The 72,089-nt window shown below is 31.0% G+C and overlaps 4 protein-coding genes across 17 annotated transcripts; 1 reads left to right on the forward strand and 3 right to left on the reverse strand.

The window, feature by feature from the left end:
- Window positions 1-25,030: 25,030 nt before the first annotated feature.
- LOC110636521 (uncharacterized) lies at window positions 25,031-30,573 on the reverse strand. 5 transcript variants are annotated; one of them, XM_058143474.1, is made up of 8 exons: window positions 30,317-30,573; window positions 30,129-30,207; window positions 29,278-29,331; window positions 28,540-28,680; window positions 26,354-27,941; window positions 25,865-26,259; window positions 25,693-25,762; window positions 25,031-25,518 (listed from the first exon to the last, which is right to left on the reverse strand). In XM_058143474.1, exons 5-7 carry the CDS (start codon window positions 27,924-27,926, stop codon window positions 25,730-25,732), a joined length of 2,001 nt encoding a protein of 666 aa, XP_057999457.1. In that variant the 5' UTR covers window positions 27,927-27,941; window positions 28,540-28,680; window positions 29,278-29,331; window positions 30,129-30,207; window positions 30,317-30,573; the 3' UTR covers window positions 25,031-25,518; window positions 25,693-25,729. The 5 variants fall into 5 exon arrangements, with proteins under 5 accessions (XP_057999457.1, XP_057999467.1, XP_057999454.1 ...); XM_058143484.1 differs by having other exon boundaries at window positions 25,898-26,259; window positions 30,129-30,573; XM_058143471.1 differs by having other exon boundaries at window positions 29,273-29,331; window positions 30,129-30,573.
- A 10,372-nt stretch (window positions 30,574-40,945) lies between these two features.
- LOC110636556 (ubiquitin-conjugating enzyme E2 7) lies at window positions 40,946-47,588 on the reverse strand. The gene is made up of 6 exons (XM_021786325.2): window positions 47,403-47,588; window positions 47,165-47,267; window positions 46,259-46,356; window positions 46,067-46,167; window positions 41,925-42,002; window positions 40,946-41,351 (listed from the first exon to the last, which is right to left on the reverse strand). Exons 1-6 carry the CDS (start codon window positions 47,443-47,445, stop codon window positions 41,274-41,276), a joined length of 501 nt encoding a protein of 166 aa, XP_021642017.2. The 5' UTR covers window positions 47,446-47,588; the 3' UTR covers window positions 40,946-41,273.
- Window positions 47,589-53,399: 5,811 nt separating this feature from the next.
- Window positions 53,400-62,976, reverse strand: LOC110636568 (inner membrane protein PPF-1, chloroplastic). 10 transcript variants are annotated; one of them, XR_002491365.2, is made up of 14 exons: window positions 62,533-62,976; window positions 62,266-62,376; window positions 62,056-62,130; window positions 61,872-61,932; window positions 61,320-61,393; window positions 61,088-61,192; window positions 59,160-59,267; window positions 58,956-59,059; window positions 58,251-58,400; window positions 58,044-58,170; window positions 55,488-55,631; window positions 55,007-55,057; window positions 53,844-53,911; window positions 53,400-53,552 (listed from the first exon to the last, which is right to left on the reverse strand). XR_002491365.2 is itself a non-coding variant. In XM_021786374.2 (12 exons), exons 1-11 carry the CDS (start codon window positions 62,866-62,868, stop codon window positions 55,524-55,526), a joined length of 1,359 nt encoding a protein of 452 aa, XP_021642066.2. In that variant the 5' UTR covers window positions 62,869-62,976; the 3' UTR covers window positions 53,400-53,911; window positions 55,488-55,523. The 10 variants fall into 10 exon arrangements, 3 of the variants coding, with proteins under 3 accessions (XP_021642066.2, XP_057999480.1, XP_021642028.2); XR_002491359.2 differs by having other exon boundaries at window positions 53,400-53,728; XR_009147461.1 differs by lacking the exon at window positions 55,007-55,057.
- Window positions 53,979-54,690, forward strand: LOC110636606 (CLAVATA3/ESR (CLE)-related protein 46). The gene is made up of 3 exons (XM_021786396.2): window positions 53,979-54,156; window positions 54,379-54,446; window positions 54,551-54,690. The coding sequence occupies exons 1-3, from the start codon at window positions 53,979-53,981 to the stop codon at window positions 54,626-54,628; spliced, it is 324 nt and encodes a 107-aa protein (XP_021642088.2). The 3' UTR covers window positions 54,629-54,690.
- Window positions 62,977-72,089: the final 9,113 nt, after the last annotated feature.

Below are 72,089 nucleotides of genomic sequence, written 5' to 3' on the forward strand. Positions count from 1 at the left end.
CTATCCCTATAACCAAAACTACCTGATCCAATTCTAATTCTAAACCAAAACCAAACCACAATTAGCCTTAGGAGCAAGAAAAAAAAAAAAAAAAAAAAAATATATATATATATATATATATATATATATATATATATATATATATATATATATATGTAAATTTTTTTTTTATTGGGGTGTGCAAAGGCAAGCCGCATTTTTATAATTTTGTAAATTATTAAAGTAAAATTTTTTTTAATATATCATATATATGTTAACTTTTGCGTGCTATTTTGTTAATATTTTAAAAAAGAAAAAAGATATTAACTGATAAACTTTATAATGTGAAAATACATAAATTTTAATATGCTAAATTTTTATTTTTTCAATATCCTTGAATATCAAATTCAGATGAAAAAATTTTATGAGTTTTATTTATTGTGTGGATTTCAATTCCTCTCCACAATTGGCATTAAAAAAATGGCTAGGGAGAAAATGGGGAATGAGCAAGGATGTGGATAAGAGGAAACACTCTCTCCCACTTTGTCATTGCTTCCCCATACCATAACCATCATCGGTCGACTTGCTAGCCACCCTAGCACAACCAGTCAAATGCAACAAGCATAACAGTGGTAGATCTAGCGGAGTGGAGAGTGGTAACACTCAAGCATATAGCAACTTCAAACAGCCATTATAGCCTGATTTGACATTCGAATAACATGAAACTGATGGAGTTGGATTCGTCTCTCCCTGGATATTCTTTTTTCATTAGCCTTATGGCCTAATTCTACTAGAGGAGAGAGAATTGATGTAAAGAAGCCAATGCCTTCCTATTGCAATTCCGACTAAACGGCGAAGAATATCACTGATTGGCCATCACCTCATCTTCTTCCTCACCTCAAGAGCTTTCATTTGGCACTGGCATTACATGTTTCTAATATAAAAAAATAAAAACACCCAATGAATGGTCAAGAATAAACCAACCAATTTCCAATGAACGATGAGGACTCTCAGAACATTCACATCCATGACCAATGGCTGTTGGGCATTTGGGAGATACCCTTTGGATCGGAAAATTTCTACCAGCGATTAGACAGTGAAAAATAATAAGACATGTGGGTCCCACTAATGCCTGAAAAATCGAAATGATCGTCGCAAGAACAATGTCCTTTCCTACATTTTGGAACACATTGATTCCATCTGCAAAACTAGAATTCATGTCGGTAGACTCTAAACCCATTTATTATTATTATTATTATTATTATTATTATTATTATTATTATTATTATTATTATTATTATTAGGATAATAGGACTAGCATGTGATAGATATCTTAAATGTTGTCTTTGTGTTATATGAGTGCATGTATATTAGTTATAATTTTTATGTGGATGATTTTGAAATGTTGAGAATATTTATAGGCTGAAATTTAGTGGTGATTAAAAATAATTGGACATTAGAGCTAAATTAGGGTTTTATTAGATAATTGTGTAGATGATATAATTAATTAAATTGAGATATATAAATTTTGAGCAATATACAGACGCCAGCAAATGTTTTATGTGTAGTTATAGTCTTGTTTGGAAATTGAAAAGAGATAGAATTAATTTAATATTGAATTGTTGAGTGTATATATATATATATATATATATATATATATATATATATATATATATATATATATATATGCCCAACAACTCAGTATCAATATATTGTGGGTTTTGGATGAGCGTTGTAATGAAGAGTTATACATATATTGTTATTGTTTTATTTTTCTTTTTTATAAAGGAAAATGTCCTAATTATATGCGAAATTACACTAAATTTTTTATAGAATTTTATGAGTCTCGTTGTATTTCTTATTAGCATTTTTTTACAGATTTCTTTCTAAGATTCTAATAAATGTTATGTATAATTATAGGAAATCATATTCCTTTCTTTTCTAGTTCAACTCTTGGCAACTAGAGTTTGTATTGATTGTCAAGTTTTTTAGTTGATATTGAATATTGCATCACGATATTAATATTATTTATGTAAATTAGCATGCCCATCCATCATCAAATATATTTATATTATTTACATACTAATTAAAATATAAAGATGCAAATCTAATGTATAATAGAGCTAAATGGCAAAAAAGAATTCACATAACCATTCCAATTAGTTCGGGATTAAAACTTAATTATTGTTATTGTTGAATTTATTAGGACCTAAAATAATTCTTGCTACATAATTTAATGCTTAGTTATTGTATTGTGATGCAATGGGTGATGATATAGAATTGAGAATATATATCTGTGTGTGTGTGTATGTGAGAGAGGGGGGGGGGGGGGGGTGGTTGGCGAGGTGGGGGTTTTGTGGATATTAATGGGATAGGACCAGACTGCGCTAACGGTGCTTGGCACCTAGTGTGACGTGGATATAAATATGAGCAAGATAAGTTCGACTTAAGCTGATGTTTGTTGGCACCTGTAATTAGAATTAAGAGAAAAATCTAACTTAAGCTACTATTTGCTAGTGGATATTGGATTATAGTAGTTGATTTAGTGAACTGTGCCATGTATGTGAGTGGTTCTATATCAACTCCATGTGCAATGTTTGTTTATGTGATGTTTGTACATTTTTATTAAAAGGAATGCATTAGATTCAAGTTAGTTACGAATATTGCATGCGATATTTAATATCATACTCTATAAGTAAACACTTATTCTTGTTCAATTATTTTTTTAACTATTTTTTTTAAGTGATAGGTAAAAATTTATTATAGCAAATTTGTTGATTCCTACATTTCTCAATTGCAGTTAGGGGTGTGCAATAAATCGGTTCGGTTATGAACCAAACCAAATTGGAAAGCCCAAAAAATCGAACAACTTTTTTTATCAAACTAAGCCAAATAGATTAAGTAACTAATCGAATCGAATCGAAATAAATTGGTTTAGTTCATTGGTTTTCTTCTCTTTTCAGCAAACAAAAACAAATTTCTTGCCATCTTAACAAATTTCTATCGATTGCATTTCAACCTTGGAACACATCATATATAATAAATTTGTTGGCCTAAGTCTTGGCCTGGACATGACCCATAAATTTGTGCCAAGACACACACACACACATCTATATATGTCATAGATATATATGGGTTTGAGTGGCATGGCACAAGGAATGGCAAGGTTCATCCCATTGATAAGAGTTTGGTGAAAACTACCATCTCTATTTCAAATGAAGACCTTAGAGTCTTGAACATTATTGTTTTTTTATTTTTTGTAATTATAATTAGAATACTCTTGAACTCACTCATACCTAATGTGATTAAGTATTCTCTTAAGACTTGTTTGGATGGGGGAGAAAAGGATAAGTAATTGAATGATAAGAAAGGGCAAAAAGGAAAAGGATAAAAGAGGATACAATAAAAAAAAATTCATTTTTGAGAAGGGCTAAATTAATAGAAAGGTAAAGAAAAGTAATATATATTCTTTATATTGATAAGAGTTAAAGGACAGGTAAATTTAAAGGATATAGAAATAAAAATAATCATAACTTTCACCTTCCCCCTCTTTACACCTCAATTTGGCATATAAGAAAAATTTAGATTTGAAGGGCAAGGGAGGATAAAACTTATCTTTACTTACTCTTATCTTCCATTAATTCACCCATTTTCAAAGAATATAACTTATTTATTTACCATTTCTTCACCCTCATCCAAATAAACCCTTAAAGGTAATATTAAGAGTGCATTTTTATCCTTAAAGGTAATATATTAAAAATTAACATCCTTATCGACAATATTAACTCTATTAGATTTAAGCATTATTTTAATACCACAACATTATTTTAAACATTAGCAAAGTAAAGATAATTTTTTTTTATAAAAAATGATTTGTTTATAAATATTTCTTTTTTAGATTAATTTATTATTTAAAAAAAAGTAGCTCAATTTAACAGATGAAGAAATGTTGAATATAAAGAATCAAAAACCATTGGGATAATAATTTCTTCTAATGCAAAAAATCTCCGTTGTCATTGAAGGAAATAAGTAGAGAAATCTATCCAAGCCTGATGGCTTGATTCAAATTCAGGTAAAATTGATCTAACCTTGCCATCTAAATGAAAATTGTCTGTTTCGTCCTTCAAATGGATGTGATCATCCCACCAACTTTGTTAAGGATCAATGTAATCAGGGAGTTCATTGCAATTTTCTAGATCAATTGGCGTCAAGCATTGCTCTTCCCAAGGTCGAAATTTTTCCATGATCTTAGCATTCATTATTGTGTATACAAAATTGTCATGTGATGCAGTCTTTATTGCCCCATTCATCATCTTTCTTCGTGCAACTTCAAATGCACTAGGCTTTAGGTCACATGAACACTTACAAGGCTGGCTCAAAATTCGTAAGGCATACTTCTTTAGCACCGGAAGGCAGACCCCAGTAACATACCACCATCCACCTACAAACAGTATCCTTTTATTGTTAGTAGGTATTTATGCGGATTATTTATTATTTTATTTTAATAACATAATTCAATTTATATTTTTTTATATTTTTATAATTACATTATAAAATTTTAATAATAATAAAATTTTTTTAATTAGTTATAATTTTCTTTTAAGTGTTAATAAGTAAATAAATTGATTAATAAATTATTTTTTATTATCTTTTTAAAATTATTCAACATATACTAATAAAATAATGAATAAAATATATTAAAAAAATATACCATGTAGCATTTTTGAAATATCAGTATTAAAATTCTTATATTTTGAATATAAAACTTGTTTTTTCAAAAATAAATGTTGAAATTTTATAAATAATTTTTTAGTAAATTATTATTTAAATATATTAATATAACTTTTTAAAAATAATTTATTTTTTAAAATTTAATGGAAAATTAATTAAAAAATAAATTTTGAAGATATATAATATGATAAGTAAGCATGAGATTGTAAATTTAAAAATTTTAAAATTTTTAAAAAATATAATAAAAAGAATTTTAAATAATTATTATTTGTTTGTAGAAGATAAGATTTTAACAGTTGAATTTTAAAAATGTTTAGATTAAATTTAAATTACTTTAAAAATTAACATTAAAAAGTATTTTTTTTAATTACTTTAAAAATATAATCGACTATCTTAAAAATTAAAATAAATTATTATTTTGAATAAGATACTACAAATTTAAATAGATAAATTCTTTGCTTATTTCCTGTTTTTTTTTTTTTAAATTGCATTATTTTAAAAAAAAAGTTAAATAAATAAATAGCCTAATTAAATGTTTTAAATTTAGGGGGCTAATTAAATATATAGAGGCACATTAATTTTAATTTTATTTTCATAAAACTAGGACCAATTTAATTTTAAAAATATATAATTATATTAATTTTTTTTTAACTATTGGATTAGAAATCCGAGACCACCAACGCGCTCCATTCGATGAGAGTTTCGTGGCAATATAAATTTCAAAATTTTTCGACATCGTTTTTCGGTGGATCCCATAAAACTTCACTGTATTTTTTTGAGCATTAAATGAGCTTAATAAATTTTATAAAAATTAGGTACTAGCCCCAGTGTTATGGGCTTCGTGTAGGTACTTTTATTTTGTAAAAATTTAACTGTTAAGCGGATCTGTATTTTTGAGCCGGACAGATAGGTTGCTAAAGCCACTTCAGAATAGGGTCAAAATTATAGGCTATCCCATTGTTTTCAGACGTCACGGATACGTTTTTAGTATCAGAATTGGCGTAGGTAAGCCCGAACCCTAAGTTTCCTTAATTATTTAGTTTTGGGTTCAGATTAAAAATCCATAAAATATTTGTGGGTAGTTATAAAATTATAATTCCTTTTGTGTTAGCTTAGTAATATTGCCAAGGACTGCGGGGTAAAATTTTAGAATTTTTAGAGCTCATTTGGATAGTTTTTGCAAAAAAGATTAGTTGTAGGGACTAAATTATAATTTTCTAAAATTGTGATTGTTGACTATTTGGATTGGCCCAGGAGGGGCCACATGATGTGATTGAGATATGATTATGTGACTTGTGGATATAGAAGTGTATTTTGAACCCTTTTGTAGGATTGGTAGGTCCTAGGTATAGGGAGAACTCTGTCGGATTTTCGATACAACTTAGGGTGTCTTTGATTCTTTTTAAGCTTGTATTGAGTCAATTATATTAAATAGTTATAATGAAATTGTCAGGTGAGTCGGGACAGCCTTCCTCCTCCTCCCAGCCACCACAGTGATCTTGGTTTAAGTCTGTAAGTAAAATATTGATTTTAATTATAATTACAATATTATTATATATTCAAGGCATGCCCATTCATTATCTATAAATATATCTATGTAGTTAAATACTAGGCACGTTTTATATTACATCTTTGGTTGATGAAATGTTTATGGATGTTGTTTTATAGTAATTTGGAGCTGTGTGCGTGTGTTAGTGTACGTGTGGTGATATTGGATATAGGCAAGACGGGTAGACGTGGCTGGAGCTTGACTCGTTGGGACTCGATCCTATTATGGATAAGTCAGGATAGGCATGGCTTGAGTTGATCTCGCTGGCCCCCGCATTTGGTCTACTAAGAGAAAGTCTTGAGATGTACTCGCTGGTAGAGGTTGGATTAAGATAGTTGTATAGGGGATCAGCTCCCATATATGTACTATTTGAATATTATATGGGAGTGTGAGTGCTCCAAATTACCTTTTTGTTGTTGTTTATGATGTGATTTGCGTGAAAACCATGAAGGTGTTGCATTCTACTCTTTATGATGCATTAGTTTTAGATAGCTATAGAAATTGTACTTAAAATCAGTATTTTACTCTCTGAGTAGAATGTTCACTCCTATTCACCCTATTTTTTCAGGCTATAGAAGGAGATCTTTTTCCAAAATAACTTACTTCCTTCCTTACAGGTTATCAATAATTACTTAATTGTATTATTTTATAAATTTATAATTTAGAACTCCGCATGTACTAGCAGTAGCATTGCTCTTGTCAGGGACTGAGTTAATTTAAGTGGTGGTATTAATAAATGAAAATTTTGCATGACATTTAAAAAGTTTATAAATGATGTACCAGGGTTGAGCTAGGCTCCCCTAATTTTAGTTCTGATGGTTATCAGGTTGAGTTGGTCCGAATGAGAATATAATTTTTAATTTAATTTATTTGCATGTTGAGCCTTAAATTTTGACCCTGGTTATGGATTTGGGGAATAGTAGGCTTACTACAGGCCTCGGGAGCTTTAAGTCGGCCCAGGTCTTAGTGCCGGTCTGGCCCATAGGTTAGGTCGTGACAGCTCTCTTTTGCCAGAAAACCCTCAACTTACAAAATTCTTCAAATATTCTTTAGTCAATGGCTTAATTCCTACCTGAACTAATCCTATATAGACATAGTTGTAACCTTTGGCTTTGTGTTTGTTCAAAGAGGCAGAAGTTAAAAGCTTGATGATCTCAAAAGGCTTTGTGATTGGAATATCTCTGTCTTCAGTTTTGATGCTATAGTCAGTTTTGATGAGGAAGTTAAACTTGCTTTGTTTATAGATCTGATCTTTCTGGACTTTAGGAAGTTTCCAATTATCTATTACTTTTTCAAAGTCTTCAATAATTAATTCTTCACTATTGACTATCTTCTCTCCAGTTCCAGAGGTAGAAGAGCAGGAAATAGACTGATTTTTTGCAAAATATATCCATGATTTAAACAGTTTAATTAACACATTCCCTAAAGCAGGACGTGTGAATTTATAGCCAAACCACTAGGACTTACAACTAGCAAAGTCAAATCCTCAAAAGAGCTCAGGAATGCACCAACCAAACAGATAAAACTCAAAGAGATATAAGACAGTAATCACTAAGCTTTGTTAAGAGACTTGTAGTTAATAACAAGTCGAGGGACTCCTCTTTCAATTTCGGAGGATTTGTTAACGTAAAAAGCAGCACAACTTCAGGGGGACCTAGAAGCACTAATTAATTTTTTAGAAAGTAAATCTTTAATCTCGCTACGATAGTGGTTTTCAAGTTCTTTATTCATTTGCATTGGTTGGTCTTTAGCAAGAATTTGGGACTCTTGAAAATCATTTTCATAAGGGAGATCAACAACATGTTGTTTTCTTCCCCAAAAAGCGTTTGAAAGATCATAACAAACAGTATTTTCAATCTGTTGCTGAAGAAGAGAAATCTTTTTCTTTAAAACAGGATGTTGAAGTTGATTTTGAATCCTTTGGATTGAAATAGTTTGCTTTAAGTTTTGAAGTTCCTTTTCTTTTGACAAAATCAAGCAATTGAGTTTATTTTCATAAACAGAACATGCTTTGATAATATGCAAGTTACGAGTTTGGGGCTTTTCAATGAAAGGGAAAACAACCCTTTTTCCTTTGAGTTTAGCAGAAATATGATCATAATTGACAGCATAAGGAGTAATGAGATTTATGAATGGAGTGCCAAGTATGAAAGTATGATGAATGTTATGCATAAGTAAAAATGAAGTTTTGATTTGCAAACTATTGTTCAAAACGTATGCATCAATTTTTGAATCAATTTTGAGATAAGAGTTGTTGGCGGCCTTGAGCCTTTCAGTGGTGGCTTCTTGAAATCTTTGTGGAATTATTTATTCCTTGATACAATTAAGGTCAGCACCTGTATCAAAGAGAGCAATAGTATCCAATCAGAAATCATCAAAAATTTTTAAAGTTATTTTTATCAAATATTTTTGGGAAGTGACTTACTTTAAAATTGAAAGAAAATTATCTAGAATATCTTGAAGATTGCCTAGTTGTGGTGTTTCGGTTTCAGGTTCGGGTTCATCTTTTTCTTCTTCGAATAATTTCTTAAGAAGAAGTTGGATGACAGCAGAGTCTTCTCTCTGTTTGGTTTGGAGTTGCTTGAGTTCAGACTTGATGGTTTTAATTTCAGTCTGGAGTTCTTGAATGGTAGAGGCAGGGGTTTTTATTTTAGAAAATTTGGCTTTCTTCTAAGATGGCTGTGAGGTCATATGAGGTATTGGCTTTGGATGTCACAGAAGTAGAGGGGGTTTCAGAAGATGATGCTTCAAGAGAGTGTTGAAGCTTAGTGAGATATTCTTTCTGAAGTTGAGGGTCTTGGATGTGTTGAATAACATCAAGCATAAATCTTTGATCTTTGGTAAGCATATTCAGTTGCTTTTCATATTTATCAGTAGTAGAAGATTCGGAGAGGATTTCATCAAGCTGGAGGGCTTAGTTGTCTTTTGAAGAAATTGAAGTAGTGTCTTCAGAATCAGAGGACTCAAGCAAAAGGGCTTTAAGTTTATACATAGTTTCTTCTTCAAGTTGGAGCTCATGGATTCTCCTATTGAGTGTGCAATATTTTGCAATGTGACATTTCTTGCCACATCTATAGCAAGTAACATCTCTTCTGGAAGTGGGATTCGGATAATGGGGCTTTTGAGAAGCTTTTTGGTGCCTTATAGTGTAAGGTTTTCTTTTGGAGGATCTGCCTTGGTAGTAAGGGGACTTAGGTTTAGAGAAGTATTTTTTGTGCTTTCGATGTCTTTTGGTTTGGCAATCTATGCAGGGTTTGGAGGTTGAAGGGTAGAGGTCAAATTGTTGGCAAAAGGTTCCAAGTTCTTTCTTGGTTTTATGGAGCTCTCATTTAAGTTGCTTTTAGAGCTTAAGATCTTGACAAATCTTTAAGCCTTCTTTCTGGGTGAAGCTGATAAGTTCTCCATAAGTTAGCTGATCATAAGGAATATTTTCGTTGTTCTGTTCCTTGATCTTATTTCTAACCTTTTCACCAAGGAGAGGAGGGAGGCCAGTAAAGAATTTTTCTTTCCAGAATGGTAGGTTGGAGTCTTCTCGAAGCATAACTTTAGTAAGGAAAGTATCCTTATACCATTTGAAGTCACTAAGTTTTTTGCATCGAAGATTAGAAAGAAGTTCAGCATTCTTGTCTTTGAGATGTGATGGATCTCTGACAAAGTGAAGAGTCAAGGCTAAGATGAGAGTGGCAACAACATTTTGAATTGGTCTACCATTTTCATCAAGATTGGATCTTGATCTTCATCAAGTTTAACAAAATTCAGAATCTCAAGTTTCTACAGGGGAGTGAGATAATAATCCTACCATCCTTTAAGTTTTCCTGAGAATCCTGCTATGAGAAGTTCTGCAATAGCTTGGTCAGTAGTACTTGTCTGGGTTCGATAGGCATTTGCAGCCATAGTCATTTGCTGAAAGATGTTGAGAATGTTGTATTTAGGCATTCCATCTATGTTCCATTCATAGACAGAAGAAGCATTATAGCGGCTTTGGAAGAGGGCACTCGGTTTGTCTTCCAGATTGATATCTGGAGCAGTGGCTCTTGGATAGTAAAGTTGTTGAGGATTCTGTCAATGAACTTTGTTTACTTCTGGAAAGCATTCTCTTCATCTGAAGATTGTTCCATTACATTAACAGAGGCTTCAGGAGTGTCTGGAATGACAACATTAGACTTGTAGAAGTTGATGGAAGTTGATTCAGGCGATCCTGAATAGCTCGAAGAAATTCTTCCCTGTTCTTTTGTTGGAGACTAGACAGAGAATTCTTTCAAACTTCAAAGGGTTTGAAGGCTGGAGCTTTCATCTTTGTTTCCACAGAGGAAGTGATGGTAGTTGGGTGCTGAATCTACTTTTGAAGATCATTTAACTGATTTCCAATAGTATGAAGATAACTATTGGTCTTGTTGTTCTACTAGATGATATTCTCAATATCCCTTTTGGTATTTTTCTCACTTTGAGTTTGAAAGGGGAGGCTGTAAGAGTGATTTTGTGGTGTTTAATTTGGAGTTCTCAGAGAGGTGGGTAGACAGATTGAATCCATTCACCTTTTGAAGTTTGCCAGGAAGTTGTTTCAGAGAGTGGTTTTAGGTTTTTAGAAGCAAAAGGATATTCCAGATTATTTTAAAAAGCATAAATTTCAAACCAATCAAAAAAAAAAATATGCGTTTGATGCTCATGAATTAATGTATAAAATTTTTCTTGGATTTCCTGTCTTTGATCCATGAAGTGTTTGAAAAATCAAAGTTTTTTCTCATGATTATGAGGAGCATAAAAATATTTTTAAAGATAAGCTTTGTGAACCTAAAAATCCTTTTAAAGAATATCTAATTCAACATCTATATTCTCAGTCACAGAGGAGAAAGTTGGAGATGTGGGTCTGGGTTGAATCTCACAACTACCTACTGTTTTCGACCTACCACTGACCAGAACACCCTCTGTAGTTAATTATCCAACAACCACAAAACACTTTACTCAGATCCTAGACTTGCCTAGACATTCAACTTTTGAAGTACCAAGAACAATTTCGATGCAAACTGCTGACTTTTTTACTACAACACCGAGACCTGTCTATTCCACTCCTGAAGAACAACCTTTGAAATGGATTCGTTACTCGATTCCAAACAAAAAAGATCTTCTTCAAAAACTTTTGGCTGCAAAAATCTTTTCAAAGTTTGATATGAAATCAGGATTTTGGCAAATTCAAATAGCTCCCAAAGACTGTTACAAAACTGCTATCACTGTTCCATTTGGCCAGTATGAATGGAATGTTATGCCATTCAGTTTGAAAAACGCCCCATCTGAATTTCAACGCATCTTGAACGACATTTTTAACCCATACTCTACATTCTGCATCATTTATATTGATGATGTTATAATCTTTTCATCTTCTATTGAGCAACATTTCAAGCATTTAAGAACTTTTATCTTTGTTGCCAAAAGAAATGGTTTAGTAGTTTCTAAGTCCAAAGTTAGTCTTTTCCATACTAGGATTAGGTTTTTAGGACACTATATTTCCAATGGCACAATCTCACTAATAGAAAGATCACTTACCTTTGCTGATAAATTTTCTAACAAAATTCTTTAAAAGACCGAGCTTCAAAGATAAAACTCATAGAGATATAAGACAGTAATCACTCTATCCCCTAGGCTCTGATACCAAAGGGATGCAGGATCGAAGGGGATATCCAACAAATATAGATTAATCAAAGAAAACAGAGAAAGAACAACACATAATCATAGAATTATAAGTATGTAAGGAAAAAAATAAAAACAAAAATATGAAGAGCATAAAGATTAATTTAAAGAAAACAGATTAAACTAGGGCAGTAGAACCAGCCACAAATATAGATATAAGATTAAAAGATATAGAAAGCAAAACAGATAATTAAACTAGGGCGGTAGATCCAGCCACAAATATAGATATAAGATTAAAGATACAGAAAGCAAAATAGATAAATGTTGAGTTGTAAGAAAATAGCTTTTATTGGAGCTCTAATATCGATTACTTACAAGGAGATAAGAATTATAGAGAGAAGAGAAGAGGTAACCGAATCAATAACTTAGAAAATGAAGTAGAGCACCTCTTCGTTTTATAGATGAAGGAAAGAGGTTTACAATCATTCCAAGTTACTATTGAAGCTATTATTACACATGTGAGAGCTGAAAGTAGTGGAAAATGCCAAAAGCTGTTGCAAGTGGAGTTCCTGTAGTCTTGTGATGACCAAAAGTTATCTTGATAAAGGTCAAAGAAGTTGCCTTTGAACTGTAGACATGTGAAGAGTTATTGGTGCTGTAAGGCAGAAAATATTCTAAAGCAGTCATCCTGGTTTTCATTACCAAGACTGACAACATCAAAATATGAGCTAGCTTGGCTTGGAGTTTTTGAAGTGGAAGACCTGTTAGTCAGCAGTTATTGCATGATTGTGAAGTATTCCTCTTCAGACTTGGCTTGGGCCAGGAGGACTTGAGCATGTGATTTTTGAGCTAGGAAAGTTGCAGGGCTTTAAGTAGAAGTTGAAGGAAGTTGTTTTTGTTCCTTAGGCTATTTGAGTAGCCATTCTTCTATAGCTTCTAAGGAGGCTTTTTGATGCTTTTGAAACTTGGACCACCATCTAATTTTGAATTTTCGGATTAGAACCGGTCCTTGGAGAAGTTGATAAGTTTTGTAACCATATAATCCTAACCCTCGTTCATGTGCAGCTAAATTTTTTAGTTCTTGGCACTATAAGCCGTGGGATAGATCTAAAGATCCAGTATACTACCAAAGCATCTTGATTGAAACTGAGTCAATCAAGATCAAACACTTCCTAGAAAACTCCCTTTTTCCAAACTATTCCACTTATACCATTATCAAAGTCATCAATCCCTCTAACTGGGGTCAAGGCCTATCTCTTCCAAAGAAATTCCAAGCCAAATTTGGCCAAAGCCTCCCCGCTACCACAACTTTCACATACTGGGACTATCTCCAAGCCTAGATAAATGCTTTTCTAATCCAAAACTCCAGCAACTGCCACACTTGGCTATTTTTCTTCAACACTGTCTCCAAATTTCACTTTCCCAGATGGTTCGCCCAATGGTGGAATTGGATGAGAGCCATCCCCGATATTTTGCCCTCTGAAATTTATCAAGGGTATGCAACTTTTAAAACCCACTATAAGCCTACAACTAAAGAAGATATATTTCATCAGCTAATACTTTTCGCTTCAAAATTCTTTGTATCATGAGTCCTTTTCATGGGATTATGGTTATATATATATATATATATATATATATCAATTCTTTATAAATTTAAATATTAACCTCTTTTTTATAAACAATAAAATAAATAATTTATAACTATATGACTTGCTTAAATATAATAGATCTTTCTTTTATCCTATTAAATTTTTAAATGTTAAACTCTTAATAGTTAAAAATTAATGTGAATTTTTTTTTCAATAGGCATATTTCTTTTAATACACTAACCTCAGATTTTCTTTTAGATCCGCTATTATTATATGAGAAAAAAATATAAATATAAATAATTAAAATCTAGATATTATTTTTGATATTAGGCATCTTTTCATGAAACAATAGAATATCATTTTCTAGTAAAATTTTTACCTTCTAATTTCTATATCTCTTCTTATCTAAGTTTTCAAAACTCAGTTCTGTTATTTTCCAAAATTTTTGTTAGTCTTTAGAAAAATTAGAGATAATAATCTAATAAAGAGTAAATTTGATAGCAAATGAATAATAAGTGGGGACAATAATAGCTAGTGTATTTGAAGCACGTGCATCAAATTGTTTTATTTATATATAATTATTAAAAATATAATTTAATTATTTAAGTAAAAATATTAAAATTTAATTAATGTAATATAATATATAAATATTTAAAATTTTTCATATTTATTATTTTTCTATTCTTATCAATTTCTCTCATAAGATAAAATTTTTTAAAATATGATAATTTCATCATCTTCGACAATTATATTTTGCGTGAGGAGTAACTCCAAATTTTTATGCATATTAATATATGTAGACACCATATTTTGGCCGACCTCCGAAGTCAAGGAACTTTTAAAATCAAGATTTTATTATTCGCTCTCAACCGATGTCCTTTGATCACAAATGGCTTTTCCGAACTCACCGATTGCTCGACCCTAGAACAAACCGATCTCACACTTTAATTGTTTTTCGATCTCTTATCAGACGGGTTCGAATCAATATTGGGTCTCTGGACCATCCAATCTTGCTTACTGATATTCTCCAATCTCTCTGTACAAATATCGCAGAACTTCATTTGACTAATGATGTGATCGGGCTTCTCGCTTGAAGGCCCCAGATATTCCTTAAAGTGGAGTTGAGATTTCTATCCGGTCTAATAATGGTTCCGATCTTAAATGTTCAAGTCAATGTCAAATCTCTACAATTTTAATATTCTAAGGTTTCATTCGGTGTTTGGTCATAACTTAGTCTGATCTCATGTTCGCGTGTAATGTTTTTTTTTTTCCGATCTCTCATACTCTGATTAATAGCCGCTTTCAAGTTTAATGTTCAAATACGTTCAATCAATTAAGTACTCAGACAATTTGGATGCTTTCTGATCTCATCAAGAAATTGAACAAAAAGAGGATTCCTATTCATTTCAAAATAAAAAATATATACAAGTCATTCAGCAGGCGGATCTCCCCCAGCCTGCTACCCAGGTACATTATCAGCTCTCTGATCCTCTCCCTCTCTCTCCGGCTCCTCGTTGCTCTCCTCTTCGGCCTCTGGAATGAGCTGATTCATCCAGGAGAAGTCCTCCTCAGGATAACGCTTCCTCAGCTCGGCCAAGAGATCATTATGGGCGTTCACATATGCCCCAGCCTCTTTTATTGTGCTTTCCTTTTCTTTGGCCTGGAGCTCCTCCTCCTCCTTTGCCCGAAGTTTCTTAGCAAAATGAGCGAGGTCGGCAGATCGACCAGCTCGGGTGACTTCAAGTTCCCACTCCACTTCGACTATCTTCTTTTCGCAATGCTTCATCCGATCTTCCAGTCTGTTGATGTAATCATTGGCAGAGGAGAGTTAAGCTTGTGCAGCTGAGGCATCCTGGACCGCCTTAAGAATCTCCCTCCTTAAGGCGTGGGCTTTCTCTCGGATCACATGTTGATTGGCAATGGCCTCCAAACCCAAGCTCATTGTCTGAGTTAAAATATCGTCGATGCTCTCCTCTGCCAACCTACTTCAATCTTCTTAGAAGCAGATGGAGGCGCCCATGACCTTGGCTAGGCCGGGATTCCCTCGGGTGGAGTGGTTCCTTTCTAGCGATTGGATCAGGAGTTAAGCGCCCCGGGAAAGAGTCTTGATCGTAGGACCAGAAGACTCCCCTTCCACATTGGAAGAGATCAGAGGAGGCAGGGGAGGTGGAAGTTTGATCTGCTGAGGAGGAGGAATGACAATCTCTACTTCTGGGATCGGCTGCTCCTGAGGTCGAGGAGGGGAGCTCGGTACCTCTACCAATTCTCGCTGAGAAGTCTGAGCAGCAGTAACAATGGCCTCCTTCATCGCCCGCACCTTTCGAAAGACCTCCCTCTTTCGCTTGCGGCTTTCCTTAGAAGTGTCGCCACCGGCCATACCTGCACAGAGAAGAAGTCAGTGAGTTCGCTAAGATTCAAAGGCTAGAGATATGGATTGTACCAGGACCGAGGTAAGAGAGCTGAAGCTCCTAGTCTTCATCGGTGATCAGCCGCATCATCCACCACTTCAGTTCGGCCATAACCGCATCTAAGCACGAGAATTTGTGGGTGGACGCCTGAGACTTTAACTCTTTCACCATGGCGTCTTCGTCCTTATTTAAGGTGATCTTCTTCAGAATCGAAGCGACCAGATGTTGCTAACTCTGTGGGATACCCTCAAAGTCGTTCAGAATCTTTCTCCTCAATGTAAAAAATCGGTTATTCCAGTTCTTCAGCGAAGAAAAGAGATCAGTGAAGAGCCTACAGTTCGGCTTTGCCTGAAAGAACCAAAATTCATCATCCTTCCTTTGGGCAAGCCTATGCAGCTCGGCAAAGACTTTAGTCGTGGGCTCCACTCTTTTAGCTCAGCAGAGGCCCCGGAAGGCTACTAAAGTCTGCTAGGAGTTCGGATGCACTTGAGCTACCAAGACATGGTGAAACTTTAGGACGGCCTTGTAAAATTCATCCAAAGGAAAACGGGGTTCGGCCATCAGCTGCTCTTCGTATACCTTGATGAGATCACCTTCATCAAAGAAGTGATCGGCCCGAAGATCGCCATGGCATTTGATTAGCTCAAAAGAGTCGATCCGCAGATTGTACTCTTGGCTTATAGATTGGAGATCGGTTTCTCTCAGAACCGAAGGTAACTCATCAACTGGCAAGTTTTCTCTTCTCAAAGACGCTCTTCGCCTTGGTCTAGTAGCTGAACCAGTAACTGGAATGATGGCTATATTGGGACGTCCGCTTGGCCCAGTCGCATCGCCTTCTTTTGAGGTCTACGAAATATGGATGAAAGGCGGGCTTGCAGCTCTCTGACCCTCGGTGCTGCTCATTTTCAGAAAAACAAAAGGAAATTAACTAAGAAAAGAATTAAAACCCTTACCAGAGTGTGATCGGTGCCTGAAAAATTGAGAAAATGAGAGAAAATGCTGAGATTGCTAGAGAAGTTCTGAAAATGACATAAAAAAATGACTGACTCACCTTGCCCCTATTTATACCTGTCTGAGCATTAAATGCTCGCAAAGTCCCAAGTGACGCATCAGTTAGTGGAACCGGCAGCTTCCTTGACATGTCGCAAGAAGGTTCCAAAAACATAATAAAATTGAATAAATGAGATCAGTTAGCCAGGGTCATCGGATTGAGCAAACTTCCAAAACCACGGATCTACGAATGGCGATTCATTTAGAGATAAGATCGGATACACATATCAGAGATCAGAAAATAACTAATGCAATAATAAGACAAACATTTAAATAAAAATTTCATTTCATTTCCAAAAGATCGGATTACATAATTTGGGTGATCTCAAAAGATCGAATTATATCATTGGTATGATCTCTAAAGATTGGATTACATCATTTGGGCGATCTCTAAAGATCAGCACTACATCCTACCTAGCTTAAGACTACTCCGAGACCCAAAAAGCAGGCCTATGTCAAAGCCTAGTCTTGTGGGTGAATCAAAAGATGTGTTTGATCAGAAAGTCAGCCATAAATGTTGGATAGATGTGCAGCTCAGATGGGATGACTATGACTCTCATGATATTGAGCAAAGTCATCGCCGATGTCATCGACCAGAACCGAGCTGCAGTCGGAACGCCCGATGCGGATGGGAGCCAAATGAACTTCAAGAGGCGGTCACCGACATTAAGATTGAAATTAGCAGTCCTCTTGTCCGAGATCAGTCTACCGATTATATCGATAGACCGATTCGAGATCGGCAAGGCCGTCGCTTCCAGTATTGATCGATAAATTAGTCCGGTTCCCTCACTGTCACTAGGTGACATTCTCATAGCTCTCTGATCACCGGGATCATAAATTTTCAGGCAAGGGACAAAGGAAACAGTCGAAAAGAGATCAAAAAGGGCCATCTTAATCGGAATTATCATCGTAAAAGCTAGAATCGGAGAAGTGGTGCATCAAAGATAAACTGAAAAAGGAAAAGTGAAGTGTGAAAGTGATTTCCTATGACTGCCTATATATAGGGCCTTAGCATTTATTGCATACAGAACCCGAAGTGGATACATCGGTAACTGAAGGATTTTTTGCTTTAACCAACGCATGTTAAACGAAAAGGAAATATCAGGAATGAGAGATCAGGAAATAAGAGGGGACCCGATGCAAGAGATAGAGATCGAAAAAGGGGATGGTCATGATAATACATAAGGCAACCTAAAGAGATAGAAAAGTGCAAAAGGGTTAAGTAACTTCCGGTCTGAACTTTCCACTAACTCTCTCCATCGTCACATTCGAGTTAGTTAAGACATCGCAGGCGTGATCAGATCCCCACCACACATCTCATCTGTAAGGATGCCCACCTAGCCGCTAGACACCAGAACAGTTAAAGCAGTCCTATACATTTTGATCTCCACCATTGATCACAACCGTAAGGATGGATCCGGAGCCCTCGGATTAAAAAGCAGATGATAGGTTCGGCGCTTTTTATGCCCAGCCTTTGGATCTAATTTGTAAGGCAAGATCCCGAGCCGTTGGATTAAAAAGAGAAAGGACGGATATTCTGAGCGGGATCCCAGCCCTCTATTTTGATTCTCTTTAATTCTCAAAAAAAGATTATGTCCTTTTGCATCTAAACCCTCCGTCTCCCCTTGGCAAGATCCTGATCCTTCATTATGGGCACCCATTCCCTATAAATACTTGCATGCAATACTGTAAAAGGGACGAAAAAAAAAGGTGATGGTGATTATAGTGAAAAGACTCTGAAATTTGATTCAGTCTTACTACTTGCCATTCCGAGCTTTCGTAGCATTAAGAAACTTTAGAAACCAGTTTTCTTAAGTATCTTCATCAAACGAGCTCTGAACCCTAAAATTTTCATTTTCAGTGCCTGTTCATTACTCTGTAAAACCATTTTCGTTCAGTTTCATTCTCACTGTCCTAGCTTCAGTATACTACTCTCCAAGCTCAACTTCGTTCCGACCTATTCCCATTACGTCGGGCAAGTTCGAGCCCTTCTGCCGTCAACTTTCACCTCTGCAAGACTTGTGGATACCGGAGTTAACTCATTTGTCTCCTCAACTTCCTACAGGTAAGCATCTAAACCGTTATTTTGTCAAATATCCTCGTTTTGTCTTCTCCAACTTTTTTTTAAAATTTCTTTTATATCCAGTCGCACTATATCTCAAGGTAGATTACTTAGACCAATAGTTATTTCCAGAGTCTTCTCTTATTTCATTCATAAATTCCACTTATCGTCATTTAGTTTTCATTTTCGTCAAGAGTATATGTTCGAGTCCTCAGCGGCTTGTGAATACGCTGAAGAGTATAGGTAAAAATATCTTAACAAGAGTTTTGGGACTGAATAAATAAAAATGATAAAGGAAAATAGGCATAGCAAAAGGGCTGAATAGGATGGGCGACAGAATTATGTTAAACAAATAAGTCAAGAGGTCGGGCCACGGAATGAGCCCAAGTGATGATATAATAGATCTGGAATCAAAATAAGCTCGGATCCCTAGCGAGCAACCAAAAGAGATCGGACCAAAGAGTTCGGATAAAGCGACCATGTGGAAGATCGGCAAGGAGTTCGGTTTTTCGTCCACTATTAAGTTATAAGGTCTTATAGGCTAGGAAAAATTATACACAGGTCTTTTGTGTCCCCGGTACCTTATTCCCACAAAAGGGGTCAAGAAGGACCCTTTACCAAAATCCTTAGTTTCAAGTTGTTACAAAGCTCCATTCTAATAAACATATTAAGAGACCGGGGGAGAGTTCTTACCCGAGTTCTCAATTAGGATTCTTAATGCTAAGAAACCGGGGGAGAGTTCTTACCCGAGTTCTCAATTAAGATTCTCAACACTAAGAGATCGGGGGAGAGTTCTTACCCAAATCCTGATTCTAAAATTTTAATAAAATATGTGGAGATTGAAGGAGAGTTCTTATCTGAAATCTCTCGCTTAACTTCTGAACTAAATACACTAAGAGATTGGGGGAGAGTTCTTACCCGAATTCTCGATCAAAAATCTTAATAAAATATGCGGAGATCGGAGGAGAGTTCTTATCTGAAATCTCCTGCTTAAATTTTAAACAGAATACACTACGAGATCGGGGGAGAGTTCTTAACCGAATTCTCGGTTAAAATCTTAATAAAATGCGTGGAGATCAGAGAAGAGTTCTTATCCGACATCTCCCGCTTAAATTAATACATCGAGAGATCGGGGGAGAGTTCTTACCTGAATTCTCGACTAAAATCTTAATAAAATGCGTGGAGATCGGAGGAGAGTTCTTATCCGATATCTCCCGCTTAAATTAATACATCGAGAGATCGGGAGAGAGTTCTTACCCAACTTCTCTTAGCATTAATCCAAACTAAAAAATCACAACCTCAATATCCGAATTAACCCCAACAAAGACCCATTACACAACACCTATTCACTGAAGGGCCCTCTCATGAACTCGTATTCTTGGGCAACCCAAAATAAGTGAAATATCAAATATTCCTTTTATTCGCACAAAGGATTAACACCATCACTATTCCAACCCTCTAATTATCTATTTTTATTTATGAAGAGCATAACATTAAATCTGCTTACCCTCGTTGAGGGACGAGGTGGGGTGCCTAACACCTTCCCCACCCGTATCCGGACCCCGAACCTAGAATCTCTGTTTTCAAAGTGATTTTCTTATTTTTACAAATGGTTTTCTTTAATTTCCCTCAAAGTTAAAGTGGCGACTCCTCACTTTTCCCACTTCGGTGAGAACTCGTCCAAACGACCGCAAAAACCCTTGCGACAATATATTTAGTATCAAATGATTTAATTATATATGTACCATTACTAATGATATAGGTCTTTAAAAAAAATTACTATATCAGTAAACATTATAGCTAATATTTTTTTCCTTAAAATATAAAAAAGATGATAATAAAATATAATTCAAAGTGAATCTCAAATTAAGGTAATCAATTTTAGTTTGATTTTGAATTTTAATAATATCATTGACGCACCTAGTTGAACTTTTTAGGTGACCAAAGTATATAAATTTAAATAATATATGTTCAATATTTTTTAAAAATTTTATATTTTAACATGTATTTTTGTCATATTAATTATAATTATATCACAATTTAAGAATATTTACGAGATTGAAATGAAAATTTTATTAAGATTATAATTATTTAAAAAAACATTAAATTAAATTTTTTTTATTGAGAATTCGTTTTCAAATTTTAATAAAACCAATTCACAACTTAATTGTTTTTGTGAATTACTTACATTATAAGATTTTACATAAGAGCTAGTTTGGATTTTGTATAGACTTCTACTTTTAGTAGTCAAGGCTAAGTTTTATTATAAATCTAGTTGATAAATAATTAAATAGCAATAATTTTATAATTATATTAGAGATATTTTTGCTTTCATTCTTATATTTATATATAATATAGATATTATTTATATTAAAAACGATAAAAATAATCTTTTCATATGCATATAAAAAATAAATTCAATGTTGTACTATACATTTATTGATGAGTTATTTTTAAAAAATTTTTTATTTAAAAGTGTTACATAATTGCTTTATTTTCAATATCATCAATTATTTTTTTATTTATATTATTAAATAATTATTGAACCATGAGTACTTTTCATTTAGAAAATTAATTTTAAATATTTTAATAGTAAGTTAATATAGAGTGCAAAAAAGAATTTCTTTCTTTACTCCCATTTCATGATTAAGTAATTACTAATTATAATAAAAGTAAATACAATAAATGCAAAAATAGAGTAGAAATGTAGATGCATTTCATAGAGATTAAAAATAAATAATTAATTTATTGTTGTATATAATTAGGTACAAGGTATATAAACACATTAATTTTCCTAAAAATGAATAAGTAGGGTACCTATGAAAATTACACTATTCAAATTCAAATCTAATTAATATTCTCAAAACTTGAATCCGTTCAAAACCTGACTAAAATTTATTCTCAACTATTCTAATTCGTCTAAAATTTGATTATTATTATCTGAAAAATACTCAAATTGGTTTAATTTTATATGTTTTAATTAAAATTTTACATAAAAATTTTTTTATTAATAATTTATATTTTAAAAATTTAATGATTCCATAAAATATTTCAATTTTATTTTACATAAAATAAAAATTTATAAATTTAAAAATATTATTACAAAAATATATAAACAGATTTAAGTAACGAATATTCAACATGTAAAATTCAAATTGAATCCGTCACAAATATTAAATTTTAAATTAAATCTATTTTAAATCTAATTATATACTATTTAAACTCATCTACTTAAAATTTAATTGAATCAAATATCATAAAAACTCAATTCGTTCCCAACCCTATTCCTAAAAATTCCTAAACGAGAAAAGGTGGGATCTCATATGGTATACTTGTTAAACACACATTAAAAAGAAACAATTTTAGTGGGTAATGCACCAATGTCAGTATATGGGTTACATGATGGATAACAACCATTGTAAATTAATTTATCTAAAATAAATATAGAAATTTCCACGTGTTAGTATTTATTGTTGAAAAAATATAATAATTTTCCCCCCTTTCGGTTGCTAACGATATACATGCTTTAGTAGCATCTCAGACGCTAAATATAGTACAGAAAGTATTAAAATCACTCGATAACTTCAATAATTGTCTTTCAGCCGAATCTAATGATTAAAGTTTGAATTTTTATTTTAAAAACTGACTTTTAAGTTTTCGTTTAAAATATATTTTTTATTTATAAATTAATTCAACAATTAAAATAATTAACTATTTAATAAAATTATTTAACAATAATTTTTAAATAATTTAAAGGTTTAATTAAAATATATTTAAAAATAATTTAATTTATTAAAATATAAAAAATATATATAATTAAATATTATAATTATTAAAATAAAGATAATATTAATATTTTTAAAAATTATTAAATTAAATTATATAAATCATCTCTTAATCTATGTGATTATTTTATTTTAAATATTTAATTTTAATTTATTAAAATAAATATTTTTAATTTTAATTTTATTTTAGAAAAAATTCCCTTCACCTATGATATCAAGTTTTCAAAGAATAAAATTAGCCTATGTTGTCCTCTTTTCCTCTTTTTTTTTCTCTTTATTACATTTATGATTAAATTAATTAATAATTATTATTAATAAAATTATTTTGTTTTAAATAAATATATTAATAAAATTATTAATTAAAATTTAATTTGTAGTAACATGAAAAAAAAATAATATAATAATAATAAATTTAAAACTTAAAATTTTAAGTTTTAAAATAATATTTTATTAATATATGATTTTATTAATAAAAAATTAATAAATAATAATAATTTATAGATTTATTTTAATTAAATATTAGTTTAGTATTAGTTAAAAAAAATGAAAATGAACTTGAAAACGGCTGTGGCAGGTTAAAGAGACATTTTTTTTCAATAAAATCAAAGTTTAATGATTTTATTTTAATAAATGATTAAAATAAAATAATTATCTAAATTAAAAGATAATCGGTGTAATTTATCTAAATTATTAAAATAACTAGTTATGAAAAAATAAACTACAACTTAAAAGAAAAATAAATACTATAATTTGATAGGCTGTATAATGCTAATTTTATAATATTATTTTTAGCAAATCATAGTTCTAAGATAATTAAAATTATATAGATATATATATATACAAAAATACCATGATATTTTTAACTTGTAATTTTTATCTTAAATACAATTATTTTTATTTAATTTTATGACATATTGATGAAAAGAAATATTAAAAAAATAATAGAAATTTAAGTAATTAATTATAAACACACTTAGAAAGGAAAATGTTATACTAAAAATCTATGTGTTAATATATCATATTTAAAATAAAAATATATTGAGACTTTAAAAATTAAAATTAATTATATAAGAAACTAATATGAAAAAATAATGTATAATGTTTAACAAACTCAATTAATCAAATTAAAAAGCTAAATAGAAAAATTAAAATAAACATTTATGAATGTTATCTATTACGCATATCCAATTGAATTTAATTTTTTTTATTTATTATGTCATAAATAAATGAGAAAATAGTGGCACTAAACGGTAGGATTTTTACTTCCTCGTAAGTTAATTATAACTAAAATTAAATTTAAATGTTTATATTTTTAAAGTTTTTGTAAATATATAAATTTAATAATATATGTTTAATAGTCAAATTGTATATTTACTTAGTATTTATAATATTTATTATAGTTATTACAATATTTATTATAGTTATATTTTTTTTGAATTTTAATATTTTGTATAAGACCTAGTTTGATTTTGTATAAACTTCTACTTTTAGTAGTCTACCTTAAGTTTTATTATAATTTTAATTGATAAATAATTAAATAGTAGTAATTTTATAATTATATTAGGGATATTTTTATCCATTGAAAGTTCACCTCCTCGTTCATACATTTATATATATTATAGATTATAGATAGATGAATATAGTCATTTACTTAGTTAAAAAGTAATTTTAAAATAATTAACATTTACTTATAACTTCTGACTTATTTTAATTTTTTTTAAAGTTATAAATCAAAAAAATATTAATTTAGTTATGACTTTCTATTTAGAAATAAGTCTATTTACAAGTAAATTTAATCCACTTATAAGTCAAATCAAACTCTCTCTAGAATTATGAGGACGTTTGGTTTGACTAATTACTTTTAACTTTTGACTTAAAATTTTTTTTTTTAACTTATAAGTTAGTTTTAAAATAAATAGTTAATTATTTGGTGAAATTATTTAAAAGTTAATTTTAAGTAATTTAAGTATTTGGTTAAAATGTATTTAAAAGTAATTTAATTTATCAAAATGACTAAAAAAGATAAGTAATTGAGTATTATAGTTATTAAAATAAAAATAGTATTGATATTTTTAAAAGTTATTAGGATAATATAATCTTTTATTTAGTTTTAAAATAAATAGATAAATCATAAGTAAAGGATACTTTATTTGTAATTTCTATTTTAAGTAGTTTTTTTAATTTATAAATCAAGTCAAACACTAATCTAACTATGACTTTTTACTTATAAATAGATTTAACCGATTTATAAGTAAAATTAAACTCTCTATATCTTAATTATAGAACATTGAAAGATTATTTATGGTGTAACACAACCACTAATAATAAAGGTCTTAAATACCAGAATTTTAAGTAATTAAGTATTACATACAACAGAGTACTAAAATAAGAAAGTGCGCAGGAGGCACTAAATAAGTTACCTTATTTCCCAAACAATGATTGGGCAAAATCATCAAGTTCTTCTGTTGTACATGGAACATGAGACTCTCCATGGTGATTTTCGCCTATAGTACCCTTGGCCTCATCGCCATATTCCTCCCCTTTGGTGTTAGTTGCTAAATCTTCAGGACCAGGAGGTAAATCTTCTATGAAGGATGAGAATGACTCTGTTCCAATAATTAAATGAAAAATGCACTGGTCATTTCTGGTGGGTCCAACCATACAAGGGTCTGCAACTTTGCTTTCAATTGATTGGATCTTGATGCCTGTTTTCAAGGGTCGACATCTGCTGTGCTTCATTCTGCATTGGCAACAACGAAAAGCAATTAGCGCGCAGGAGTAAAGTAAGGACTAGCCATTAGACTGGTAGCTCAAGTGCATGCCTTCTAATACAGGAGGTCGAGCTCAAATCCTGATACTTTACTTTAAACATTTCCCAAATACCCAAAAAAAAAAAAGGCTTAGCGATGATTACAAATCATTAGAGAAAACGTTTCCGTGGTGTTCATCTCCTAATTACTCGCTTCAAGATGCTGCAATAACGTCTGTAGTAATTTTACAGGGCTCAGATTGATAGAAAATACAAAAAATATAGCAACAAATAATGAGAAAGACGGTAACTTCTAATGGCCATGAGCTATTGGTACCTTACTGCAACTAGGTCTCAGAAGTGAACTAACCTTGTCCTTAAAACACAAAAGGTCTGTTTCATTCCTTGCGTCATCATTAGAATTTCCATTAATGAGCAACTCCATTTGATCATCCTCCCAGTCTTGTTCATAGTCAGGCAATTCAGTACAATTTTGAAAATTAGTCAGTGATTTCTCCATAGTCCTAAATTTTTCCATGATAATTGTATTGATGATCACAAATAGATGATTATCCCATGATTTAGATGTTGTGCTATCCATCTTCTTCCTTTGTGCAACTTCGGATACACTAGGTTTTATGTTATATGAACATTTACAAGGTTGGCTCAGAATTCGTATTGCATACTTGCTCAATACTGGAAGGAGCGGACGATTATAATCCCACCATTCACCTACAGATATATATGTCACAAACCAAACATCAATTTATACATATTATTGGATAGAGGAGAAAAAAGACTAGAAAGCCAAGTAGTAAAAACTTACGAGGATGAGATGATGTCATGATTGCCCGTGACATTTCACTAGTGAACTCCTTCAATGATCGCTTACGATAAAGCTGCAACTCCTCTATAAATTTTGCCTTTTCTTCTCCACTTGCTACCAAGTTCTCCGACACAAAGTTCATGCCATTGTACGTATCAATGCCCCAACATTCAGAATCCTCCAGAAACATGTAAGTAGGATTCAGAAAAGCTGCAGCAGCATGCATCGGGTGGATAATGTTGCCTTGCCTCTCCGTTAATAACTCCAATATCCTTTGATACTTCGTTGCATTGCGGTCACGGTACCCCTCAATTGCTTCTCTTGCCCTTTTCAATGCTCCATACAAGTAGCCTGAATTTGGTCCATCATTTTCTACTAATCGGAGGACTTGAACTATTGGCTCCAGAACATCTAGTACATCATGTCCTTGATGCCAAAAGTTTGCACCTTGAATAATATCAGTAACCTTCCGAGCTGTCTCGTTATTGTTAGAATCCAGCATGTACCACTCGTCAGACATAATGAGTTGTTGCAATTCATTCTTATTATCAAAGATGGACTGAAGCATTTGATACTTGGAGGCAAACTTGGACATACAAGGATGTTTCAATTCCTTGCCCTTTGTGTATTGTTTCATCAATGATAAAACAATAGCGTTGCTGTACATATGTCTGAAGATCAATTCTGCATGATCAATTATCTGTCGTACCCAGGCAATTTCATCGAATATGACCTTCAAAAAAGAATGAATCTCTTGAGCTGCACATCGAATTTGGTAAATTGTTGGGTACTTAGTCTCAAGCATTTCTCCAACCGAACTAGAAATTTTACCATCGTTGGTGATGAATTGGACAACATGATCAACCCCAATTTTTTCAATTATGGAAGAAACTATCTCTGTGAAATCAAAATCTATCTCCTCCAACCTTGAAACTTCATATGAAGTTTCAAATATAACCCCTTCTGGAGAATATATGAGGATATTGATTAAATTGCACCCATTTTCAACCATTATGGTGCAGCCAGTTTTTTCCCACGATTTCTTCACGTCCTTCACATATTTCTGGGCCTGCATCTCAATTTCAGGAACAAACTTCATTTGGAGCTCGCGAGAACTTGGTAGCTCATAACTATGATCATAACCAGGCACACTCTTCACAAAGTCAACAAAATAAGGTGCTTCAACATCATCAAATGCAATGTTGCTAAGAAGGAAAAATTTGGCTAGATTGTGATTGGTCACGCTATTTCTTAATAGCATCACACTGTCATCCTTTTGCAAAGAATTTTGAACCACATCTGTTGACGCAATGTTGGATGGAAGCAAAATGTTTTTCTTTGAGTAACTTGAAGTTCTAGCTTTCCTCTTACATTCGTCAACTGCTTCAAGAGCTTCTTTTTGTACTTCAGTAGGAACTCTTGTACATATTTTAATGCCACCACGTACTCCAGCTAAGTGCAACTTTATCCTATGAATGTTTCGAGGAGCAAAATCCTCTTTACAGAACATGCAGCGAGATCGATTACTCTCCACAATTTCCACATACTTCCAAAATGGATCTTTGCTTCTCATTGCTTAATTTGTACCCTACATAGAAACAAATATGGAATAGTAAACCTAGTCTCCCAAGCATCATTCAATACAATGACATCTCATAAATTTAACCAACCTCAAAGAATAAATTAGAATTCATTTTGTACTTCATCATCACTTCCAAAATAAAATCTAGTTTGATTAGTATTTTTCATTCCTTTATCTAAGGGCGTGGAGGTTGGAAGGGCTCGTGTTTTGCCAGTTACTTATTTAGAATGCAACCATTTTAAAGTAAGGCAAAACTAGCCAATAATTTGTTCCAAAACCTATACAAAAGAAACAAAGGAATACAAATATGATTAAACAAAAATTTGTCTTTTCCAGGACAATTGACAAACGAGTTATAGCTTGGGAATAACCCTATAATTAAAGTGATCACATCAATATTTGCAAAACTAAGAATAATTTTGTACACTACATATCAAATGGAGGTTGATAATAGACTGTCATGAGCTTACTCTAAAGCCAAATTTTACATGTCCCGCTGTGTGAAGAAAAAAATAGCAAGTAAATTGAAGGTATGTTATAATAATAATAATAATAATAATAATAATAATAATAATAATAATAATAATAATAATAAACAACAAACCTGAAATTCTGTTCTGGTAGAATGCACAATGGCTAGGCGTGGATGCACCTCTGAAATACTCTTGTAGTTGTCAGGATATCCTACTTTCTAATAACATGATATAGGAACAGAAGCCATATTGTATATAGCAGCATTGGAAACCTGAAACAGAGAAAATTTATCAAATGTAATGACATTAATTCATTAATCGGTGTCTCAAGTGTTTAAGGCTGCAAAGGACAAGAATTCTATGTCCCATTATAGTTTTGAAAATTTTCTTAGTAAACGAAAAAAGAAAGCATAAATATTCAGAGTGTTGAATTAATACAGACATTTGAACATAGCATGTCTCCAAGAAGAGAGAGAACAGAGCATAAAAATGCCCTGTCAGCTCATTCTATCCAATCTGGGAAAGAGAGTTTTGGCAAGGCAACATATACATTTTCATTTCTTACTTTTCGCTCTCTGCCAACTCCCTGGGCGTAAAACTTGCTGAGAAATTATAATATATTGTCTCCCTTCTCTGATCTCTCTCTTTTTCTTCCCTTTCCCTAATATCCTTCCTCTTGCCATTTTTTCTGGTAATGATAACCTTAAAAATATATATTATTTCATTTTAAGGTAACTTAAAAGTTATTCAAATTTAAATATAATAAAAGATTCTTTAAGAACCAAAATAAATTTTTTAAAAAAATCATAGTTCAAGAATTGCATTTGCATTCCATTCCCAATTTCACAATGAACCAAGCAAGACCTTACATGGCCTCACTAGCAATGAAAACCTCCTCTTCTCCTCCGATCCTCGCTTTCCTCCTTTTAAGAAAACAAGTTTAAGAAAAAAGTGTTAGAGCAAGGTTCACTGAAACTAAATGTCCAACATAGAATATTAGATTAAAAATCAAACTCAAACAAACAATAGTTTTTTTCAATAATAATAATAATAATAGCACCTCAACAATACTCTTAAAAATAGAAAGTTATATTAGTGGTATAATATATGTATGACTCCATCAGCAACATATCACAAACTTTGATTTCGATGCAAGGGTTGCAATTAAGAGTCCTCTACATATATCATGACAAAATACTACAGTTTCAATTGAAAACATAAGATAAAATTTATTCACCTTACACATACAAACACATACCCACATATATAAATATTCAGTATAATTATTATATATAATAAATATATTCTCATCATTATTTATAATAGGATTCTATATGCTCTTAGATCTTTCGTTTACCAACCATGTTTTTCATTTCATGATGCTTCCAATTAAAGACACTGAATTTAAAAAAAAAAAATACTAGCAATCTATATATAGCAATTATTACAATATTTTACTAAAAATATCATTACACGGCTTTAATTAATCGAAAAACATAAAATTAAAAAAATTAAAAAGAACGAGAATCTCAAATACTCATAGAAGATGATTTTCTACATGTTATCTCAGAATAAATTCACAAAAACAAAATTACAATTTAATCCACAATTTATACGTCGTAAATAGTAATGTAAACTATTTCAGCTCAAAGAAATTAAAAGCTTTGGTTATATATATGCCAAAAACAAAGAGGTTGACTTCATTGACTTTTGTCCGTACCTCTAGAGTCGTCGTCGTCGGTGAGGATAGATTAGTTTTCTGACGACGGAGCTAGCGGTGGCGCGATTGCGTGGGTGAACTGAAGGAAAAGAAGGAAGATGAAGATAAAGAAAAATATAGGAAGAGTAGCCGGCTATAGTGACAATCACAGCCAATTTTATTCTCTTTCTTAGCGCGTTTTTTTAAACGTTGAGAATAAAGAGAAGAAAAAGAACGCGAAACCGTTGAGGATCGGATGTTTTCGCAAGCAACAGTGCTCTTGCAGCTTTGCATTTTGTCAAACACCACCAGTCCACCATAGCAATTCAGCGAAGTAAATTATCATCGGTGAAAATAATCAGTCGCAATCACATACGGTTAAAAACTCATCATTTTCTTCTTCTTTTCTTTTTTTATTACTAAAAGGAGAGGGCGAAAGACAGTGTATAAGTCATGAAAAGGATCCATCTGTGATCCAAGGAAACCTGTTATAAATTCCAAAAAGCAATGGAGAAAGGCGGAAAGCGACGAAGAAAGCAAGGGAAAATATATAAAAAAATGATGTCTTCTATTGTTATTTTTATTTTAATTCATTTTATTTATGTTTTATTATTAGATTAAATAATTTTAATTTATTTAAAATATAATATTACTAATAAAATAAATTTTATAAAAAAATTGCCATAAAAAATAGAAAATCCTTTGTGATTTTACTCATTGACATTTGATGGTCTGAATTCTAAATTTGTAAAAAAATATCATGAAGTTATTATTGTTAACGCGGATGGACCAAATGATGAGATGTCGTCCCGACGACTGACGTGGCATTCAGCAGTCAATAAGAGAATTTTTGTTATAGTAGGATTCGTTTTTTTTTTTTAATTTCAAATTTGTAATAAATTAAGTTTAAATTAAAATTTTTTAATTTTTTCTTTAATTTTTTAAAAATAACAGAATAATGAAAAAAATTATTGATGATAAATAATAGATTAATTTTTATTTGCAGTTGCTTAATTTTAAGTATTTTCTTGGGCATATCTTTCCCCTCATCTTAAAGACATAACAATTTTTTTCTTTTTTTATAAAAAAGTGTATTAAATATAAATTCGACCTTGTATAAGAATAAACCTTATAATCTTCAGATGAAATGTTAAAATTAAAATTTATACAAAATTAATTAGAATATAATATATAAATTTAGATACTAATACTTAATCTAATTATTATTAAATTCATTATTATATGAGTTGAGCTTACTCAAAAAACTTTTAATAAGTATTAATTAACTAATAAATTAATATTATTACTCCCTCCATCCTATTTTAAGTGATGTTTAAAAAAAATTATTCCACTTCATTTGACTTTTTAAAAAATTAAGTATTAATTATTTTTTTAACTTTACTCTTAACTATTATTATTCTCAATGCATTTATTTATTTTTTTATCAGTTTTCTCTATTTTAATTAAATACAAGAATGTTTTAGTCAATTATTAGTATTTTTTATATAAAAATAAAATTATTTAACTATTTTCTTAATTTTTATGAAAAACTTTAAAAAAACAATTATAAGAGATTTATATCCTACCGATATATTGTAGTTTCCTTTGAGTTGTACTCCTCTTTGTACCTAAGGGTCTATTTCAACATAGCGAGGAAAGGATAAATAATGGTATAGTAAGAAAGAGTAAGAAGGGGAAAGCAATGTTATTAAACTCAGCCCAGACATCGATTCGATTAAAGAATCGAGTTAATAGGTTACTGATTCAACCGGTGGATCAATAGTTCAAATAATGGGTCACAAAAATATTAATTAAATATGTATTAATTAAATATTACTAATTTCAAATACTAGAAATAACTTCTACTCTAACTAAATATTCATAAACATGATTCAACATAAATTTAAAAGCATTAAAATAATAATACAAGTCAAATTACTATAATTAAGTTCAAACAGCAAACCCAAATTAAATTCAAATAACAACATCCAAAACAGTAGTTAAAACAAAATTAAACTAAACTATTGAAGTCTCATAACAACGCATCTCAATATTCTTTTGAACCTTCATGCATAATTCAAAGCCAAGAACTAAAATTTGTATCAATTGCATAGTCTAGATTTTGCATATCTTCATCACCATTTCCATCATCTTCATCATCATCATCTTCGAAATCTTCTAGGTTCAAATCATCTAAAATTTATGAAATTGATGCATTACCAAAAAGAAAGCAAGCATTAATATTAAATTATATAACATTAAGCATGAAAATAAAAGTCTATCATGTAAATAGTAAAAAAAATTAAATAATTACCAATAGGCAGATTGTTTTGAAAGTTGCAGGAGGCCAATTCATTATTGAAAGTCTCAAGTTCTTCATTGGTTAAATTTGAGGGCTCCTCCAAAATCCATGTTCCATTAGCACTAAACTCTTCAAAATTAATAGGGTCATAGTTTTGATCTTTGAAATAATTTCTGGATATAATTATATAAAAAAATTATTAAAGCTTAAAAAATACAAGCTATAAAGAGAGAATTTCATAAGTGCATCAAAAAATAATTCAATTAATGAAAAATTAATACCTTTGTTGTAGCCTTAAATTATAATGAACATAAACCAAGTCATTGAGCCTTTGATGCTCCAATCTGTTCCTTTACTTTGGAGTGGATCTGCTCAAAAATACTCCAACTCCTCTCACAACCTGAAGCACTGCATGTTTGACTTAAAACTCGAATTGCTAACTTTTGTAAATTTGGTGCACTACTTCCATAACACAACCACCATTCATCTACATGAAAAATCAAATATCAAATAATGAAAGTGCATCTCATATGATACGTAAATAAATATAAATAAAACTACAAAACTTTTACTTGGAGGCATAATTGTATGATTATTTGTAGCAGACATACACCCAAAATCACCTTCTGCATTTCTAAATACCCTCATCTCATTTGTTAAGTCGGTTACCAAAATTGGATTTCCATGCCCATATGTTTCTATAACATCCAAAAGCCTTGAAATAGTCAATCTATGTTTTGACATTTTAGTAGAATTATATTGATAGCAAGGGTTTAACCAATATCCAGTAGCATGAAGATTCTTATGCAATTGAGTGTCCAATCGTGTTTTAATGATCTGTATGTAAGGAGCAATTCTTTTCTTCCTTTTCTGGAATCCCCATACTTTTTCTTCTCTAGCTTTATGAATAGCCTCATATAAATATCCCATTGAAGGTATATCATCACTGTTAACCATTCTCAAAACACGGACTAAAGGTTTAGTGATCTGCACACTTAATGCACATTCTTTCCAAAATGATGAATCCAACACATCCTCAACAAATCTTCTCATTTTGCTTTCCTTGGCACATGCTGATAATGTCCAATCTTTGGATGTCGCCATTGCTCGCAATGCATCTTTTTGAGATAATATACTTTGCAAGGCAATAAAATTTGGTGACAAATCGAGTAGGTGCTGGACAAAGAATCTCCCTTCCACCAATAAATTTTCTCATCAAATGTAAAGGGAAGCAATGATTGTATATATATTTTGTGATCTTCGAAGCATGATACATAACAGCATTAACTTAATCTAACTTGCCAATATCTTGCAATATTAAATTTATGCAATGAGCAGCACAAGGGTACCAAAATAATGTGGGAAACTCTTTTTGTAACAACTTTCTAGCAGCAGCATAATTTGTAGCATTATTAGTGACAATATGCACTACATTTTCCACACCAACAGATGAAACTACCTCTTTAAACAACTTAAACAGCATGTCCTCAGTTTTTGAAGCATCTGAAGCATCAATTGATTTTAAAAATATTATACCTCTTGGACAATAAATCAGAAAGTTAATTAAAGCTCTTCTACGTTGGTCTGTCCATTCATCAGCCATGATTGTACAACAAATTTCCTTCCAAGTGATTCGATAACAAATTTTTTAACTTCTTCAACATTTTTTGACAATAAATGACTACGAAGATTATAAAAATTTAGACCTTTGTAACTAGCACCCATACTAGCTATAGCATCAATCATAAGCTAATAATATTTTGAATTAGCAGAATTGAAAGGTATGCATGCATCAATCATCCGTCTTGAGATAGCCATATCACACCTTTCTATAGCCTCCTTGCTTTGTAACACACCTTTAATAGTTGGCTGAGCACCAAGAGTTGTTTTAGGCATGAAGTAGGAACCAATTTCAACAGACTCTTTCACTCTTTTACCTCTAGTAGATGTCCCTATGCCTTGACGAATACCTCTCCCTTGACCTTGAGAACTAGAAGTGTGCTTAATATATGAGGGATTTCTTGAATATCATCATCACTAGTGTTTCTTTCTCTATAAATATCCTCCTCATATTCTCTATAGCGTGGACCAAATGGATTTTTTTCATAAAAAATTTATTAACTTCTTCTTTTTTTGGCAGCAAAATCATCTAAATTTTGCTTCATTTGATAGCGAACATCAGGAGGCACCTTTAAACAAGACTCAGCTTCACCTTTTACTCCTGCTATATGCTATTTAAATCGATTAATGCCACCACCAGAAAAAACTTTGCTGCAATACAAACAAATTATCTTATTTTTCTTACCATTACCAACACAATCAGGCAATTCCTTGCAATGACCCCAAGTTGGGTCACTTTTTCCTCTAACATTGATTCTTTGAGGAGATGTGCCACTTCCTATTGCAGATATTGATCCAACAATAGACGGTGTGTTGCTTGCCTTTGTCGAAGACATTGAAGCTTTAAAAAAATCCAATATTTCCATTAACATTTAGCAAATATATAAAACTTTCAATAATTAATTATTTATAAGTACTCTAGTAAAAAAAAACAACAAATTAGTCTTCATCTCATTTCTTTTAATAATTAATGAAGTAGGGTTTACTATAGTAAGAAAAAGAAAAAGAGTCCTAGCATGTTAATTTCTTGCCATGTGATAGCAGAATCAAATATATATATATATATATATATATATATATATATATATATATATATATATATAATGCATTTAAATTACAAAGTTAGCATTTAAAAGAATTTGGCTTTTGCAGGTATAATTTGCACTTTCCCACTCAATTCAAGGGCTTTTTTGACTTATGGACAAAGTAAGGTGGCACATATCAAGCCCAATACTAACAAAAGCTTCCACTAAATAGTAAAATATTGTTTTTTGACTTTTATCCCTCAAATTTAACTTTTCTTTGTTGAAAAAGATAAAGCAAAATATATATATATATATATATATATATATATATATATATATATGTGTGTGTGTGTACACATACGGTACATATGGAAGAAAGAAAATTAATATGTATGATTGCAGGGCCACGAAGACAATCATGATTAATATGTAGCACATGGGGAAGGAAGACAACAAATTATTAATGGCCTTCTATTATAAAATATAGTTATATAAAGCATTATATAACTATTGCAGTAGGGCCATGGAATCAAGACAAATTTCTCACTTTCAAAGCGTACATGGCCTTGTTTCAGTTCATGCAACATATATACAACATATGTGGAAGGAAGTAATAGGATACAAACCATTACAAACTAGCAAATATATAAACCCATTACAATCCAGTAGTGCTACAGTTGAATTTATCCATTACAATCCAAAAAATATAAACCCATTTCTCCAAAACGAAAAAAAAAAGTGAAGGGATTAAACAAACCACTCTTTGCAGTATCCAAGATGTGGATGATGATGGTGGAGCTTAGCTTTTTGTTATAGCTTTCACAGTGGAGATCGACAGTTGAAGATGGATGGAAAGGAAGTGTCTCTATTTCTAAAGACGGAGCTTTAATTGAAGACAATGGAGCTTCAATTGATGACTATAGAGCTTCTAGAGATGAAGATGGCAACAATGAAATTGAAGGGAAAATGGTTTAAACTATTGAAGTCTTGAAGACTTTCAGGGATTGTAAATCTTCGAAGGGAAGAATTGAAGTGTGACTGTCGTTTAACAAAATTGGGATTTTGTGAGTGCCAAAATTTGGGTGAAGCGGATGGAGTGTATGCCGTTTTTGGTGTGATTACTAAACCTGACCAGTTCTCGCGGGTCATTCGAGTCAAGCGGTTCATTTCGGGTCTTCGTTGGTTCAATCAGTTCATGCCGATTTTCTTCCTTAGGAGGTTCAAATGCAGAATCGAACCAGTTTCATGGCCGGTTCACTAGTTCTTCGGTTTGATCCAAGTCCAATAACACTAGGGAAAAAGATAAAAAATGGTAAGAAAGATTACAATAAAAAAAAATTTATATTTGAAAAAGTATGAATTAATAGAAAAATAAAGAGAGAATATATATATTTTTATATTTAGAAAGAGATGAAAAAAAAATAAATGTTACATTTATTTAAATAAACTTTACTCATATCTATGACATTTTCCTTCTTATCCCTTTTTACATCACAATTAGTATAATATTCATATTATATATAAATAATTTATGATTTTTATTTATAATTAAAATCAAGACCCTTGTGTTTTTCCTTTTAATTGTTTTTTTTTTTTTCAATATTTGTGCCACATTAGAAATACATACTTTACATTGATAATTTATTGTTTTTTTTTTTTCAATATTTGTGCCACATTAGAAATACATACTTTACATTGATAATTTATTATGTGTTGTTGTTGCTGTCATATAAATAATACTATTCAGTTAGTAAAAAAAAAAAAAGTCTCTCTAGTGTTGTTTAGAAACTGTTTAAATAACCGTAAACGAAGAATAATAAAATTAAAGAAAAGTAAGTAAATTATATGTCCCTATTTGAAAATGAGTGAATTTAATTGAGAGTAAAAGTAAGAGTAAGTCTTACTCTTTCTTACTCCTTAAATATTAATTTTTTTATCCTACAAATATATATATATATATATATATATATATATATATATATATATATATATATATAATGGTATTCTCAAAAAAATGCTAAATGGCACAGAAAATGTCAAGTGACACTTCCCTTGAAAAATTTACCACTTGTCATTTTTCATTAATAATTATCTTTTATATTTTTTTATAATAATAATTATTTAATTCTTTTTTATTTCTCTTTTAATTATCAATATTATTTATAATTCTGCCTTAACTTTTATGATTTAAATTATCATTTTCTTTAAAATTTGATTTTTAAAAAATTAAAATCTTTTGTGATTAAATGCAATATTTAAAAAATATTTATATTATTTTTTTATAAATTTATTTATGCAAAAATATTATTTACTACATGTCACCTTCCATACTCATCATCATCATAGTAGTAGTAATTTAAAATAAAAAATAATTTAACAACAATAACAATAATAATAATAATAATAATAATAATAAAAAGAGCAAGTGATGACTATTAATTTAAAAAAAATTAATTATTAATTTGTAATCTCATAATCAACTATCATAAAATTTAACCAACTTTAAATTATTTCATATTTTTAATAAATATTTTTATTATATTATTATATTTTTTATAATTTTTATTATGAAGTTTTTGTTAAAAAATTTGAGAGACAAAAAATATAATTTATATAAAAAGTTATAAAAATAAAATATAAAAATTTAAATTATTTATAATTAGTACGCATTAATTTTTATATTAATAATTTAATATTCATTTTATTTTACTTTTCTAAGGTTAATTAATACTTATTATTATTATTATTATTATTATTATTATTATTATTATTATTATTATTGCTAACTTATAGCCATTAAATTGAAATGGCCAAATAAATAAGAATATTTTACTGTTATAAAAATTAAATTTAAATATTTTTATTATCATTTTTTAATTAAATAATATTTAATTATAAAATTAAACTTTTATTTAAATATGATTTTCATTTATTTGTTCATATATAGTATGCCATATAAAATATTTAATACATATCTACTATTTTCTCATCAAATATTTTCATTTTACTTAAGTGCTCTTAAAATTTTTTTTATTTATTATTTTTTTATTATTTCTTTCAAAAGTTATTAGTTATTGTTATCAAAATTTATTTATTTAAATATATTTAATTACTAATTTTTTATAAATTTTTTATTTAATATTTCTAAAACTTTTTAATATTTTATTTCATTATAATTATATATCGAATACAATTATAATTAATATTTTGATTATCTATATTTTATTATCATTAATTTTCAATTAAAATATTTTTAAATTTTAATTAAACAACTAAATTTTTAACATAAATTATCTCTCAACTATATTTTTATATAAAAGTAGAATTTTAAAAATAGAATACAAATATGATTACATTGAAAATTTAACTAAAAGTAAATATGATTAAAAAAATAAAATTATAATATTAAAATTATAAAATCTGTCTTTTGAAAAATAATATGTATTTTTAATATTTATTATATTAATAAAAATGATAATATTTTAAAATTTTAATTTTTATGAAATATATTTATCTTATATCATAAATTTATATAAAACGATAACCATTGTTGTGAAAGAATTATTTTATAAAAAAATATATTAGGTTAATAAAAAAATTTACACTTTAAAAAAATTTAAAGATATAATATTTTTTTATAAAATAATATAATAAAATATTATTTTTATTATATAATAATATTATATATTTTTATTATTATTAAAATTAAATAATTCAATTCATTATTAGTAATTTTATATATTTTTTAAATAAAATTATTTTTTCATTAATCTAATATATTTTCTATAATCTAAAGAAAAATTAATATGTATAAATTATGAAATAAAATATAAAAATTTCATAAAATTTAAATTATTTTTTGATTAAAATAATTTTATTATATTTTTATCTAAATAATCATAGAAACTACTATTAATATATGCATGAAAAAGAATTAAATAGATATTTTAATTAATTATACCAAAAATTAATTAAAATTTTATTATTATAACAAATAAAATTTTATTTAAATTAAATTAAATAAGAGATAAATTTTAGTTAAAAATTAATTTAATAGTAATAATTTATATTTTTTAAAACATAATTAAAAATTCCACTGAAGATACAGTTAGTTACAAAACTGAAAAAATTATGAAGTTTTTATTAATTTATAATTTTAAAATTCTTAATAAAATTTTTAAAAAAGTATATTTTTATAATTAAATCGTGTTATTAATGTAATTTAATAAATTTAACGCTTGTATAAATCTTATGCATTAGACATGAGAGTTAAACACTATAAAAAAATTTAGAAAAAAAAAAGCTGCAAAATTAAAATTACTTAAAATTAAAATTACTTGTCATTAAATTTTGTTGATAATTACTAACAAAAAAATTAAGTAAATTAAAATTTAAATTAATTTATATTAATCAAATTATCTAATAGTTATTGATGACACTTTTATAAAGGACGCAATTTCATAAGTGAAAATATTGAAAAATATTAACAAAAAAATATATATATACCAATGAAAACATTTATTGATAATTATCGATCAATTTATATTTTGTTATTATTATTAAAAAGAATAAAATTTTAAAAAGTTAAAAATAATTACCTAAAAAAATATAAATAATTACAAACAAATCCTTATTTAGTTAGTAATATTATCAAAAATAAAATTATTAGATAAATTACCTACAATAAGTTTATCGATTATTACTAACGAATTTATATTTTATTAGTAATATTAAAAGAAAATAAAAATAAAATTTTAAAATACTTAAAAAATGTTATCTATGATATGATGGGTAATTATTAATGAATTTATATTTAATTAATAATTTTAAAAAAAATAAAAACTTTAAAAAATAAAAAAATTTACCTACCATAAAATATAGTTGGTAATTGATTAGTAATACTAAAAAATAAAAAAAAAATAAATTTCTAGATAAATTAATTATGAAAAACGTTCATAGGTAATTACATACATAAAAAATATAAAATTCTTACATTATTTTTAAATGGAATGGTGAAAAGTTGATTCCAAAGGGAAGTCGCTTCTCAACTTATAGCAATCGTAATATAATGATCTTATTTTATTAAAAATTTAATTAAATTAATTTAAAAATTAAATTAAAAATATAAAAATAAAAAACAAATAACTAATGTAATCGTAGATATGTATTATGACACTTTGTTTTTGTTGGTAAATAGTTTACAAATCATTACTGGTCAATGATCCTTACGAAATCACAAACAACAAATCTCATTTTGCTAACGGCATTTTTATTAATAAATTTAGCAAGAAAAGCTTTTTCATGGGAAAAAAATTTTATTGACAGATGATTAAAAATTATCTACAAAATATAAATATATTTCATCAGTGATTTTTGTAACTTTTTTATTAATTTCTTATAATGAAATCTTATTTAGGATTGTGGTTCAAATCTTCTTTTTAAAAAGTATTAATACAAGTCTTTTGCATTGAAAGATTTGCCTGATCAATACAAGGTGAAAATTATTTTAGATGTTATTTAAAAATATAAAAAATTTTATTTTTAATTATTTTAGAATTTATATAACCAAAGCATGTTAAATTTAATAAAAAAAAATAATATATTTAAAATACATTTTTTAACAATATTTTTAATAATAATCCCAAACACAACCTTACTTTATCTAAACCAGCATTAGTCTTTCTTTTTCCTTTTTAAGTAAATAGAAACTTATTAACAAGAAACATCATTTTATTAATTTTATATATAATTTCTGGAACATGAGTAACACGCAACGACATCTGGGGAGTGGAAATGTGGAAAAACGAAGCACTTGATTGAGCACAAACACAAGCAACCACACCCCTCCACAGCCAAAATCTTCAAGACATGACCAAAGTCACTCCGTGCAATAACCCTCAATGGCCAAAAACGTAACATTAAACAAAATTCAAAGTGACATCACCGACCTAAAAAAATGAAATATGGACGCACAACACCACTTGGGATGAACACTAGCCAAAATGTCTTGCAGTACAGAGCTGTTCTGGAGATATAACAATGACCATTCGAAGGAAAAGGTAAATGAAGAGATCGGAGTGAGAATTTCAAATGCGTTCTACAAGGATAACAACTTAACCTGTGATACAATCTCCCTCCCCTACTCTCCACAAAATCCCACCATAATAAATGAAGGCATTCCTTGGTACACACGAACAGCGAGGAAACGTTGGTGAAGGATCATAACATTTCTTGTGATTTTCTCACACAGCGGCCAACTTTTTTCTTGAATTCGTCTCTCCTCTCTCTCCATTCCTTCTGCATAAGAGATGTGACTATTAGTTACAACAAAAATGGGTGAGCAAAGCTTGTCTTTCTTTCTTTCTTCCTTTCTTTCTTTTTGACTGAAAGGACCGCAATGGAAGGTATTAAATTCTTTTGGCCGAATTATAAAGCAAATGGATTCCCACTCAGTAAACAGATATCACAGAATTACAATGAATATTTACACATAATCAGTTGTGTCCTAAGCAAAATCCAATAACAAATAAAAAAACAATCCAATGCATGGCAAGTTAGAAGAGTAAGCAGTCCAGTAATTTGATGAACAGCCATAATCCATAAACAGATATCACAGAATTACAATGAATATTTATACATAGTCAGTTGTGTCCTAAGCGAACGTGTTAACTTGTCTCATTAGAAACCAGTAAGTTGAGAACAATAAATCAGCCCACTTTGTCCTTTTAGCATCATGATTAGCTAATTTGATACATAATTCATGGGAAGAATTTACATGCAAACAAAACAACAAAAATATTAAAAACTTCACTGAACAGAGTCATGTTGCCAAAATATAAGAAGGTGAAAAAATATCCGATTATCACTTACTGCAGCTTCAACATTTGCTGGGGATTCATCATTAGGACTGGAAATCATTGATATGATACTCAACATTATGCTTTCAACCTGGCCCAGAAATGGAAAGATTTATCATGCTTAACAAATATGGTTAAACATACAAAAACATTTTTATGGTTTTCTCAAATGATGAACCAGAACCAAAGGGAACAGGAAGGTATTTCATTATAGAGGCATTATAAGTTTGTAACTAAGAATGCTGGTTTTAATTACATTGCCAATCAAAAAGAAAGGGAAAAAAAAAATATTCCACTCTTTTTTAAGAGAGAGGGAGAGAGGGGTAATTGATGCATCTCATGGTACATTCACACACACCAATTAAATCTCTTTAATTGTATACAATCAAGACATCAAAGCCTGATACTATACACCTGTAAAAATAGTTCTTTGCTACCAAATTGATTTCTAGGCATAAATGATTAGTGATAAGGTAATTCTTTCTACAATAACCAATTAATGGATCTTGGCAATTTAAAGAAAAAAGTACAGAATAGGAATAAACAAAATTTGAGAGCAGACAATAGAAGCAATTAACATTCCATGTCAAGGCTGTTTCAGAGTTCGGAGACAGATGACAGTGAAATCCATCTTGTTTGATACCGTTTGCTTTCTATATATACTTTAAAAGGATATAAAATGGTAATCAATTGTAAATAAAGTCAACGCTCAACATAGCATTATACTAAGGGGTTCTATATAAGGATTCAGCTTAAAATGCACTGGAAGCAAATAACCATATAACATATCAAAGATCAAGCTGCTCCTAGAAGCATAAAATTATTCTATGGAAATTGCCTCTTGCCTATTTCAGTCACGTCCATTCTTATTCAAAAAGACATTTTTAAAATGAAACAACAACGAAGCATTAATCCCAAACTAGTTGTATTAAGACCACTCAGAATCCCACATAAAGGAGACATTTTCCCCTTCATTCAATTGGCTTATAAACTGTTTTCTAGATATAGCTTTAAAACTCTGTTCTTTTAAATTAGAATATGCCAGTTCTTGATTCAAATCCATCAGCTCGTTTTGATCCCCTCTGTTTCCCTTGCTGATACAAACCCAACTACAGAACTGCATATTACCATGAATCAATGGCGAATCAATAGAATCAGATAGGCAGAATTTGGATTCTTCCCCCATGGGTCCTATCCAGATCCGATTGAACCTGACTGGTTTAAAAATCAAGTTTAACCATTTCTACCTTATTTTGTTGTGAAATGGTCCTGATAAAGCTTCCCTTAAGACTGTAAATTAAAATTAAAAGCAAGTAAGCAACATATGACTTTTTTTGTTTTCCACAATAATCAAATAGACTCAGATCCTTCTTCTTTTACCTAGTTTCTGCCTTTTTTTGTTTTGCTTTATTGTTGGTCTCTAATATCTTTTTGTAGATATTATTTAGTGCCATTTATTATTCTGATTTTACCTAATTGTGTTAGCAGATCGCGTAATGTTTTGCTTTATCACATTCTAAAATAGGAATTACCCAAAAAAAAAAAAAAAAACTGCAGTAAAGGATCAATTTCAATTAAAGTCCTGACAACTAAAACATTACAATTCAAACCTTCAACAATTTTATAATATCAGATTGTTATGGAAAGTTAATATTTATATTTAGTTGTATTTCTATTTAGCGTAGGATCTATATTCCTAATTAGTAGAGTAACTATAGTAAGATTTATATTCGATTTTCTAGTCAGTATAGTATAGCACAATTATAGGAAAGAATTTTGTACATATATATCTATGTAATTTGCTTTGAAATTAATAAGAATAAAAGATGTAGCCCTTTGGGTTCTCTCTCTTCTCTTCCTTTTCTTTCCTTTCTTTCTTTTTCTTCTTATTATTCTTAAATCTAAACATGGTATCACAACATACATAAAATTTTGGAAATTTTATTTTTGAATTTTGTCCCCCGCTTTCTGTCACCCACATACTGCCCTTCTAAGTCTCTGCCCCGCTTCATGTCTTCCTTCTTGTCAATTTTTTGGGTTCAAACCTACTGGTTTTTTCAGATCACCTACCTAGGGTTAGTTGTTTGTCTCACCGCCTGTCCCTAAGGACGTCTAGGCCACCAACCGGCCAGCCATCAAGATCCCGTCATTAGACCTCCAACGAATGGCCCCCACGCGCCACTTTTGTTTTTCTGCCTTATTTCACATCCCGGCAATTGAAAGTACGTGCGGCAAGCTCCTGCCCTCCGGTTTCTCTTCCCAACGTTGCCTCGGAGTTTGTGCAGCAGTCCCATAAGTTGCTGGTTGATTTGGTGCACTGTCCTGCTACAGTATAGATTAATCAGTTCAGTAGTGGTATTTCCAATTTTCTGTTTGTGGGACTTGGATAAGCTTCAGAATTTTTTCTTTTTTGGGTTCTATTGGTGCATTACCCAATTTCTGGTTTTGGAATTTTCTGGTCTGGCACATAGGCTCTCCTTCAGGACTTTGTAGCTCTCTATTTAAGTTTTGTTTTGGTTGGTTGCACTCTTGTTAGTGCTTTGAGAATTGGTTCACTTTTGTTTTCAGGTAACTGTTCTTGTTGTGTTATTTTGGTACTTGCTTTGGTCTTAGAGTGGGTTGGTTTGGGTTTCAGTGCCTCTATTTGGTGATGCTTCTTTATTGACTGAGGTCGGTATTCTGTTTCCTATTGCTGCAACTTCTGAGGAAACCATTGGTCCCCGTTTGTGTGGGTGAGCTACTGTTGGTACTCCTTTGAAGGTTCCAGTGTGTATTTGGAGTAATTTTGTGGGTGCATTCCCTAGTTTGGTTGCGTTTTGCTTCAGAATTTCGTTACCTTCTCTTAGAGGCTCTTTTGGTTGTTTGGCTATCAAGACTAGCTGGTGTCTCTCAGACACTTTCTGGACTTCTGGGTCATCTTTAAGAGGGGATTCAAGCGCTGTAAGCTTCTGCCCCATTTAGAAACTCCCTTGAAGATTTGTTGAACTTTGGACAGCCACTATATTGCAGCCATATGAGCTGTTTGGGTAAAAATCCACCTATTGTTTCGTTGTTTTTCCTCACTGGCATCGCCTTCGGAGAGGGAAGTGCAACCTTGTGAGTTGCTTTATGTTGATGTTTCCTCATCAGCATCATCTTTGGGGAGGGTTTATTTTTTAGTATTCGAATCTTGGTGTAAATATTTCTAAATTTGGTACAACATTGATACTTTGTGTTTGAACTTGAGAGATCACTCGACCAGTTGCAGTCTTCTAAAAAGAATCTCATCAAGAGGGAGTATTGGAATTGATGAGATTTCATGCTCTATTTCAAGGGGAAGTATTATAGAAAGTCAATATTTATATTTAGTTATATTTCTATTTAGTGTAGGATCTATATTCTTAATTAGTAGAGTAACCATAGTAGGATCTATATTCCTAATTAGTAAAGGACTCCTAGTCGGTATGGTATAGCACAATCATATAAAAGAATTGTGTATATATATATCCCTAGAAAAAATTAAAAATAAATAAAATAATAATAAAATAATATATAAATTTCTAAATTTTATAATAATTTATAATAAATATAATATAGTTTAGCCCCTATCATTATTTAGATCCCTTATTTCACTTCACTTTGATAGCATCATAAATTGGGTCAAAGCAGAGAAAATGACTGCATTTCCAAACTATAAAGTATTAAGTAGTAGTAATTAAGTAAATGTTAAATAAATAAAATAAAACTAGATGTGTGTGTGTGTGTGTAATTTGCTTTGGAATTAATGAAAATAAAAGACGTAGCCCTCTATGGTTCTCTCCCTTCTCTTCCTTTTCTTTCCTTTCTTTTTATTCTTATTATTCTTAAATCTTAACACAATCCAAAGTTGGAAGATTTTTCAATTAGTAATGTCTCTCAATTTGTTTTTTGTTCAATAAAGTTTGTTCAGAATTTTAATTACATACACATGTAGCTTGTATGAAACAATAGAGTATTATGTATGAATTTTTTAATAAAAGTTTTAGATCCAAGACCAAATATTTAACTTTATTTCACATTGAAAAAATTGTTGCCTATAAAAATTTTAACATTCAAAATTGCTATACTTGATAAAGACTTCGTTTAAAGACTTCAGATGAAAAGACTTCATTGATAAATTAAGCAATTACGACATACTGTATGGATAGGCATCCAGCGCTCGCTTGCAAGCTCATAGCCATTTGGATCATCACCCGGCGGATGAAGAATTGATATGCAAACAAGCCCATCAGGATAAACTGCAATGAAAGCAACAAGTAAATCAAATCATATCCATTGGAAGAATAAGAGCATAGAAATCAATCTAAAACAGGTAAAAAATCAACCAACCATTAGGATGCCATATCTCTGAGGTAAATTTCACTGTTGGAGGGCTATTTGGATAATTGGATGGAAAGCTCATAATGGCATTAAAAAATCCCCCTTCACTGCCATCAAAGATTTGTAAGGAAATCATAGCAATGAAATGAACATCATGCAATACTCTACACTAAGCTAGATAAATGCTCTAGTTGATCACACAGAACACTGAAAAGACAATCCCATATGAAAATGCAAAAAATAAACAACTAGAGCTAGATAAATGTTCTAATTGATCACACTTTTTCAACTAGCTAGCTCAAAGAGCCATGGAAAATGAAATACTAGAATCAACCAATCACATAGACTTGCAAGCCAACAAACGAATAAGGTTGAGTTATGAAATTTCAAAACCAAACAGCAAGAATAATTCTCGACGGAATGCATTTTAGAAGTTAAACCAACACATAGGAATCAAAAAACAAGCTTTTACCAAACTCTTTAACTCCAATCACTCGTCCTGATTGAAAGTTTAGACAACCACATTGAAAAATGAAAATTTTAGAAATCAAATGGACTTTAATTAACCGAATCATTCTCAAACTTGTCAAATATTTTATATTCGTACAGTTTCTCAGAGAAAGCCACAACTACAAAAGATTATGATAATATCAACTACATGATCAGGCTAAACCCCTCAAATACGCACTCACCACATTAAACCCACGCATTCTAAACAAAAATCCGGGTCAATTAATCAAATTTCCAATCCTCTAATAAAAAGCAATAACTTCAGCCCTCCCCTAATCCTATCTAATCAAACACAAGAACACAAATTACCATCAACATCAAGCAACCCTTCAATCAAATCAATAATCATACAAAAAGAAAAGAAATAAGCTTTAAGCTAATCAAATTGCAGAAAACAACACTTACTAAAGCGTATCAGGGGGTCCAATAATGGTAACGCTCCATTCAAAGATATTATTCTCATCAACCAACCCCGCCGAGAACCCATCAACCGGATTTTTACAAAGATCTGCACCCACCAAAACCCCGATCAATTAAATTAAACACCGATCAAAAATCCCTCAAGAAAACAAAACAAACAGAATCACCAACAGAAAAAGAAAAAAAAAAAGTAGAACAAGAACAACAACCCATTGGCTGATACCTTTAAGTTGCTTTTGAAGGAGGAGGCTAGCTTGAGACGCCATATTAGAGGAGCTTTAGACAGAGAAAGAACGCTCTAGAGAGAGAATCAAACAAAGAGAGAAATTAAACGGCCGACACTTCGTGGGCATTTATAGATAGATAGATAGGAACAAGAAGGTTCTGTATGTGGACTGCTGCTCTTTTTCACAGGTATGTGTTTATATTTGCGCGGAGGCACATGGTATTTAGTTGTGATTCTATACAACCGTTATGTTCACATGTTCCAGGGGTCCAATCGATATTTGACACGTAACATGCTTCTGATTTGACGGTTGGCCTAAGTGAGGTAAGATAAAAGATTCTGTGACCTTTTTTCAGTGGCGCTGATATCAACCGCCATGACATGACTGTCAGTTACCAAAGTGGTCTCCTGATGGAAAGAGAGTATAATTTTCAGCATAGGAACGGCTCACGGAATTTACCTTACCCTTTCTGTTTCCTGAAAGAGGAAGTGCCCATGGTACGGTATTTGTCAGGATTAAGTGAAATTACAATATTGCCTAGAGTGCGGTCGACTTGGACCTGTTGAGAAAAATATTTTTTAGCCAATTGCAAAAAAATTTTGGAATTTATTATTTTTTTAATTAAATCTTAAACATTACATAATTATTAATTAAATTCTTATATTTAATTAATATTTCAAATTAATTTAACCGTTAATAAGCTATTAGTATACCTAATGAAAATTCTATGTCAATTATCATATCATTATTGAAGAAGTCACATCAAAAATCTCAAATTAAATTTAATTATAAAAAAATTATGAAATTTATTAATTTTTATAATTAAATTCTAAATTTTATATAATTTTTAATTAAATTCTTATATTTAATTAATGTCTTAAATTAACCCAAGTTAATAAATTATTAATATATAGTACTTGACAGATAATTATAATAGCTTTTGTTTTTACTATTTAAATTGGGAGTTTTACTTTATAAATTTATTAATAGCTAATATTAATGAATAATTAATTTAGGGAAATAATTGTTTTTTCTTTCAATTGTTTGGTTCACCTTGCAATAGCACGGAGAAAGAGCTACTTATACATTTACTTCGCTAAAGAAATGCTCTTAAGAAAAAAGTTACATAATTTGATGAGGTTTACAACAAAATTATTGAAAAATAAATACAGATTAGTTAAAAGTGTAATTAAAATGATACATTAAATAATGACATGTAAAGTCGAGTTGATGTATTGATAAATATTAAAAAAAAAATTTAATAATGAAATAGTTTATTTGAAGAAATAGTTGATTGTACGGGTAACGAAGAATTTGATTTTGTTTTATTTTACTCTATTTCTAAGGTCTTATTTTATTGTTATACATATATATAGAGTAACAGTGAATAAGTTTTGTTAGTGTTGACTTAAATGTATAAGTTAATTAGAAAGAGATAAGGTAGTTGTATCTGCAGAATAGAATTTGACTTGTAACTTCTGATTTTTTTAAGTATACTAATAATTTATTAGCAATCAGATTAATTTGAAACATCAATAAAATGTGAAGGTTTAATTAATAATTATATAAATTTTAGAATTTAATTATAAAAATTAGTAAACTTTACATTTTTTTTTTACAATTAACGCAAATTTTGAATTTTTGCTATGACTCATCAAATGATGGTATGACAGCTAACGTAAAATTATATTAAATATACTAATAGTTTTTTGATGATCGAAATCAATTTAAAACATTAATCAAGCATGAAGATTTAATTGAAAATTATATAGACTTTAGAGCTTAATTATAAAAATTAATAAACTTCAAGATTTTTTTAGTAATTAATGTTATTTTTTAAGTATATTAATTAAAAAGTATTAAAAAAATTAAAATTAAATTTGATTAATTTTAATCCAACTCTAAAATAATAAAGCTGTCTTTTTTACAACGAAAAAATAAATCATTATCATCAGTTTTATTATAAGTTTAATTTTATATAAAATTAAAATTTATAATTATTAAATTAAATATTATTTTAAAAATTATGTAAAATTAATTAAAATATATAATAAATACATAAATTTATTGCTTCAATTATTGACACTTATATTAAATGCACACTTCAATTATTGCTTCCAAAACTCTAAATTCTAACACATTCTCTTGCACCAACATGGAAATTAACTTCACTAACACAAATGGGAATTAATTTCAACCAGTTACTGCTTAACCTGATTTGGTTTGGAATTCTCATTTCCCTAATTTTCATATAAAAAAATAACAGAATTATAATTATTTTACATAATGGATATTGAAATATGATGTAATTAGAAAATAAATCAATCACATGTTACCAAAATAATAATAATAATAAATCAATAACACTTACATAAAATACCAAAATTTCTATATGAAAACTTCGTCAATATAAAGAGAAAAATCATGAAACCTAGTTCAGCCAAAAGCTTCCCCTAAAAAAATAAATTGATACAATAGGTCGACCCTAATAAAACTGGAGACTGCATCAAAGTTGTCAAAAATTCTACTTTTAGCTCAGAAACTAAGTAGAACATTTACCTTAAATGTGATATATTATAATGGAAAATCTCACCAAATGGGAAATACTGAAAACTAAGGATAAGTAAATTTCAATTATAACTAAAAATAATAATAATAATAAAACTGAATCATTTTAATTAGAATTTTAAATTTTTTATTTAATTTTAATTATTTAAAAAAATAAAATTTTTTATTTGATTTAATTATTAAAACTAAAAAACTGAAAAAAAAAAAAATCAAACCGACCTAAATTTTATACCCATATAATGTCGTCTTAAGTCCATGGGCCCTAGCGGTTGTCTTGTTAATCCCATAGTTATAGCTATAGGCAACACCCACCCCCAACTCCAAGCCCAGTTGACAACCCCAACTTCTGAGACCCCAAGCCTACAGCTATTTGAGTCAAATCCTTGATAGAAATAAGTTTAATTGTTTATTTATAAAATTACTTTTGTAAATAAAAATATTATTTTAAATATTATTAAAAAAAATTATTTTATTATTTTAATATTTTTATAATTAAAATTTATTAAATTTAATTTTTAATATTTTTTAATACTTTTTAATATTTTTTAAAAATAATTTTTTCAATAGCAGTTCAACAATAATGCCAAACAGAATTAAATAATTCATAAAGTATAAATAAGTTCAATTTAGGCTTTTATATTTTAATAAATTCAAAATTATCAATTTAATTTCATTTTAATACTTTTAATGACATAAACGGGTGCCTTGAGAAAGAGAGAGATATTTTTTTTAATATAATAAGGTTAGTGAGAAGAGGAAAAAAAAAATATTAGGCATTGGCTATTTTTGGGGAGAGTTAAAATGGTTGAACAAGTGGATTAAATTTATTGGGCTAAACCTGAGTATGATTTAGAGAAACATTTAAGAGTTGTCTATAATGACAGAGTTGTGTTTGACATCTAGGTGAAAATGAATTTAATCAAATCTATGGACTCGGTCATTTTGATGTTGGAAAATTGATGATTAATCCAGCCGTAGGAAAAAAACGAAATACTTTTATATATAATAAAAAAATATATTTTAATATTTAGACGTAGACTCTTGATGCTCCCCTTTGATACTATATTAACTAATGAGTTAAACAAGGGAAGGTTAACGAGTGGGCAGAGGTAAGAGTGTGATTTTTGACATGAATTTATTAGGGGTAGGACCAATCATCGGTAAAATGTAAAAATTAACCAATTATTTAGATAGCCTCTTACTTTTATGAGCCCATTGAATTTTTTGTAATTTTTAGATGTGAGACTCTTAATATTATACTTAAATAACAAATTTATTTGACATTCTAACTTGAAATTCTTTCTTAAAATCTTAAACTGACGCAGTGACAACATTAAAAACTTTGATACTTGAATTGAACCAAGCCCAAACCTATTCTGATATGGTATTATTGAACTAAGTTGAACGAGTGAAGAAGAATGAGTGGACCAAGACAAAAGATCATGACAAGTGAGACGAATGTATTCGTATTAGGACTAATCATTATTAAAAAGTTAGAACTAACTAATTAGATAATTAGCCGACTATCCTTATAAGCCTATTGATTTCTTATATTCTTTTGATGCGGATCTTGACAAATTAAACACAATAAATCAACGTTCATTCACGTTCTATAATTGTAAGAAAGCATAATTTAATGAAATTCATGAGAAAATTTTCATTAAACATCCAATTTAATTTCTATTTGATTTGTTTGTGACAATTAAAATTTGACAAAAATACAATGATGAGATTTTAGGTTAATTTTTTGATGGTTAGGTATAAAGCCACGGGATATTCAATTAATTTTAATTTTTTTTTTTTTTGAATTTTGGAGTAGCTCTTAGACACCATAGCTAGAAAGTTGTTTAGCATATGTTATTGAATAATATTGGTAGTTTTGTGCAAAGATAACATGCGAATATGTTATATTTCTTTAAGAGGATATCGACAAACCTTATGAAGCTTTCAAAAAAAAATTAAAAAATCTCTAAATCTTTAATTACCATTTTAATTATATTCTTATAATTTTATTTCTTTGATTTCATTGAAAATAAATTATTTAAAAAAAAATTAATTAAATTCTCACACAATAATATTTAATTTTATTTCTTTTAAAATAATATTTTTTTAATTAAAAAGAATTAAATTTTTTTTCATTCCAAATATAAAAATTAACAAAAAAATCAATTGAATTGCATTCTTATATAATTTTTAGTTTCAATAATAGGATTGTTTTTATTAATATATTTTTAATTTTTATAGAAAATAATATAATATAAAAAGTTAAATCCACAAAAAAGTAATAGTAAAAATTTTGCACATAAATTTAAAATATTTGTACGCTAAACTATATTTCATTCTTAAAAAAATTATACATGGCCACGTGCTTTGCATGCGAAATTTCTGAGGCGTAATATTATAGAAGCTCATTTTGAAATAAATCATATATTAAAAAAGAATTAAATTGAATTGCTATACAGATATTACTTGTGAACTGATTCATATTTCTTTTACAATAATTTTTTTAATTAAAAGAATTATATTCATTTTCTTATATATTTAAAAATAAATTAAATTCTTACAAAGTTGTAGTTTCAAACTAGCCGATAAAGATAGATTTTTTTATCCCTTGCTTCGGATCAATCTCTATTTTGAGTTTCTTTTATATTTGCGTCCACTAGTCTAATGGCCCTTGGGCTAATATGAAATCATGTCCCTAGAGACCCAAATCTACATAGGCCATGGCCCATATTTGGACAAATGCTATTTTTTGTCAGGGTGCTACTTGATCCACTTGTTTTGAATATCGTGCTTAATCCTTTGTTTTCTTTTATCAGAATATTGTGCTTACTCCTAATCTTAGCATTCATCTTCAACTGTATGCAATGCCCATCTCAATGGCTGATTTCGCTTCAAATAATTAGACTCTTGTTTATGCAAATATCTTATGCATTATACTTTTGTCTTGTCCTTTCCAGTGCCCAGCCCTTCATCAGCAGTAAAAAAGTTTCAAAGAATCTCAATCCAATCAATTCTACTAAAAAATAATAATAGTTTATTTTTTATAATATTTATTTTTAAAGAACGGTTATATTTTTTCTTTTCCTTTTCCATTTCCATTGAATAGACTTCTTAGGCAGAGAAATATCTCTGATTCAATGCTGTCTTTTATTTTCTTTTATTATAATTTTTTAAAATATTTTCTAATCCAGTATGGAACCATATACCATCGGGTAAGATGATTACAGGGTCGAGAAAAATCACTAGTTCAGATTTTAGTTTTCAGAAAACTTGTAGGTATCAAACACACCCCATGAAAAGATTCCATATAGGGGTCTGCAAATTATGTTTACGACTCCAGGGGACGAAATGGACATGTAAATGTGATAAGGTAACTTTGTAATCTTATATGTAATGCAAAGCAAGTAGACCAGCAATGAATGTGGTTAAAATAAGCCAACTAGTATGTTTTCTTAGAATTTCATCTATGGGTTATTTCCGGAAGTCATCCACAAGGAGAGATTTGAGTCAAGAAACAGTACCATTAGTGGGAAGCATTGCTGGTGAGTGCTTCCACTTGGTCAATTTGTCCAAGTCTTATCAAAAAAGAAGAAAAGAAAATGTCAAGGTATATATAGAACAAGCAACAATTTGATGTTCATAGTGTATGAATTTCGAGGATGTCATTTCCTTGACTAAAAAGAAATGTGAATTGCAATCCTTTGTCACGTAAGGAATTCAATGTGCAATATCTAGCGGCGGGTCCCGATACCTAATGCCAAGGGCATGGCTCAAGCAATCAAAGTGAAAATAATAGCAAGTACTTCAAGGTTTATCATGGATGCAATGATAACTAAGTAATGATAAAAGGGGAGAAGTCAACTCACAATGAGGAGAAAGCCAGATTTATAATCTTATCAACTCAGCAATATAATGGCATAGGATTCCCAAGCACCTTTAACAAACAATTCTCATATTATGTTCAAGTTGCGCTATGATTATCAAATAAGTATCACATAAAAATGCTTCAAACTTGTGTAAGCCACCATGATATAGATTTTCCCTGTTCACTTAATATGAACCATCTCATGCCCAGAATGAGTAGGCAGATTCTCTTCCGTCTTCTCATAGCATGGGTGCTGCTTGTGGCTGCTCTACACCATTTCCCCAACCATAACAAGGTTCAAGCTATTGAGTCAGGCAAGCCACATCCCTTCTATCTTTTCTATTATTGTTTTGTAAATATGATGCAACTCTCCTACTCATAACCACATAACTAATCAACAGTGCAATAAGCAAATTTCTCGACTATATAATATGCCATGCATAATATAAAAAGGGGAAAAAAAATAAATAACTGATCAGAATCTCCCTAGAATCCTCACAAGTTCTGACGGTGAATCCTATCTTTTGCTGCTATAGCTCATTTCAAACTCAAGCCAGCAAAACCAAGCTCAAGATTGCACAAGGCAAACATTTGGCCATCCTGGGTAAGGAATTCTATCTCTCAAAATCCAAATTACAATTCTAATCTCATAATACAGATTATTTAATCGATTACTACATTTGCATCTATTCAATGACATAAATAAAGGTTGGGGAGAAGAAAGTTCACAAAACTCCATCTGGGCCCAATCCAGTAGGCAATCAAAACCCACCAACTAAGCAATGAATCAATGGATGCAGTTCTTCAGCACTAGTAGACAGAGATCCACAGTACTCCCTTAAAGTAGGTCAGATGTATTAATTTAGGTTGGAAATTCCTGAATTCCTGATCCCTGAGGTTGTGTGCTTGTACTAAAGTAAAACTTATTTGAAGATTCGTACATCTTAGATCAATATTTGTTTAGAAGTTGCATGACTACCCCTGGGATTAAGCATTTTTTCCGGCAAACCAAAATCATATATTTTTTTGAGATTGCTATGGGTTGATTTCATTCGCTACATCCTGTTAGCGGAAATAGGCATCTTTTACTCATATAACTAATTTCAGCAGAAGATGGTTCTCATAAAATGTCTGGAAAGGCAAAGTGAAACACTCAAGAAATACCTTTCTCAAGCAGTTTCAGCAAATGATGCACTCTGCTCTTTGAAGTGATTTCTGAGAACCAAAGCAAGCTATATTGGAATTTTCATAGGACAAAGCATAAAATATAGATACACAACACGTCCAGGGGAAAAATAAAATTTAGGGGACAAGCAAAAAACTAGGTACCTGCTAAATAAGAATTACAGCTCTAGAAGATAAGGTGATTGCAAACATTACTGGAATGCCTATACCACCTCTTTTATCACTATCGCACTAATTATGCATTCAGGTTAATGTTTCAAAAAAACCACTGCTGTCATTAACTATCAACAGTGACATGACAGCAAAGCAATGCTTCACATACCATGTGGAATCGAATTCGAGGGTTTATAATCAGGCATGATCTCCATGATTTGCAATTCATCTTTGATTGAATTAGCCAACATAAAAATGGCACTATTTATCAACAAAAATACATTTTCTTGAGATATACAGGACTCACCGAAAACTACAATCATCAAATCAGCATATAGTCATTTTATACAGCACGCCTTCTCTTGGACCGCTTGCTTCTCTTTGGCCTAGAAATATCTGGAACCTGTTTGCTTGCACTAGAAGCATATGCTTCTTCTAGAACTCCTTCACCCTGTCAAAGAGTTCACATTAGTTATAAACTAAAGATTTCAACACAATTTCTAATAATAATATGAGTTGCACTGGCTCATCGAAGCACAACTGAAATAGGCTGTATCAAACATTGACAGTGTTACTGTCTTGAACCCCCAAAAAAAAAAAAATCCCTCGATTCATGTACATCTTGGCTACCGTACATTTCTTCAAAACTTGTTTATGATCATTTTGACTCTTTAAACTTTGATTATATGAAGCTTCAACACTGTTATATTAGATTCTCTTATTACTTGCTGAACTTAATTATACATGACTATGACACAAAGTTGCCCTGCTTTTACCAAAGTCCCTTCACTCATGCCAATTTGTCTTCTCCTGTTGTAGTGTGACAAGACAAAGGACACCCCTTCTCTCAATATTATTGAGGTTCATCATGGATTTGGAAACTGTGGGCTTCACTTTATGGCAGCAAAGAGTTACATATGAAGAATGTTCCACAGCTGAACGTGCTTGCAAAAGCACATTCATTTATACGATCATACAACTCAGTTCTGCAATCCTTCACTCATTTGATTTCACAGTGAGGCCAATCACTGTTCAATTGTGAAGTGTACCCACATACTGCTGCCAGAAAATTAAAACAGTAAGGTGATGATCAGGCCAGGGTTGAGTCCAACGCTGGGTGTAGATATCTTGTCCCACCCAATGAACAGGATGACTACCACGGTTATTTATGGCAATAAAAAAAGCATTGCAGAAGAAAATTTAAATCTTCAAATATATGGTCCCATGAGAACCTCTCCATTATTACAGTAGACAAGCATTAAGAGCCTTAACATGTAAATAGCATAGTTATTAAAGATGCAAGATGCATTAAGGCACAATGGGAAGCACAAGGCACAGACACTTGCTTGAATGAGGTGAGGGTCCAAAAAAATAAAATTTAGTAAAAAATTATTGGCAAATAATCACATATATAACTCTATTTAACCAAACTTATCAAAATAACCAAAATATAAAGCATTAATAAGCATAGAAAAATAAATACAATGAATATAGATTTCACAATTTCTAAGGATTTAACCCAAAATCATTTAGAGTGGATAAAATGAATCCATATAGCCGACTCCAAATTTTTTGGATAAAAGCTTAGTTGAGTTGAGTTGAGTTGAGAATATAGATTTCACCATTAATAATATATATTTATTTTTTCTCTTCAAGAGAACAATATAAGAACTTGTTAGAAAATAAAATAAACCCAAATTTTGGTTATTCAAAAATACACTCCAGATTTTTATAACTACAAACAAACCCAAATAGCATTGTTAGAAAGAAAAAAAAAAGGGAGTGCGGAGGGGGAGGGGGGGGCGCGGGCGGGAGGAGCAATTTTAGATAACCTAGAAATGAGGGCCTAAATAACAAGTTAATGTTTCATTTTTTTAGAAATAAAGGGCAAATAATCAAGAAATGACCTAAATAGCATGTTAGTGTCTTTTTTGAGGGGGAAAAAACAAAGAAGCAATCTCAAAAAAATCCTAGAACAAAGGACCCACATAGCATTGTTACAACTCAACTCAACTCAACTCAACTAAGCCTTTATCCCAAAAATTTGGGGTCGGCTATATGGATTCGCTTTCTCCACTCTGAACGATTTTGGGTTAAATCCTCCGAAATGTGTAATGCTTCTAGGTCATGTTGTACTACTCTCCTCCAAGTCAATTTAGGTCTACCCCTTTTTTTTTTCTATCCTCTAACCTAATGTGCTCTACTTGTCTAACTGGAGCCTCCGTATGTCTACGCTCCACATAGCATTGTTAATGGTGTTAAAAACAAAAGAGGACAATTTCAAATAAACTAGAAACAGATAAGTCCAACAAGCAATAAAGTTGAGAAAGATACAGTGAGAAGATTGAAAACGATGTATGAGGAAGGGGATTAAAGGAGCATGAGTGTTGAAAATGGAAATATGGGTGGTCTATAATCTTGGGTGTGGTGGTTTGATAAGATTCTGGTGACTTTTTATCACCAAAAACCCTAATTCTGACAACTTCGTAGCGCATCAACAATAGATTCTAGTAGATCAACAAATTCAGAGTCTAATGGTAGTGTCATTTGCTCTCGGAAGTTATCACTGGAAATAAATAAGGCGTGCCTTTTCAAAGCCTTGAGCCTGGAACATGGTGCGAACCTAGGCACATAAGGCAAGCACCTGTTAAAGGTCGCATGCCTTTCTCCTGCAGTGGCATTAGGGTTCGAGCATTGCGAGCCTTGAGCCAGGCACGCCTTTTATAACACTGATAAATAGTATCATGTTTGACATGATCAGGACAAAATGGTAAGTTCAAGGCAGTTGAATTTCATAATCGATAGAAATAATGACATGGGATCAGTGGTTCCTTAGCCTGAAGAACTAGAATTTAGGATTTACCTTGTCCTTAGTCTCTTCATCTGAGTCCTCATTAGAACCAGATGCAAAATCTAGAGTCTGAATCTCTTCATCTGCTAGTGCCTTGCTTGTCTTTTTCCTCTTCTCTTCTTCCTTCAACTTGCTGAACCTGTCAACCACAATCCTTGTTTCCTACACACTTCCAAAGCAGCTTAAACAAGAATAAATTCTGTGAAACAGAATACTGACCTATCGCCAGGCTGTGCTGGCTGTGAAGCTGATCGTTTTGCACGTCCTGCAGTGATGATTCCACTTGCATTCTCATTAACCACAGGCTTTGCACCACCTAATTTGCGTAACCATACCTGTTGGACTGTGCTGAGGACATTGTTTGTGAACCTAAAAATCACACAATAAAATTTTTGGATTAATCAACAAAAGAAGAGGCTCATGCACATTTATAGGTCCAAGAGAAACAGCTAAACATGGACAAAATATGTTTAACACCAAGCATTGTGACTATGCTTAAATCTTAAAATGTCCACCACAAATTTCACTTCTTCAAGCAAATGTGGAGGTGTTGCATTAGTTTGGGGAGAACCTAACATACAATATGTCCAATACCACAGCAAAAGGTACAAAATAGTTCATGCAGGAAATTTAGACTAATGATGGATATTATAGAAAATGGCACGTGCCCAAAGGAAAGAAAATAGTAAAAAAAATGCCAATGCATCAATGATTGTTATGCATAATTTTTCAGATACATGAATAGAAAGAATAAATACAAACAATAAAATGGCAAACATAAAAATTTACTATTTTTGTTAATGAATACCACAATAAAAGAAGTACTGTCAGAAACATAAGCCCAGATGACATCAATTAAATTTGCAGATACAACACACATATAAATTCAATTAATGTCAATGATATTGCTGATGAGAAACCAACCAGTAAATAGACAATCCTGATGGGACAGACAAGGAAAAGTAACCAATCATGAGAGGAAGAAACTTGAAAACAAGAAGCGTGTTCTTTTGAGCTGGATCATCTGTCTGTCTCATCAAAAAAAAAAAAAATCAAGCGTTCCCACTCATTCGAAGAATAATAAAATGCAGAAGCAAAAAGGCAAGAGAGAAAACATTTCCTTTCTACCTGGGGAGGTTTCATGATCTCCATTGACACATATTGAGAAACAACAAGGAGGACAGGTAAAACCAGGTAAGCTGCAGTGTCATGCCAGCCCAATGGTGGTTGGCCATCCTGCGTCATGGATTATATATTGGATTAGCCAAATCTGATGCAGAAGCAATGTGAAATAAATATGACCGTGCAGCACCTCCCTAATAGTAAACTACAGCTAAAGAAGATCCATCTATTTGCTATTTGGCGCGTAAGCATATATACCACAATTGAAATGCATTAATACATCCACTGCAGCCAAAAAAAAAAAAGACATCCAATTGATAAGCAGAAGGCCAAACCAAAAGGGTAAACTTAACTTTCCAATCTTCTCAAAACCATTTGCCTCACTTTTTTCCAGCTGCCAAGGTTAAATTTATCGGCCAACATGTACTTTTGAAGATCAAAAGAAAATATGTGGCAAAAAAAAAAAAAAAAAGAAAACAAGGATAAGATATTGATATAGTATTGGAAGATACATTTTAGAAATTAGATTCCATGTAAAATTAGGAGGTTTAGATTTCTATTATTTAGGAAATATTAGTAGTATTTCTATTAGTTAGAAATTCCATTACTATTATTATTATTTAGGAAGTGGTATTTTAATTATTTAGGATGTTTATTTTGTTTAGTATACCTAATTAGTTTCATTTAGGACTAGTTATTTCACTATAAATACCTACGTCTTGGTATTTTAGTACTTTTATTATGATATTTTAGATAATTAAGAATTAATAAAAATTTGAGAATTAGTTTCTCCAAAGAATTTTTCCCCTTGTGCCTTAAGAATTTGTTTCTCTTGATCTTGTTGTTCTTCTTGTTCTACATCAGGTATCAAATTTATTTATAAATAAAACATTATATCCTTCTCCTCCTATTAAGAGAGCAAAATCCCCCAGAAAACCTACACAGATATGGAACATGACAACAGAACAGATAATAAATTATCCTGCTTCCATTACTAAGACGAAAAAAAGAGAAATCCGTTAAATACAAGCACCGCTATCAGCATAGATCTGTGTTAGCTGCTCAAAGGGAAGAGAGAAGGTAAACAATTCCTAGGGTCATGACCATGCATTGAAGGGCCATTAAAAGTTTTAATGCTCATTGCACATGATGAGTCATCCACCACAAAGATCTTCTTTTAATGGATTCCCTAAACAACCCTTAATAACAAATAAGCAATCTAGGATAGCAAAAGCAAGGAATTCAACTATTGAAGAATCTCCACATTATGCATCTCCTCAGAAGGGGAAACAACAGACTTACAGAGGTCTCAACCAATTAAAAATCCTCAATAAAGCAGCTGTTGACATTTGAGTGCCAAGAGACTGTAGCAAGTCTACCAAAGAAATAATTGAAACTGAGAAAAGATAACCTAGCATTACTTCCCCCGGTACATAACGGACGAATTACCTCTTGAAAACCACAATTAATGCAGTAATGCAACACCACATAAAACTAGGAAGAAGTACGACCTATCAATACCTGCAGTCATGTCTTTACAACAAGCTGATTTTGAACAAAAAAATCATATCAAATCAGTATAGATGAGTTTCAGGCTTCAAAGATTATATCCAAGCCTAAGCACAACTGTCCTCCAAAAAATATCTTTGAGAAAACCATACACACAGAAAAAACCACGAAGTTAATTAAGGTGACTTTGAAGATAAGCACAGTTGAAACAGACCATGAGTGAAATCCACACTGAATATACTCCAAAATATTATCTATCTAAATTTCACTGTCATGTGCTTCATTTAGAGCAGTTAAGTTACATAGACTCACAATCATGTCAAACTTTTTATCAAGATCTAGGAAGAATTCAAATGTTAACATAGATAAAAGTAGAAGAAAGACAACTTAACTTAAATGATCTAGAAAATATAGAGTTTAATTACCACAAATGGAAAAAGCCATGAAATGCCAGATCCACTTTGTCGAGCCGCAATTGTAGTTGGCCCACCCAATGATGGAATCCAAAAAAAACCTTCTGTCAACAGTCCCTTTGGACAAGGAAAAAAAAGTTTGCAATTATCAGCAATAACTCATTTGTTAAACATATACACTGATACAGAAATATTAATCGCCATCACATAAAAGAGAATTATGATGAATCAACCTCTTAATTACCTCATTGGCGACATTTGAAAGAGCTTGATATAGACCAATCCAGACCGGTATTGTAGCCAAAGTTGGAAAACAACCTGGAGTGGGATGTTATTAAGCATTTTCACCATTAAGCACAATGCACAATGAATAGTTGCTACATATTGGCAAAATTGAACATAGAAATATTGTAAACTTAGTACAGTAGACATGGAATAAGATAGCTGTAGTAGAAGAATAAATTAAGAAATGAAGAAGATAACAGAAGCAAGATCTCTTGAGTTACGAATGAAGAAAACAAATACTAAATGCCAGTGCAGCTAAAAGTAAAAGTATAAAAGAACGATGATGTTAATGTAATCTAATAAACAAGATTGACATAAAAGGAATAAACGCTTACCACTATTTCAAAACCAATTGGCATTGCCTTTTATTTGAAGGATAGTTTACAGAGTTCAAATCAAGGGAACAAACTCTAGATGCCAACGCATAAGTTCTTGACCAGTATGAAACAAAATTTAATTAATCAAATTTCAAATATGAAACCAACGTAACTTCAGGAAGCCATTTAATTACCTGCTAATGGATTAACCCCAGCTTGTCTATAGAGACGTGATGTCTCAAGTTGTATTCTCTCCTAGAGAGAGGATAAACAGACACAATTAATCAACGAAGAATCAAAATATAAAAACGGAAAGAGACGTGCGCAAGCTGAATCTCTAAATTCAATAAAATCCATACAACTGCAAATGTACCACACCTGATTGCCTGCATATCTTTGTTGAATAGCTTTTATCTTAGGTTGAAGGTTTTGCATAGCCAATGTAGATTCCACCTATATAGCAAAAGAGAATGTCTATCAAGCAACATTCAAGACAGTGGGTAACAACAAATAGACATATTTCCAACTAAAATTAAAAAAACAAGTGAAAATGTTCGCAGAGTAAAAGAAAATAGATATGAAACTCACTTGTTTCTTGGTCAAAGGTAACGTAGCAACTTTCACAAAAACAGTGAGCAAAATAATTGCAAAACCATAAGCATAAGGCACATGCACAAATGTAAGCCCATCCTTCAACACCTAGACACAAAATGAAAACAAAATTAGAGTATCTTCTTCTATTTCGTAAAACATTCATTGTCTTTCAAAATAAATAAATAAATAAAATCCCACTGTAAGAACATCAAGAAATAGCACAACACACACTTCACCAAAAAGTAACCTAAAAAAACTTACCTTGAGAACGAATTCCATGGATTCGGAGATAAACCCAAACCAACCGCCATTCTTCTGCACAGCTGCATCAGTTGAGCTGGAGGCAGCACCACCGGATGCTGAATCCACCGCAACCGCTGCATCAGCAAGTGTGTAGAGAAGGCTTTCAGCTTTAGTAACAATCGAACCGAAGTCAATAGAGGAGTCTAATTGAATAATTGGAGGAACTTCGTGTAAACTGAACTTGACTCTTGTGGATATGAATCTCCTGTTAGGGAGCGTGTGAAGCCCATGGCGAGAGAGTGAAGAAAGTGGTGCGCCGATGCACGGCGGAGATGAAATTAGGGTTTTCGCCATGGGAGGTAGAGGCTAATGGAGGAATGACGAGGGAGAGAAAGCTACAATTTCATATGAGAGACAGAGGAGTGGTGGAGATAAGAAGTTTAGCAGTGGGAGTCAGAACGAAGAATTATCCCTTTTTATATATAGATATATTTTATGACGGGGCAAATTAACCACCAAATGTCCAGAGCGCGCCATTTTCTTTTTTATGTGCAGTTCATTAGCCAATGGTTAAGATCCACGTTAATGGGTAGGGGATTATTTGGCCGTTTGCTTGGATTTAAAATGCGATTGGGGAAATGGAGAAATTGTTAATTGCGCTCGATGTGTATATATTATTTTTAATAATTATGTAAAATTTAATTTTTATATTATAAAAAAAATTTAATTTTATAAAAGAAAGAAAGTATTATTGTTTAATATTTTCAATATATTTAATAATTAATTGTGAGTGGTGAGCTGATCTTTATTATTGCTAGACATTTTTTTGAGGATTTTGTAATTTTTTTTTAATTTTTTAAATTATTATTATATAAAATTGTGAAATATTATTTAATTTTTAAATTATATTCTTCATTATTTATATTTATTGATTTTAAATTTGAAATTTTTATTTATAACCATAATTTATAAATATAGATATGCAAGCATATAAATAATATAATAAAATTATGAAAATCTAATATTTTTATCTATTTATTTATTTATTTTAATTAGTTAACAATAATTTAATATAATTATCTAAAAAAAGAAAAATATTTTATTGAATGGTCTGCTTATATATATATATATATATATATATATTATTTTTGAAATTAAATATATATTTGTAATCTGAACAATCCAGTTCAATAATAACTCTTATTTCATTCTATAATTAATAAAACTCTTGAAATATATATACCATAATCATCTCTTTCTGCTAAACTTTGCTCTCAAAGTTTATTTATTGTCTCTTTTTTCTACCAAATACTCTCAACATATATTTTCATCATCTATCATTATGTGCATGTATATATATATATTTACGATTTATAATATGATGTGCGCAGATAATTTATAAATTCTTATTTCTCTATTCATCACATTGGATTCCATTTTCAAGGATATTCGAATATTCAATCTATTAGCTGAAATTGTCTCTCTTTCATTGAATATAACTATTGTCTTGGAGGTTTCAGGTGAGTGGTAATTATAGTACATGGCACCATTTTAGTCCCTTTTAAAATTCCTTAGCATTAAAATTGTTATTAAATGAAATTTTAAATCAGTATTTTAACAATTATTTTACATATGAGTTTCTATAGCTTTATTTTATTATTGAATTTTATTCTAATTTTGATTAAATAATTGATTTTGCCAATTATCTCTGCATTAGAGCCATTACGATCTCGGGAACAGGCCTTTAATGTCTTTATATTGATTGATGTCTGACTATAAAATTTATCGATGTGTTACACTGAATTGATTTGAGATTAATTTGATCTTATGGACTCTCTTGAATTATTGAAATAACTATTGGAATTGTGCTATCAGTTATTATTTGCTATCTGAAATTTTTTTTTTGTTGATTTTGATTGATTTGTCCAAATTGATTTTCTGTTTTGAATTTGTACCTATGCCTAGTATCTGTATCTGTTATCTGGCCCCACCGTGTGGACTATCACTGTATTAAGTTGCATTGTTGAGTCATGCATCATTGCAATTTATGGTTTGCATTAGTATTATATGCATTGATATCTATGAAGGAGAAGGAAGGTATCTAATATCTGGTAGCGCGCTTACCATCTGGCCTTTGGTAACATGGAGTATCATCACCCTAGTGCACTGTACCATAAAATTTTTATTGAATAAATTTCTTTTATATATATGTTTTATGAAATTATTTTACTAATGATTTTGATAGCATAAGCATGATTTTATTGAATATAAAATTTATTGTGAAATTAATCAAGCGTCTGCCTATTCCTTTTCCGTTGTGTGCTATAATTATCATTTACTGAGCATTAGCTCAAATCACGTTTTCTCTGTTTGTTATCTGTTTCAGATCAATAGAATTCTGTAGCTGATCCAAATATTCAGTACATTTTCTGGAGACGGACAATCTTTGATTTGTTCTCATGGTATGCCCGAATTCATGTTTCCTGGCTAATAATTAATTTAGTTTATTGAACAGTTTAAGTTTTTATTTGAAATCTGTAGAGACTCCACAGTTTACTTATGAGATATTTAGGTTGTTTATTCAGTGTTTTTTTTATTTGGATTTTATCTATTTTTTTAGGCTAGTAAATGACAATATATTTATTCAAGATACTTTTATAAGGCTTGCATGATTTAAGAATACTTAAATTATGCGCCGGTCACGTCACAAAATTTTGGGTCGTGACAAAGTTGGTATCAGAGCTCGGTTTAGGTCTAGTAAATTTGCGGAGCATAGGATCCTTAACGTCTTTTTAGTTTATCATTGCTTTAGATATCTACGTCCTTCGTACTTTTTCACTTGTCTTAATTTGGCTCACATTTTCAAATTTAATACTTATTTATTAAAATGAATAGGTGTCTGGGTCTGTTAAATGTAAGAGAAGAGCTAGGGCCAAGGGTTCTAATGGTGCACACTTTGATCCAACAAGGGAAGTACCACCTCAAACTACTGATCATATATCTGAACAGACGCCTATAGCTAAGACAGGGGCATAACCATTCCAATTAGCTACTGCAGCTCAAGCACCTAGAGCTGATCAGGTTACTATAGCAGATCTAATAGCGGGATTGCATGCAGTGAATCGTGCTGTTAATACTATAACTGAGTATCTTACAACTCAACAACAACAACCTGTGGTTGGCCCTATTTCAGCACCAGCTCAAGATAGGGCTCGATTTCTTGACTCCACTGATTTTCTCAAGCTAAAACCAAAGGAGTTCACTGGAGAGGATGCATTAGCTAATCCCTTAGATTTTCTAGATGACATGGAGAGGTGTTATGACACTATTGGTTGTAGTAGTGCTAGGATGGTGATGTTGGCAGGAAATCAGCTTAAGGGAGTTGCTCGTGAGTGGTATCTCTCTAAGAAGAATGGGCGACTCGAAGGTTCTATCCTTTGGCCTGAGTTTCACTCTCTATTCTTAGAGTGATTTCTCCTTAATAGTGTTCAAGAGGCTAAGGCTTTGGAGTTTGAAACCTTGAAGCAAGGCAACATGACAGTTACAGAGTATGAGATGAAGTTTATCAAATTATCCCGCTTTGGTAAACACTTGATTCCAAATGAGGAAAAGAAGGCTCGCAGGTTTGAAAGGGGCATACGAGACAGGCTAATTGATCGTGTAGCTCCTTTACGACTATCTAAATATGAGGAGGTGGTTGATCGAGCTAGACAGATGGAGATGTATGATGATGAATGTTGGACTGGTTAGCCATTTATCACGTTTTATTGGATTGTCATAATAAAGTTGTATTCTTTAAAATTCATGGGGAGACAGAATTTCAATTTCAGAGAGATCGTAGTATAGCCTCTAGTAATCTTATCTCAGTAATGAGTACTAGCTTATTATTGCGAAAGAGGTGTAAGGAGTATCTAACTTATGTTAGAGACGTTCAGGTAGAAGGTGCAGGTTTAGAGAATGTTGCAGTAGTTAAGGAGTTTCCTGATGTGTTTCCAGAAGATTTATCAGGTTTACCCCCGGAGCGAGACGTAGAGTTTGGTATAGACTTAGTTCTGGAATTGAGCCCATATCTATGCCACCTTATCGTACGGCACCTGTAGAATTTAAGGAGTTAAAGGAGCAGTTACAGGACCTACTAGATAAGGGGTTTATTCACCCTAGTATTTCTCCATGGGGTGCTCCTGTGTTATTTGTACGAAAGAATGATGGGTCTTTGAGAATGTGCATTGATTATAGGTAATTGAATAAAGTGATTGTGCGTAATAAGTATCCTCTTCCACGCATAGATGACCTATTTGATCAACTTCAAGTAGCAAAATATTTTTCCAAGATTAATCTTCGATCTGGGTATCATCAATTGAGGGTCAAGAAAGAAGACATACTCAAGACGGCCTTTAGGACTAGGTATGGACACTATGAATTTTTTGTAATGTCTTTTAGTCTTACCAATGCTCCAGCCGCTTTTATGGATCTCATGAATAGAGTTTTCAAGTCTTTCTTAGATCAATTTATTATAGTATTCATCGATGACATTCTAGTGTACTCAAAGAGTAAAGAGGAGCATGAGCAGCATTTGAGAATTGTCCTTCAGACCTTACGGGAACACAAGCTATATGCCAAGTTCTCAAAATGTGAGTTATGGTTAGATAGTGTGGCTTTCCTAGGCCATACAGTATCTAAGGATGGGGTGTGTGTTGATAAGAAGAAAGTTGAGGCAGTGCTTCATTGGCTTAGACCCACAACTGTGTCAGAGATTCGTAGTTTCTTGGATTTAGCAGGGTATTATAGACGGTTTGTTCAAGACTTCTCTCGTATTGCAGCACTTTTAACTAAGTTGACACAGAAAAATGTGAAATTTCAGTGGTCTGAGGCTTATGAAAAAAGTTTTCAGGAGCTTAAGACACGTTTAACTACTGCACCAGTGTTAGCCCTTCCGTTTGGATCAGGGGGTTATACAGTGCATTGTGATGCTTTTAGGATTGGGTTAGGATGTGTTTTGATGCAGCATGGACGGGTTATTGCATATGCTTCTTGTTAGTTAAAAAGGCACGAGCAGAATTATCCAACTCATGATTTGGAAATAGCTGCAGTAATTTTTGCTTTGAAAATCTGGAGGCACTATCTGTATGGTGAGACTTATGAAATCTTCACTGACCATAAAAGTTTCAAATACATCTTTGACCAACGTGATCTTAATCTTAGGCAAAGGAGATAGGTAGAATTGCTTAAGGATTATGATTGCACTATACAGTATCACCCTGGAAAAGCTAATGTGGTGGTTGATGCCCTAAGTAGGAAGTCTTCTAGTAGTTTAGCTCATATATCTACCAAGTGAAGGCCTCTGATTGGTGAATTACATGAGTTGCTAGATCAGGGAGTAGAATTTGAAATCATATATGGATTATTCTTAGCACATTTTTGAGTTAGGCCTATCTTGATTGATCGAATTAAGGCTACTCGAAAAAAGGATTCTCAATTGTGTAAGATTATAGATAGCATCCATCAAGGCCAAGCTCAAGAGTTCATGTTAGATGATGATGGAGTTCTTCGTTATAGCGCTAGACTTTGTGTCGCTAGTGTTGATGAGTTGAGAAGAAAAATCATGGAAGAGGCACACTATTCTGCTTACATAGTACACCCAGGTTCAACTAAGATATACCGTGATTTAAGGGAGCATTATTGGTGGGGTGGCATGAAGAGGGATGTTGCAGACTTTGTTGCTAAATGTTTGACTTGTCAAGAGGTTAAGACATAACATCAGAGACTATCTGGGTTACTTCAGCCATTACCTATTCCCGAGTGGAAGTGGGAGCACATTACTATGGACTTTGTTGTGGGTTTACCTAGTACACGAGGTAGTTACAATGTAATTTAGGTGATAGTGGACAGATTGACAAAATCTGCTCATTTCCTTCCTGTGAAGACTACATATGACTTTGCTAAACTTGCACAGTTGTATATAGACAAGATTGTTAGTCTTCATGGTGTTCTAGTTTCCATTGTCTTTAATCGTGGTACTCAGTTTACTTCTCAATTTTGGAATGAATTTCAATAAGCTTTAGGAATACGAGTAAACTTTAGTACTGCTTTTCACCCTCAGACAGATGGACAGTCAGAAAAGACCATACAGACGTTGGAGGACATGCTTCGTGCATATGTTATGGATTTTGGTGGCTATTGGGATCATCATTTGCCTTTAGTGGAGTTTGCTTATAATAACAGTTATCAGGCAAGTATAGAGATGGCTCCATATGAGGCATTATATGGTCGAAGGTGTAGGTCATCAATTTGTTGGGATGAAGTTGGAGAAAGAAGGCTTACTAGACCAGAGTTGATATAGTTAACTTTAAAGAAGGTTCGGCTTATTCGTGATAGACTTTTGACTGCTCAAAGTCGACAGAGAAGCTACGCTGACCCTAAGCGTAAAGATATAGAGTTTATGGTTAGTGATCATGTATTTTTGAGAGTTTCACCTATGAAAGGAATCATGAGGTTTGGGGAAAAAGGGAAGCTTAGTCCTCGTTTTGTTGGTCCATTTGAAATTTTGGAGAGAATTGGAGCAGTTGCTTACCGTTTAGCCCTTCCACCTGGTTTTGCACATGTATATCCAGTTTTTCATATTTCTGTACTTAGGATGTATGTACCAGATCCATCTCATATTTTGCAACCTCAGACCATACAATTTAGGGATGATATATCATATGAGGAGCAATCGATAAAGGTTTTATATCGATAAATTAGGAAACTTCGGTCTAAGGAAGTGGCTTTGGTCAAAGTTTTGTGGCATAATCACTCAAGTAGTGATGTTACATGGGAGGCAGAATCTGAAATGCAAGCCAAATATCCTCACTTATGTGATTCTTCAGGTTAGAATTTTGTCTGTTTAAATTTGGGAACCGAATTTCTTTTAAGGGGGGAAGTATGTGAAAATCCAATATTTTATTTATTTATTTATTTTAATTAGCTAATAATAATTTAATATAATTATCTAAAAAAACGAGAAATATTTTACTAAATGGCCTGTTTATTTATTTATTTATATATATATATATATATATATATATATATATATATATATATATATATATATATTATTTTTGAAATTAAATATATATCTGTAATCTGAATAACTCAGTTCAATAATAACTCTTATCCCATTTTATACCTAATAGAACTCTTGAAATATATATACCCTAATCATCTCTTTCTACTAAATTTTACTCTCAAAGCCTGTTTATCACCTCCTTTTTCTACCAAATACTCTCAACAGGTATTTTCATCATCTATCATTATTGTTATGTGTGTGTGTGTGTGTGTATATATATATATATATTTACTATTTATAATTTGATGTGCGCAGAGAATCCATAAATTCTTACTTATCTATTCATCACCTTGGATTCTATTTTCAATGAGATTCGAATATTCAATCTGTCAGCTGAAATTGTCTCTCTTTTATTGAATATAACTATTGTCTTGGAGATTTCAGGTGAGTGGTAATTATAGTACATGGCACCGTTTCAGTTTTTTTAAAATTCCTTAGCATTAAAATTGTTATTAAATAAAATTTAAAATTAGTATTTTAACAATTATTTTACATATGAGTTTCTAGAGTTTTATTTTATTATTGAATTTTATTCCGATTTTGTTAAATAATTGATTTTGTCAATTATCTCTGTATTAAAGCCATTAGAATCCCGGAAATAGGCCTTTAATATCTTTATATTAATTGATATCTGACTATAAAATTTATCGATGTGTTACATTGAATTGATTTGAGATTGATAGACTCTCTGAAATTATTAAAATAAGCTATTGGAATTGTGCTATCAGTTATTATTTGCTAACTGAATTTTTTTTTTGTTGATTTTGATTTATTTGTACAAATTAATTTTCTGTTTTGAATTAGTATCTGTGCCCAGTATTTGTATCTGTTATCTGTCCCCACCGTGTAGACTATCACGATATTAGGTTGCATTGTTCAGTCATGCATCATTGCAATTTATGATTTGCATTAGTATCATATGCATTGATATCTGTGAAAGATGAGGAATGTATCTAATATCTGGTAGCGCGCTTACCATCTAGGCTTTGGTAATGTGGGGTATCACTACCCTGGTGTACTGTACCATAAAATTTTTATTGAATGAATTTCTTTTATATATATGTTTTATGAAATTATTTTACTAATGATTTTGATAGCATAAGCATGATTTTATTAAATAGAAATTTTATTGTGAAATTAATCAAGCGTCTGCCTGTTCCTATTCCATTGTGTGCTATAATTATTATTCACTGAGCATTAGTTCAAACCATATTTTCTCTGTTTGTTATCTGTTTCAAATCAGTAGAATTCTGCAGCTGATCTAAATATTCAGTCCATTTTCTGGAGACGGACAATTTTTTTTTGTTCTCATGGTATACCCGAATTCATATTTTCTCGGGCTAATAATTAGTTTAGTTTATTGAACAGTTTAAGTTTTTATTTGAAATCTATAAAGACTCCGCAGTTTACTTATGTGATATTTAGGTTGTTTATTTAGTATTTTATTTATTTAGATTTTATCTATTTTTTTAGGTTAGTAAATGATAATATATTTTTTTAAGATACTTTGATAAGACTTGCATGATTTAAGAATACTTAAATTATGCGCCGGTCGCGACACAAAATTTTGGGTCGTAACAAAAATTAAAGAAAACATAAACCATCCATGTAGTAGTAAGTTCTAATGCATTCTTAAATGAAGAGTTTAGCCTCAATTCTTAGAAAAAAAAATTTATTAAGAGAATCAGCGACGGACACAAAGGAATTAGTTTTTTTTTAATGAACCGTGCATGGGATACCTGATAAATCTAAAGAAATTAATCCTGCCTGCGCTTGCATTGCACATGATGTAAACGATGCAAGCCTCTCAAAACGATCTGCTTGAGCAAATTCATGCGTATATATGTCAATGGATAATTCGATAATTCCGCTCCCGCTTCAACATCGTCTCCTACATTTCCCTGAACTGTGATGTCGGGTCACAATCGCTTCCTACTTTCAAGCATATCCACTGTCTAATCCAAGCTAACTACATCCACACCGGTTAAAGTTAGCCTCTCAAGCAAGCCCAGATCCATTTGCATAATCAGATTGAGATTTGGATGTGTTTTTTTTTTTCATTGTATCACAATATGCTTCAAGTATGGACGACTGAAAATCAACAGGGCTAAGTTCTGTGGTCCATGAGTTAAAGATTTGAACTGCTTGAGCCCCATTATCAGCTTGATATTGAATGCATTTTGCCATTAAGGTAGCACATTTATAAAGCAATGCATGAAGTACCTGGGTCATGAAAATTTGGTTTCGTAAATTATATGGCCTGCAATAAAAGATTAGCAGGTGAATGTTCTATTACAATAAGCAAGAGAGCGTAGCAAAATTAAAATGGCTTAGTGAGAAAGGAAAATTTTTTCTGCTTGTTTCTCAGGAAAATGAAGAGGAAAATTTTTTTTCTATTTCTGAGGAAAACATTGAAAAAAGTGGAATTATTAATGGGAAGTAATCTCTTTTAAATTAAATTAAAAATTAA

Source organism: Hevea brasiliensis, chromosome 1 (genome assembly GCF_030052815.1).
Source record: "Hevea brasiliensis isolate MT/VB/25A 57/8 chromosome 1, ASM3005281v1, whole genome shotgun sequence".
In the NCBI taxonomy this organism is placed as follows: Eukaryota; Viridiplantae; Streptophyta; class Magnoliopsida; order Malpighiales; family Euphorbiaceae; genus Hevea; species Hevea brasiliensis.

Excerpts from the sequence above, each read along its gene's own strand:
- LOC110636521 (XM_058143474.1), bottom strand. The coding sequence starts at position 27,926 with ATGAGAAGCAAAGATCCATTTTGGAAGTATGTGGAAATTGTGGAGAGT. Across the intron at positions 26,260-26,353 it reads CATGACATCATCTCATCCTC|GTGAATGGTGGGATTATAAT; the intron begins GTAAGTTTTTAC and ends ATATATCTGTAG. Across the intron at positions 25,763-25,864 it reads TGAGACCTAGTTGCAGTAAG|ACGTTATTGCAGCATCTTGA; the intron begins GTACCAATAGCT and ends AAATTACTACAG.
- LOC110636556 (XM_021786325.2), bottom strand. The coding sequence starts at position 47,445 with ATGGCGTCTCAAGCTAGCCTCCTCCTTCAAAAGCAACTTAAAG. Across the intron at positions 46,168-46,258 it reads AGAGATATGGCATCCTAATG|TTTATCCTGATGGGCTTGTT; the intron begins GTTGGTTGATTT and ends CTTTCATTGCAG. Across the intron at positions 41,352-41,924 it reads CAGCAAATGTTGAAGCTGCA|AAGGAATGGAGAGAGAGGAG; the intron begins GTAAGTGATAAT and ends TCTCTTATGCAG.
- LOC110636568 (XM_021786374.2), bottom strand. The coding sequence starts at position 62,868 with ATGGCGAAAACCCTAATTTCATCTCCGCCGTGCATCGGCGCACCACTT. Across the intron at positions 58,401-58,955 it reads TCAGGATTGTCTATTTACTG|GTTCACAAACAATGTCCTCA; the intron begins GTTGGTTTCTCA and ends TGTGATTTTTAG. Across the intron at positions 58,171-58,250 it reads CCAGCACAGCCTGGCGATAG|GTTCAGCAAGTTGAAGGAAG; the intron begins GTCAGTATTCTG and ends TGTGGTTGACAG.
- LOC110636606 (XM_021786396.2), top strand. The coding sequence starts at position 53,979 with ATGCTTCAAACTTGTGTAAGCCACCATGATATAGATTTTCCCTGTTCA. Across the intron at positions 54,157-54,378 it reads GGTTCAAGCTATTGAGTCAG|CTCATTTCAAACTCAAGCCA; the intron begins GCAAGCCACATC and ends TTGCTGCTATAG. Across the intron at positions 54,447-54,550 it reads CAAACATTTGGCCATCCTGG|GTTGGGGAGAAGAAAGTTCA; the intron begins GTAAGGAATTCT and ends ACATAAATAAAG.